The sequence below is a fragment of the Scylla paramamosain genome, chromosome 13 (genome assembly GCF_035594125.1).
Source record: "Scylla paramamosain isolate STU-SP2022 chromosome 13, ASM3559412v1, whole genome shotgun sequence".
Taxonomy (NCBI): Eukaryota; Metazoa; Arthropoda; class Malacostraca; order Decapoda; family Portunidae; genus Scylla; species Scylla paramamosain.
This window is the reverse complement of record NC_087163.1, coordinates 16,017,498-16,089,586: the sequence shown is the minus strand read 5'-3', so window position 1 is coordinate 16,089,586 and position 72,089 is coordinate 16,017,498.

The window sequence follows — 72,089 nt, the reverse complement described above, 5'->3', positions numbered from 1 at the left end:
CTCTGATTGTGGAGGATTTAGTGTCATCGCTTTTTTATGTACTTTGTTTATTGTACTCTCCCTAAGACACTGCTATTCGTTACCGGAAAAAGGGAAATAAAAGAAATTATCATATAAATAAACTTTCACTGTACTCTTATTTCCCAAGATATGTTTACTTTTTATTTGGTAGCTGGCTGATTATAATTTAATTGGAAGTCTTACTTAGGTTTTTATTTCTGACTTATACCGGAAGAGGGTACATCTTTTACTGATTAACTTATATCTGGTATTCATGTTTTAAAAGTATCTAAACACTATAAATCACAAGGTCACGGGCACTGTATATTCTGGTATTACTCTATATATTCTGGTATTACATGGGCCAATAAAAAAAAAAAAAAGATAGTCAAGGAATATGACAGCAACATAATATTCTCTTTGAAAAATATTGTAAGCTACATTTCTAAATTTCATTATGGCATTTTTAATTGGCTTTTTTTTTTTTTTTTACGAAATTCGAATTGATCATTCAGAAATAATACGAAATCTTCCAGGAATCATTTTAATATGAGAAGAATAGCTTTTCCAGACACTTTACTCATCGAAGATAATATATTTATAAATCTATATTTATTTTTATCTTTATTAACAGTTATAAATAATTTTAGCGATTAAGGGTTTGTCCGGAAAACATCCCGGCTGAAAACAGAAATTAATGCTGTGGATAATAGTAGTAGTAGTAGTAGTAGTAGTAGTAGTAGTAGTAGTAGTAGTAGTAGTAGTAGTAGTAGTAGTAGTAGTAGTAGTAGTAGTAGTAGTAGTAGTAGTAGTAGTAGTAGTAGTAGTAGTAGTAGTAGCAGTACAAGTAGTAGTAGTAGTAGTAGTAGTAGTAGTAGTAAGAGCAGCAGCATCCTACGAAGCTTTTCCTTTAGGAAGGGGTCGTAGGATGGACCTGGCGACGCTCCTCTGGTTATTAATTGATGAAAGTCATTGCAACTCGTGAAAACCGAAAGTATAAGAAAAAAAATGTAGGTTTTTTTTCTATATAATTTTAAATGATTCATTTCCTATTTCACTCGCAAAAAAATAAAAGTTACAATGAATGTGTTGTTTTGAAGTTGTTATGTTTTAATTATTATTATCATTCATTTTGTTATTCTTAAATTTTTATTTTTTAACTTAGGTTGTGCTATTACGTTTATATATATATATATATATATATATATATATATATATATATATATATATATATATATATATATATATATATATATATAGGTTGTGCTATTACATTTATATATATATATATATATATATATATATATATATATATATATATATATATATATATATATAGGTTGTGCTATTACGTTTATATATATATATATATATATATATATATATATATATATATATATATATATATATATATATATATATATATATATATATATATATATATATATATATATATATATATATATATATATATATATATATATATATATATATATATATATATATATATATATATATATATATATATATATATATATATATATATATATATATATATATATATATATATATATATATATATATATATATATATATATATATATATATTTTTTTTTTTTTTCTTTTTTTATCATCGATTTTTTTTTTACTTTTCTCTAATTACGTAATTAACTTTTCTCATCTTCCCTTGTCTTTATTTTTTTTTCAATCTTTGCATCATCATGTCTTAGGCAGTCACATAAAAGAAGAGTGTACAAGTGACAATACTGAAAAAAAAAAAAAAATAATAATAATATTAACAAGGTAAACCATTTTTGTTCTGCATGTGAATGCAAGACAGGGTGGTGCAAAATTAACGAAACCAGTATTTATAAGTTTGGAAATATATAAAGGGTTTGTCATGCACTTAACTAGCATATTGTTCTTTACACACCTTTTGTTCTCCGCTTTTTCCTTTTCTTTTCCCTAAAATTTTATGTCACCTTATCTCGTTGCTTTTCACCGTTTATTTCTGACTTCCTTCTACAGTTTTATCTCATCCATCCTCTTCGCTCTTCCCCTGTTGCTTTCACTTTTTGCTTTCCCTTATATTTTTTTTCCTTAATTTCTTATTTTTGCTCTTCCCCCATTACTAGTATTACCCTTGTCATTCCGTGTTATTAATATAATTTTTTCATCTCCTATTCTTTTTATGTTTTCCTGTACCTCTTGTTTTATTCTGCCTCCTCACATTATTGCCACCAGCCTTGCAGTTCCAGTTCATCCACTTTCTCGCCTCTTCAAGACTTGTAGCTGAGCTCCCTTTACCCTATTCTCCCTCTTAGTCTATCTATGTTATCAGTTTCTCCATGTTATCACTTCATCACTTCTCCCACCACATCCCTCCCTCACCTAGTATTTTGCTTCCGTCAGTCAGAGGAGAGAAGTTGATAAGAAGAAAGGCTTTTCATTCCACTTTCTCTAAAAAGAGCGGTATCAGTGAACACCATACATGTGAAGAATACTCCATACATGGTCGGATAAGACTCCTGTACAGAGTTAGTTGTGTGTGTAGGGGGTGGGGGGATGTTCTACTGGCGGAAACTACAAAAAACACCTAATTTCATAGAAGCTGTTTTAACTAGATATCAGTTGTGAAGTTTCAGTTTGAATTATAAGTAAAGGATAGACTGAAGATGTTTTCAGTGTAGAACAGGGGGACAAGGAGGGGCAATTTAGTGTCATTGAAGAGGAGGTTATAGTTGTCTGGAAGGTTGTTTCGAGATGATAGATGAGGAACTGAGATCCTGAAGTACTCCACAATGCTAAGTTTATTCTGTTCCAATAAAAAAAAAAAAAAATCTCAAGTCATGCACTGTGTGTCTTCCCAGCTTGGTTGGAAGGGTTGGACTTTTGCGAAAAGACGTGAAAAAATGCAGGATGGCATCATCACCGTAGGAGTAGATAGGACAGGAATCTAATTTTAAAAGATCATTCATGAATATTAGGAAGAGAATGCTCAAAAGGAAAAGCAGCAATAGAACGGTCAGAAAGGAAACTTGAGAAGTTACAGAAAAAAAAAAAAGACAACCCGTAGGAGGATAGAGTGGAAATCAAAGTTTTGTGCCAGACTCTATCAAAAGCTTTTGATATGTCTAAGGCAACAATGAAAGTTTCACCAAAATCTATAAAAGAGGATGACCAAGACTCAATAAGGAAAACCTGAAGATCACCAGTAGAGCGTCCACATCTGAACCCATACTGGCGATGAGAAATAAGGTTGTGAAGTGATAAATGTTTAAGAATCTTCTTTTTGTCTTTAGAGAGGCAGGAAATTAAGACAATAGGAAGGTAGTTTCAGGGATCAGAGAGATCGACCTTTTTAGGAACAGGTTGAATGTGGGCAAAGTTCCAGGAAGAAGGAAAAGTAGATGTTGACAGACAGAAATGTAAAGCCTTCTCAGAGTTAAGGCCAGCGAGGGCAGGATGTGCTCTACTTTTGAAGTTGAATAGTCAAAGAATTTTTAGTCCGAGGAATTAGATGAGAGGTATACATCACAGATAAATTTAGTCTGAAAGTGACTCTTCAGTCATTTTGCAACCAGATAGTGGAAAATTCGGAAGACACAGGAGCAAGTTAGGTCGTTGGGCACATAGATGCAACATCTAGCCTTGGATTGAAAATGAGAATAGAGAACGTAAGAGGGAACAGAGAAGGGGCTACTGCAACTGTGAGTTGCCTCAAACACCTGTGTTTTGATGAGGTTTATTAAAGGAGAGGTGGTGTTTCACAGATTAAAAATTATATCTAAGGCCGAAAATGTTGCAGAAGTTAATGAAGAAAAAAAGTTGAAGACGGGTGTCAATACACTTAGGGTCGATACCAAAGGAAGAGCAGTCCAACCTGGGAACATTTATTGCACCACTACCACCTCGTATATTTCTAAAGCAGAACTCTTTGCTCAAACATTTGCTAAAACCTCAACTCGAGAAAATTCAGGGCTTGTTCTTCCTTCTCTACCCTCTCACTATATCATGTCTACGATTAAGATTTATACCTCACATACACTTCGAGAATTCATCCATCGGCTGAATTATAAAATTTCTCAAAACTGTTTTATACATTTCTCGTAATGAACACATCTCACTATATATATATATATATATATATATATATATATATATATATATATATATATATATATATATATATATATATATATATATATATTGGCAGCCTGACGGCGCTGCTTGCTGTAATAGTTGTAATGAACCCCAATGCTGCACACGGTACATTTTATTCTGAGCACGGTCAAATTTCCAATCATATGAATTGAATATTTAGCACTACAAACCTAGTGATTGGTCTTGCCGTCACGTTTGTATCATTAGCTACAGCTACGTATTACAAATGTTATTATGGTGTGTCGACAGCGTACTTAAATCTGTTTTACACTTAAGTACTAGTGGCTTTGTGAATGAGGTCTGTGTATGGAGGTGGCGATTTCCCTTCTGCCGTTAGGAATGTCGCGAACACCGACAGCACTCGACCACCACGAGGCCCTATCCTATAGGTTAGCATCTTTTAGTGTAAACTTCGTCATCTCCGCCCTCACGACTCACTCCTCCACCTTCTCCTCTACCGTCTCATCTTCACAACCTACACCGCAAGCGGTAACACTATCCCTTTGTGCAGTCTTGACTAACCTTGTAACCTGTGTTACCGGCTTTTGTGTCAGCCTTCACGTGCCTCCAAGGCGAGGGACAAATGCCTCCAGTCACAGCATATGGGAAACGAGGGGGGAAGGGGGATGAGGGGGGCTGGTGTCCTTTCAGGATCTTCGGAAACCGCGATCGGAGACTCGTGGACTCTCAGTCGTGACCTCGTTTTCAGTGGGACTTCCTTTTCCATCGCACCTGTCATGATCAGGGAAAGCTGGCTGGTGCTTGAAACATGTAATGATCCCTTTCTACAGCTGAAGCCGTTCAAAAGCCTTTCTAAACTCCTTCTCTTAACAGACTAATCTCTTCACCTGATCGGGTAACTGTCGATTCAACGTGACACGTGATCAAATACCTGAACTAGACAAAGGCACGTGGTGTGAGAGTAATTACGCAAATGAGAGGAAAAAAACCGACGTTTACGTTACGTTGCAGGCTGTGAGGAAAAACTCCGTAACGTAGTTACTCTTGCCACTGCCGATGCACCATCATGTGCAGAGTTGACTGGCAATATCTTCCATTACACAGTGATCACCTTTGAATCAAAGTGTGAAAGTCAGCCAGATGTCAGCGGAAATATCACTTCATAATACTACTTTTGTCATTGATAGTAACGTTTTCAGCATCAATTTCTCACCTTACAATAAATATCATCCAACGTGCGTCAATGTAGTTCGCTGATGTGACTCTACAGTTGTACCTAAGAGACCTTTATGATTCCTGAAGTAAGGCCAGGGTATGCTTGCATCATGTATCTCCTGCCTTTGGAGTGAGTACTTTTTCAGTACTCACTCCACTTCTGCTTGATGATGATGCAGTACTTCTGCATCATTAAAGGAGGAGGCAGTAGACACCTGCCGAAACGATAATTACTCCCAGTGAGGTCTAAAGCACTGTTCAGGGGGTGCTGTGAACTTATCATTAAACCCAGCTGTGACCTCACTGAACGTTTCCCTTTGTGTCTCACAACACAAGGGGGTAGTCACAGCCTGCCCTCTAAAGACAACTATCTTCCTCCACACAAAACTACAAGCACCTAATAACACACACACCCTTCACTCAAAAAAAATTTAAAATCATGGCGACTCCTACACCAGCCTCGGAGTCCCCATCTGGGGAGGGGACCATAAATGTCCCCAGGTCGGACTGCCTTTCCGTCGACGACCCTAAGTGTCTTGACACCCCCCTCAACTTTTTCTTCATTAACTTCTGCAACATTCGCGGTCTAAGATCTAATTTTCAATCTGTAGAACACCACCTCTCCTCTTCTAAACCTCATCTTCTTTTCCTCACTGAAACTCAGGTGTCTGAGGCAACTGACAGTAGCCCCTTTTCTGTTCCCTCCTACTTTCTCTATCCTCATTTTCGATCCAAAGCTGGATGCTGCGTTTATGTGCGCAATGACTTAACCTGCTCTCGTGCCCACGCTCTTGAATCTTCCGAGTTTTCCACCATCTGGCTACGACTACAGAGTCATTCTCATACTAAATTTATCTGTGCTGTATACCTCTCTCCTAACTCCTCTGACTATAAGAAATTCTTTGACTACTTAACTTCCAAAGTGGAGCACATTCTGACCCTCTTCCCTTTTGCAGAGATCTCCATTCTTGGAGACTTCAATGTTCACCACCAGCTTTGGCTTTCCTCTCCCTTCACTGACCATCCTGGTGAACTAGCCTACAACTTTGCTATCCTCCATGACCTAGAGCAATTGGTGCAACACCCTACTCGTATTCCTGACCGTCTTGGAGATACGCCCAACATTCTTGACCTTTTCCTGACCTCTAATCCTTCTGCTTATGCTGTCACCCTTTCTTCTCCGTTGGGCTCCTCCGATCACAATCTCATATCTTTATCTTGTCCTATCACTCCAATCCCTCCTCAGGATCCCCCTAAGCGAAGGTGCCTCTGGCGTTTTGCCTCTGCTAGTTGGGGGGACCTGAGGAGGTATTTTGCTGATTTTCCTTGGAATGACTACTGCTTCCGTGTCAGAGACCCGTCTTTGTGTGCTGAGCACATAACAGAGGTGATAGTGTCTGGCATGGAGGCGTACATTCCTCACTCTTTTTCTCGTCCTAAACCTTCTAAACCTTGGTTTAACACAGCTTGTTCTCGTGCTATACATGATAGAGAGGTGGCCCACAAAAGGTACTTAAGCCTTCCTTCACCAGAATCTCATGCACTTTATATTTCTGCCCGGAACCATGCCAAGTCTGTTCTCCAACTAGCCAAAAACTCCTTCATTAACAGAAAATGTCAAAACCTTTCAAGATCTAACTCCCCTCGTGATTTCTGGCATCTAGCCAAAAATATCTCCAATAACTTTGCTTCTTCTTCTTTCCCTCCTCTACTTCAACCAGATGGCACCACTGCTATCACATCTATTTCTAAAGCTGAACTCTTTGCTCAAACCTTTGCTAAAAACTCTACCTTGGACGATTCTGGGCTTGTTCCTCCCTCTCCTCCACCCTCTGACTACTTCATGCCTCGTATTAAAATTCTTCGTAATGATGTTTTCCATGCCCTCGCTGGCCTAAACCCTCAGAAGGCTTATGGACCTGATGGGGTCCCTCCTATTGTTCTCCGAAACTGTGCCTCCGTGCTTGCACCTTGCCTAGTCAAACTCTTTCAGCTCTGTCTGTCAACATCTACCTTTCCTTCTTGCTGGAAGTTTGCCTACATTCAACCTGTTCCTAAAAAGGGTGACCGCTCTAATCCCTCAAACTACCGTCCTATTGCTTTAATTTCCTGCTTATCTAAAGTTTTTGAATCTATCCTCAACAGGAAGATTCTTAAACATCTATCACTTCACAACCTTCTATCTGATCGCCAGTATGGGTTCCGTCAAGGCCGCTCTACTGGTGATCTTCTGGCTTTCCTTACTGAGTCTTGGTCATCCTCTTTTAGAGACTTTGGTGAAACTTTTGCTGTTGCCTTGGACATATCAAAAGCCTTTGATAGAGTCTGGCACAAAGCTTTGATTTCCAAACTACCCTCCTACGGTTTCTATCCTTCTCTCTGTAACTTCATCTCAAGTTTCCTTTCTGACCGTTCTATTGCTGCTGTGGTAGACGGTCACTGTTCTTCTCCTAAATCTATTAACAGTGGTGTTCCTCAGGGTTCTGTCCTGTCACCCACTCTCTTCTTATTATTCATTAATGATCTTCTAAACCAAACTTCTTGTCCTATCCACTCCTATGCTGATGATACCACCCTGCACTTTTCCACGTCTTTTCATAGACGTCCAACCCTTCAGGAGGTAAACATATCACGCAGGGAAGCCACAGAACGCCTGACTTCTGATCTTTCTAAAATTTCTGATTGGGGCAGAGCAAACTTGGTATTGTTCAATGCCTCAAAAACTCAATTCCTCCATCTATCAACTCGACACAATCTTCCAGACAACTACTCCCTCTTCTTCAATGACACTCAACTATCCCCCTCTTCTACACTGAACATCCTTGGTCTGTCCTTTACTTATAATCTGAACTGGAAACTTCACATCTCATCTCTAGCTAAAACAGCTTCTATGAAGTTAGGTGTTCTGAGACGTCTCCGCCAGTTTTTCTCACCCCCCCAGCTGCTAACTCTGTACAAGGGCCTTATCCGTCCATGTATGGAGTATGCTTCACATGTCTGGGGGGGTTCCACTCACACTGCTGTTCTAGACAGGGTGGAATCAAAAGCTTTTCGTCTCATCAACTCCTCTCCTCTAACTGACTGTCTTCAGCCTCTCTCTCACCGCCGCAATGTTGCATCTCTAGCTGTCTTCTACCGCTATTTTCATGCTAACTGCTCTTCTGATCTTGCTAACTGCATGCCTCCCCTCCTTCCGCGGCCTCGCTGCACAAGACTTTCATCTTTCTCTCACTCCTATTCTGTCCACCTCTCTAACGCAAGAGTTAACCAGTATTCTCAATCATTCATCCCTTTCTCTGGTAAACTCTGGAATTCCTTGCCTGCTTCTGTATTTCCACCTTCCTATGACTTGAATTCCTTCAAGAGGGAGGTTTCAAGACACTTATCCACCAATTTTTGACTACTGCTTTGACCCTTTTAGGGACTGGCATTTCAGTGGGCATTTTTTTTTATTAGATTTTTGTTGCCCTTGGCCAGTATCCTTCCTACATAAAAAAAAAAAAAAAAAAAAAAAAAAAAAAGCAGTGGATCTTGTCATAGATTATCTCTAGGCAGAACGCAAGATAAGGAATCCACATCCTCCAAATCTTTAGGGTAATTCCTCAGTCTTCATCCTTTCCATATGTCCACTTCTTTCGACGCCAACATATAAATCTCTTTATCCAGGCTGTTCCTATCAGGACGTGGTACCGTGATGAGTATTGTTTTCAGGATCTCGATGCTGTTTTCCTGACTGCTCTACGAAGTCGACAGTTGACGCAGCACATTCATTACTCACTTCTGCATCACCGTCATTAAGGTTTGGTATTTGCTTCGGTTGCATTGGCCAGCCTCATTCATATCTACAAGAGGGTTTCCGTAGCACTAGCTCTCACAGGTGAGTCCTTTAACTTTCTGAGTGGCATCATCAACAAAGGTCACTTTTGGTATGACATATTGCCACTGATCTGGTCTGGACACGTCATTTATCCTTCCATGTGATTGGCTGTGAGGATACTCTTGATATTCACCATGAAGGATATTAACTTTTTGAACCAAATGATACCAGGCTTCTTACCACCGTGAACGTCTATATATTTTACGAGTTCAGTTTTGTATCTATTCGCCAGGCAATCAGTGAAGCGTCCAGCTGTAAGAAAAGCTACAATGACATTACCAAACATGTTGCAGCCCTATACTGTTTCCATCTCTGTCTTGCAATCCCATATACCGACCAGTAGGGCCTGTAGCGGCTTAATGTGCTCTCCATCCAATTTTGACCTTACCACTCTTTTAGACAGGGTGGAATAAAAAGTTTTTTCGTCTCATCAACTCCTTTCATCTAACTTAGTCTTCAGCCTCTTTCTCATCGCCGCAATGTTGCATCTCTTGCATCTTCTACCGCTATTTTCATGCCAACCGCTCTTCTGATCGTGCTAACTGCATTCCTCACCTTCTCCCGCAGCCACACTGCTCAACCTTCTTTCTCTCATCCCTATTCTGTCCACCTCTCTAATGCAAGAGTTAACCCATATTATAAATCATTCATCCCTTTCTCTGGTAAACTTTGGAACTCCCTGTCTGCTTTTGTATTTCCAACTTCCTATGACTTAAACTCTTTCAAGAGGGAAGTTTCGAGACACTTATCCTGTAATTTTTTACTTCCGTTTTCGACACTGTCCAGGTACCGGTACCTCAGTGCGCCTTTTTTAATTGCAGTTTTTGTTGTCCTACATGAAAAAAAAATAAATAAAATAAATAAATAAATAAATAAAAATGAATAAATAAAAGTTGCGGGTAAAGTCGGTCACACAGGTGTCACTATATCTAGATTTCCTTTATTCTCATAACGTAAACACACACACACACACACACACACACACACACACACACACACACACACACACCATTTTTTTAACCATATGCATATTGTTAAAGTCATCGTGTGTTTAGAAATTATATTCAGAATAACTAAAAACGCTCATAAATATCCGTAAAAATACTTACAATACTTATAACTCCTTATGAATACATTTGAAACTATTCAGGAAAATTTACGATATTTAGAAAGTTTTTTGCAACACGTGGAAATTATTAAGAAATATTGCATGTACACAGAAAACTAATTGCGATTACTATATTTTTTTCTTAAATGTGTACAATATATAGAAATACTGAAAAAAAAAAAATTATGCTTAAACCGAAAATAATCCATAACTTTTACGTTTAGTGATTCAGTATCAACTCCTGTTATCATATCAACTTTTTCTTCATTAACTTCTGCAACATTCGCGGTCTAAGATCTAATTTTCAATCTGTAGAACACCACCTCTCCTCTTCTAAACCTCATCTTCTTTTCCTCACTGAAACTCAGGTGTCTGAGGCAACTGACAGTAGCCCCTTTTCTGTTCCCTCCTACTTTCTCTATCCTCATTTTCGATCCAAAGCTGGATGCTGCGTTTATGTGCGCAATGACTTAACCTGCTCTCGTGCCCACGCTCTTGAATCTTCCGAGTTTTCCACCATCTGGCTACGAGTACAAAGTCATTCTCATACTAAATTTATCTGTGCTGTATACCTCTCTCCTAACTCCTCTGACTATAAGAAATTCTTTGACTACTTAACTTCCAAAGTGGAGCACATTCTGACCCTCTTCCCTTTTGCAGAGATCTCCATTCTTGGAGACTTCAATGTTCACCACCAGCTTTGGCTTTCCTCTCCCTTCACTGACCATCCTGGTGAACTAGCCTACAACTTTGCTATCCTCCATGACCTAGAGCAATTGGTGCAACACCCTTCTCGTATTCCTGACCGTCTTGGAGATACGCCCAACATTCTTGACCTTTTCCTGACCTCAATCTCATATCTTTATCTTGTCCTATCACTCCAATCCCTCCTCAGGATCCCCCTAAGCGAAGGTGCCTCTGGCGTTTTGCCTCTGCTAGTTGGGGGGACCTGAGGAGGTATTTTGTTGATTTTCCTTGGAATGACTACTGCTTCCGTGTCAGAGACCCGTCTTTGTGTGCTAAGCGCATAACAGGTGATAGTGTCTGGCATGGAGGCGTACATTCCTCACTCTTTTTCTCGTCCTAAACCTTCTAAACCTTGGTTTAACACAGCTTGCTCTCGTGCTATACATGATAGAGAGGTGGCCCACAAAAGGTACTTAAGCCTTCCATCACCAGAATCTCATGCACTTTATATTTCTGCCCGGAACCATGCCAAGTCTGTTCTCCAACTAGCCAAAAACTCCATCATTAACAGAAAATGTCAAAACCTTTCAAGATCAAACTCCCCTCGTGATTTCTGGCATCTAGCCAAAAATATCTCCAACAACTTTGCTTCTTCTTCTTTCCCTCCTCTACTTCAACCAGATGGCACCACTGCTATCACATCTATTTCTAAAGCTGAACTCTTTGCTCAAACCTTTGCTAAAAACTCTACCTTGGACGATTCTGGGCTTGTTGCTCCCTCTCCTCCACCCTCTGACTACTTCATGCCACGTATTAAAATTCTTCGTAATGATGTTTTCCATGCCCTCGCTGGCCTAAACCCTCGAAAGGCTTATGGACCTGATGGGGTCCCTCCTATTGTTCCCCGAAACTGTGCCTCCGTGCTTGCACCTTGCCTAGTCAAACTCTTTCAGCTCTGTCTGTCAACATCTACCTCTCCTTCTTGTTGGAAGTTTGCCTACATTCAACCTTTTCCTAAAAAGGGTGACCGCTCTAATTCCTCAAACTACCGTCCTATTGCTTTAATTCCCTGCTTATCTAAAGTTTTTGAATCTATCCTCAACAGGAAGATTCTTAAACATCTGTTACTTCACAACCTTCTATCTGATCGCCAGTATGGGTTCCGTCAAGGCCGCTCTGCTGGTGATCTTCTCCTAATTCTATTAACAGTGGTGTTCCTCAGGGTTCTGTCCTGTCACCCACTCTCTTCTTATTATTCATTAATGATCTTCTAAACCAAACTTCTTGTCCTATCCACTTCTATGCTGATGATACCACCCTGCACTTTTCCACGTCTTTTCATAGACGTCCAACCTTTCAGGAGGTAAACATATCACGCAGGGAAGCCACAGAACGCCTGACTTCTGATCTTTCTAAAATTTCTGATTGGGGCAGAGCAAACTTGGTATTGTTCAATGCCTCAAAAACTCAATTCCTCCATCTATCAACTCGACACAATCTTCCAGACAACTATCCCCTCTTCTTCAATGACACTCAACTGTCCCCCCTCTTCTACACTGAACATCCTCGGTCTCTCCTTTACTTATACACCCCAGCTGCTAACTCTGTACAAGGGCCTTATCCGTCCATGTATGGAGTATGCTTCACATGTCTGGGGGGGTTCCACTCATACTGCTCTTCTAGACAGGGTGGAATCAAAAGCTTTTCGTCTCATCAACTCCTCTCCTCTAACTGACTGTCTTCAGCCTCTCTCTCACCGCCGCAATGTTGCACATCTAGCTGTTTTCTACCGCTATTTTCATGCCAACTGCTCTTCTGATCTTGCTAATTGCATGCCTCCCCTTCTTCCGCGGCCTCGCTGCACAAGACTTTCTTCTTTCTCTCACCCCTATTCTGTCCACCTCTCTAACGCAAGAGTTAACCAGTATTCTCAATGATTCATCCCTTTCTCTGGTAAACTCTGGAACTCCCTGCCTGCTTCTGTATTTCCACCTTCCTATGACTTGAATTCCTTCAAGAGGGAGGTTTTAAGACACTTATCCACCAATTTTTGACCACTGCTTTGACCCTTTTATGGGACTGGCATTTCAGTGGGCTTTTTTTTTTATTAGATTTTTGTTGCCCTTGGCCAGTATCCTTCCTACATAAAAAAAAAAAATAATTAACTCCTTTACTACACAGCATCATATTGATTCTTTCTCTTCGAGTTCCCTGGACACTACATACAACATTGATTATTTGTATTGTAAATGCTATACGTTTTAAGGCTAAGGAGAATTTATCGATACTGACATGAATTTCAAACGTACAAAAAAATGTACATCATCTTCCTGATGCTTCTGCTGCTCCTTCACCTCCTCTTCTACTTTTTTTCCTTAATTTTCTTCTTAATTTTTGTTGTTGTTGTTGTTATTGTTGTTGTTGTTGTTGTTGTTGTTGCCGCTGCTGCTGCTGTTCTTCTTCTCTTTCATGAACATCATCATCATAATCTTTTTCTTTTTCTTCTTCTTCTTCTTCTTCTTCTTCTTCTTCTTCTTCTTCTTCTTCTTCTTCTTCTTCTTCTTCTTCTTCTTCTTTTATTTCTTCTTTTTCTTTTCTTCTTCTTCTTCCTCTTCTTCTTTTTCTTCTTCTTCCTCTTCTTATTATTTTATTATTTCATTCTTATCATTTTATCATCTAATCATTTTTACTTATTTCTTTTCTTGCATGTTCTCTTTTTTTATTCTTTTCCTTTATTTTTTTTTCTTCTCCCATGAACTAGCTGAAAATGCAATGGTATTCCTTCGTCTAGGGATGTGTGGGAGAAGCGGGTAGAGTGTGAGGGGACGGTACCGAGTTTGGCTTAAGACTAGAAGAGCAAAGGATGTGTGGAGTCTTGATTCTGGGAGAGCTTGGGGCAGAAGGAAAGAAGGGGAGGCAGAGTAGAGCAGACGGAAGTGAAGGGAGAGGGAAGAGCAGAAAGGAAACTATCGTACTGAGGCATGAAAGGAGAAAGGAGGGAGGAAGAAGAATGTGAGAGGCGGTTGGGGTGAGAAACTAATGGAGGAAAGAAAGTTATTTCGACGAGTTCTGGTTGATTTTTACCAAGGAAAGATAAAAAATAAAGAACCTGAATATCTTTCACTATATATCTGTAAACCAAATAATTTATCAAAGAAACGCACGCGCTCATAAGGAAAATGTTGAAAGTGTAGCTAAGACGACTAAATGCTGTGTTCGTGTGCGTGCGAGTGCATGTGTGTGTGTGTGTGTGTGTGTGTGTGTGTGTGTGTGTGTGTGTGTGTGTGTGTGTGTGTGTGTGTGTGAGAGAGAGAGAGAGAGAGAGAGAGAGAGAGAGAGAGAGAGAGAGAGAGAGAGAGAGAGAGAGAGAGAGAGAGAGAGAGAGAGAGAGAGAGAGAAAGTGTGTGTGAGTATGTGTGTGGCAATCGGTAAAGAAGAGAAAGAGAAAAGTTAAGTGCAAAGTCAGTAACAACGATCCTCTCCTTGTGCTGACTATTATAAAGAAGGAGGAAAGAGGAAGGGGAAATGAGAGGGAGATGGAAAACTGCATTGCTAAAAATATGCTGCAGAACGTGTCGTGTCTGGAAGGGAAGTGGTAACGAGACGGACGAGAACCAGACCGAAAAGATGTGAATGATCCACATTCATATGCATAAAGGCAAAGAAGCCTTGTGAAAAGGAGCGTGGAAAAGATTCTGAAGACAGAACGGAAAATGATGTGAAGGAAGGGAAGATATACCCGTATTTATATGAAAGGATATGTTGACCTGCAAGTAATTTAAAACGTGTGAAATGAAGTTCTGTTAGTCGATAGGCAAGTCTTTAAAATAACCAAGTCCTCTTCATTTATACTTCTATATTTACTTAATTTCTCATTCCCTCAATCTCTCTCTCATCCCTCTCTTGCGTTTCTCCCCTTACTGTTTAATTTTCATTCCTTCTCCTTACATCACTCTTTACCTCTTTGTTAGCTTTGTTTCACAATCTCGTATCTTTTTTTCCTCTCCCTTTTCCTTATTTGATTTTCATTCCTTCCCTTTACATCAGTCCTTTCCTCTTTCCTAAGCAATTACTTCAAAATGTATATCGTATTTTTTTTCCTTTTACCTTTCCTATTCTTTCTATTCATTATTCTTTATTCTAATTTTTTTGTAACCATTTTTAATTTTCCATTATTTTTTTCTCTTAAATATTTTTTACCGTATTTTCTGTTTTTTTTTTCCATTTTATCTTCCAATATTTTTTTTCCATTCTCTAATTATCACTCCCATCGTCCATCACTTTCCTGTCATCCTTTTTTTTCCCCCGTGGCATTCCTGAATTCCTTATCGCTCTTTCCCAAAACCTAATTCATATTTCACCTTCATTTCTCCCATCCTACTTATTTTATGTATAGAACTCCTTTTTATTTACTATTTTCCTCTTTTCCTTATTGATTGTATTGCCCACTCCCTACTATAGCGCTCTTCCTCCACCATTATTTTAAGTCTCCTTTATGACACATCAATAATCTTGCACAGTTCCTTAAGGCCACCTCACCCTATCATCATGAATGCGCGTAGGCATATTGATCAGGCTCAGGAGAGTGAGGGAATTATAGATTTTGTGTTTTCAAATCTAGTGATCCTCGGAGGGATATTTATGGCCCTCAAAGATCAGCCACCTCTGCGACTTAGTTCATATCGATTCCGTTAGGGAGATGCAGATGCAGAAAGAACTTGCCAGTCTAGTGTGTCGGCTGGTGGTTGGTTAGAATTCAAGGATGCGTTTTTTTTTTTTTTTGCAAATTCAGACATCTTATATGTACATGGTGGAAATCTTGTTTCAATTACTCAGGTCGTGAGGGAAAGGCACAACCCATCGCCCTTCCGCCTTACATCCGTGCTGTGAAGACCTCAAGGTTATTGGTATTCTCTCTCTCTCTCTCTCTCTCTCTCTCTCTCTCTCTCTCTCTCTCTCTCTCTCTCTCTCTCTCTCTCTCTCTCTCACGCCAGGTCACGCCAGGTTTCATGAGGACATAAAGCATCTATGGACTTGACGTCAGTCCATGTTGCCCATCAATCAACTGGTATTCTCTCTCTCTCTCTCTCTCTCTCTCTCTCTCTCTCTCTCTCTCTCTCTCTCTCTCTCTCTCTCTCTCTCTCTCTCTCTCTCTCTCTCTCTCTCTCTCTCTCTCTCACATGTACACACATTAACCGTAAAAAAAAAATAATAAACAATGCAAAACAAAGAGCAATGAGTTGATTAATATTTTCCTTTTCTTATATTTATTAATAACGGCAATGAATGTCAGCACATCTGGATAGACTTCTAAAACTTCTGATCACTTACTCCCCCCCCCACAAAAAAAAAAAAATATATATATATATATATATATATATATATATATATATATATATATATATATATATATATATATATATATATATATATATGTATAATATATATATATATATATATATATATATATATATATATATATATATATATATATATATATATATATATATATATATATATGTATATATATATATATATATATATATATATATATATATATATATATATATATATATATATATATATATATATATATATATATATATATATATATATATATATATATTTTTTTTATTTATTTATTTATTTTTTTATGTAAGAAGGATACTGGCCAAGGGCAACAAAAATCTAATAAAAAAAAAATGCCCACTGAAATGCCAGTCCCTTAAAAGGGTCAAAGCAGTGGTCAAAAATTGGTGGATAAGTGTCTTGAAACCTCCCTCTTGAAGGAATTCAAGTCATAAGAAGGTGGAAATACAGAAGCAGGCAAGGAGTTCCAGAGTTTACCAGAGAAAGGGATGAATGATTGAGAATACTGGTTAACTCTTGCGTTAGAGAGGTGGACAGAATAGGAGTGAGAGAAAGAAGAAAGTCTTGTGCAGCGAGGCCGCGGGAGGAGGGGAGGCATGCAGCTAGCAAGGTCAGAAGACCAGTTAGCATGAAAATAGCGGTAGAAGACAGGTAGATATGTAACATTGCGGCGGTGAGAGAGAGGCTGTGGACAGTCAGTTAGAGGAGAGGAGTTGATGACACTAAAAGCTTTTCATTCCACCCTGTCTAGAAGAGCAGTATGAGTGGAACCCCCCTCCCAGACATGTGAAGCATACTCCATACATGGACGGATAAGGCCCTTGTACAGAGTTAGCAGCTGGGGGAGTGAGAAAAACTGGCGGAGACGTCTCAGAACACCTAACTTCATAGAAGCTATTTTAGCTTCTTGTGAAGTTTCCAGTTCAGATTATAAGTAAGGGACAGACCGAGGAAGAAGGGGACAGTTGAGTGTCATTGAAGAAGAGGGGATAGTTGTCTGGAAGGCTGTGTCGAGTTGATAGATGGAGGAATTGAGTTTTTGAGGCATTGAACAATACCAAGTTTGCTCTGCCCCAATCAGAAATTTTAGAAAGATCAGAAGTCAAGCGTTCTGTGGCTTCCCTGCGTGATATGTTTACCTCCTGAAGGGTTGGACGTCTATGAAAAGACGTGGAAAAATGCAGGGTGGTATCATCATCGTAGGAGTGGATAGGACAAGAAGTCTGGTCTGGTTTAGAAGACCATTAATGAATAATAAGAAGAGAGTGGGTAACAGGACAGAAACCTGAAGAACACTACTGTTAATAGATTTAGGAGAAGAACAGTGACCGTCTACCACAGTAGCAATAGAACGGTCAGAAAAGAAACTTGAGATGAAGTTACAGAGAGAAGGATAAAAACCATAGGAGGGTAGTTTGGAAATCAAAGCTTTGTGCCAGACTCTATCAAAAGCTTTTGATATGTCCAAGGCAACAGCAAAAGTTTCACCAAAATCACTAAAAGAGGATGACTAAAACTCAGTAAGGAAAACAAGAAGACCACCAGTAGAGCGGCCTTGAGGGAACCCATACTGGCGATCAGATAGAAGGTTGTAAAGTGATAGATGTTTAAGAATCTTCCTGTTGAGGATAGATTCAAAAACTTTAGATAGGCAGGAAATTAAAGCAATAGGACGGTAGTTTAAGGGATTAAAACGGTCACCCTTTTTAGGAACAGGTTGAATGTAGGCAAAAAGGAAAGGTAGATGTTGACAGGCAGAGCTGAAAGAGTTTGACTAGACAAAGTGCAAGCATGGAGGCACAGTTTCGGAGAACAATAGGAGGGACCCCATCAGGTCCATAGGCCTTCCGAGTGTTTAGGCCAGCGAGGGCGTGGAAGACATCATGGCGAAGAATTTTAATAGGTTGCATGAAGTAGTCTGAGGGTGGAGGAGAGGGAGGAACAAGCCCAGAATCGTCCAAGGTAGAGTTTTTAGCAAAGGTCTGAGTGAAGAGTTCAGCTTTAGAAAGAGATGTGATAGCAGTGGTGCCATCTGGTTGAAATAGAGGAGGGAAAGAAGAAGAAGCAAAGTTATTGGAGATATTTTTTGGCTAGATGCCAGAAGTCACGAGGGGAGTTAGATCTTGAAAGGTTTTGACATTTTCTGTTAATGAAGGAGTTTTTGGCTAGTTGGAGAACAGACTTGTCATGGTTCCGGGCAAAAAATATAAAGTGCATGAGATTCTGGTGATGGAAGGCTTAAGTACCTTTTGTGGGCCACCTCTCTATCATGTATAGCACGAGAACAAGCTGTGTTAAACCAAGTTTTAGAAAGAAAAGAGTGAGAAAAAGAAAAAGAGTGAGAAATGTACGCCTCCATGCCAGACACTATAACCTCTGTTATGCGCTCAGCACACAAAGACGGGTCTCTGACATGGAAGCAGTAGTCATTCCAAGGAAAATCAGCAAAATACCTACTCAGGTCCCCCCAACTAGCAGAGGCAAAACGCCAGAGGCACCTTCGCTTAGGGAGATCCTGAGGAGGGATTGGAGCGATAGGACAAGATAAAGATATGAGATTGTGATCGGAGGAGCCCAACGGAGAAGAAAAGGTGACAGCATAACCAGAAGGGTTAGAGGTCAGGAAAAGGTCAAGAATGTTGTGCGTATCTACAAGACGGTCAGGAATACGAGTAGGGTGTTGTACCAATTGCTTTAGGTCATGGAGGATAGCAAAGTTGAAGGCTAGTTCACCAGGATGGTCAGTGAAGGGAAAGGAAAGCCAAAGCTGGTGGTGAACATTGAAGTCTCCAAGAATGGAGATCTCTGCAAAAGGGAAGAGAGTCAGAATGTGCTCCACTTTGGAAATCAAGTAGTCAAAGAATTTCTTATAGTCAGAGGAGTTAGGTGAGAGGTATACGGCACAGATAAATTTAGTATGAGAGTGACTCTGTAGTCGTAGCCAGATGGTGGAAAACTCAGAAGATTCAAGAGCGTGGGCACGAGAGCAGGTTAAGTCATTGCGCACATAAACGCAGCATCCAGCTTTGGATCGAAAATGAGGATAGAGAAAGTAGGAGGGAACAGAAAAGGGGCTACCGTCAGTTGCCTCAGACACCTGAGTTTTAGTGAGGAAAAGAAGATGAGGTTTAGAAGAGGAGAGGTGGTGTTCTACAGATTGAAAATTAGATCTTAGACCGCGAATGTTGCAGAAGTTAATGAAGAAAAAGTTGAGGGGGGGTGTCAAGACAGTTACGGTCGTCGACAGAAAGGCAGTCCGACCTGGGGACATTTATGGTCCCCTCCCCAGATGGGGACTCCGAGGCTGGTGTAGGAGTCGCCATGATGATTTTAAATTTTTTGAGTGAAGTGTGTGTGTGTTATTAGGTGCTTGTAGTTTTGTGTTGAGGAAGAGAGTTGTCTTTAGAGGGCAGGCTGTGACTGCCCCCTTGTGTTGTGAGACACATAGGGAAACGTTCAGTGAGGTCACGGCTAGGAGGGTGAAGAATGTTCCGCAATATAGCATGGACGCTTGTATAACAGACGCCTCAACTGGGAAGCTAGACGACGTGTGTCCGCCCACCATGACCCGAAGGCTCCTGTCCTTTAGGTGGCTGGAGAACAGACGCAGTAACTCCACGAAGACTAGAGCGCCCAACTACCGGAGCTTGGGCGGCAGCCCGCAACGCTCCTCTCCCTCTCTCCCCTATCTTCTTGCTTCTGTTTCACCTAGCTCTCCTGCAGAATGTCTTAAAGAAGAAGAAGAAAAAAAAATTATTACTATCTAGAGAAGCCAGATTATTTCACACACTTATCACGTGGACGTTGGATAGACAGCTGTGGAGTGGTAGAGAGATGTGGGAGAAAAACGTGAAAGTAAAAAAAAAAAATGCAGCATACCAAGGGAGAAAAAAAAAGGTGCAGAGGAAAATATAGTCGATAATGAAATGCAGTGAGAGAGAGAGAGAGAGAGAGAGAGAGAGAGAGAGAGAGAGAGAGAGAGAGAGAGAGAGAGAGAGAGAGAGAGAGAGAGAGAGAGAGAGAGAGTTGAGAATTTCAAGGAAAAAGAAGGAAGAGAATTAAGGTATGTAAGATATAGGGGCGAGTTTTAAGAGACAAATCTGGCTCTAAGGACAAAGATAGTGCACTAAAAAGTGAGAGATATAACAGAACGAAAAATAAATAAAATAATGGAAGGGAAGTTTGATATTTAGTTCTTTGAGACAAAGATTTTTTTTTAGTGAGTGGAATCATAAGTTTATGAAATTTCATGCTTCATTTTATATAACCACTGTTTCCAATGTGACGTCTATGTATAAGTAAGACACATTGATTTGGTCATGACAGAAATTAAGATATTATTAGAATCGAAGATGTGTTGTATGATTTGAAATGAAAAAAAAAAAAAAATGGCCAGTGTAGAACAATTTAGTGAAATAGGAAACGTTAAAGTGCAAATGAAACTCAGTGATAGTTATAATGTATTTGAAAACAAAAAAGAAAAACATACCCTAAAAAATATGATTAATTAAATGAAATAAATTATATTTAAAGTAAATATGTGAAAGCCATAATATATATATATATATATATATATATATATATATATATATATATATATATATATATATATATATATATATATATATATATATATATATATATATATATATATATATATATATATATATATATATATATATATATATATATATATATATATATATATATATATATATATATATATATATACATATATAAGAAATAAGGGAAGCTGCAAGAAGCGACCAGGCTTACACGTGGCAGTCTCTGTATGAAATATACCTACCTGTTTCCATCTATTATTCCATCCATAAACCTGTCTAATCTTCTCTTATAACTCTCTAATGTCCTAGCACTAACAACATGATTACTGAGTCCGTTCCACTCATCTACCACTCTAATTGTGAACCAGTTTTTTTCCTATCTCCTTCCTAAACCTAAATTTTTCAAGCTTGAACCCGTTATTTCTTGTTCTACCCTAGTTGCTGATCCTAAGAATTTTGCTTACATCCCCCTTGTTATATCCATTATACTACTTAAAGACTTCTATCAGGTCTCCTCTTAACCTAAGGCTCTCTTAAGAATGTAAATTTAACAAGTTGAATCTCGCCTCGTAAGGAATGTCCTCATCCCCTGTATCCTTTTACTCATTATCTTTTGTACTGATTCTAATAGACCTATATCTTTCCTGTAATGTGGGGACCAGAACTGCACAGCGTACTCTAGATGAGGTCTAACCAGCGCCAAGTATAACTTTAATATTAATTCTGGCCTTTTACTTTTAACACTCCTAAAAATTAATCCTAGTACCCTATTTGTCCTGTTTCTGGCCTCTATGCATTTTTTTCCTAGACAGAGTTCAGAGCTAACTATAACTCCTAAATCTTTCTCGTACCCTGTACCTACCAGAGTTTGGTTGTTTAATGTGTACCTACTGTGTGGGTTTCCTCTACCTACGCTAAGTACTTTTCATTTATTGATATTAAATTGCATTTGCCATCTGTCCGTCCATTCATTCATCCTATCTAAATCTACCTGCAAGGCGATGGCATCCGATTCTGACCTAATTAATCTACCTATCTTTGTGTCATCTGTAAATTTACTAACATTACTACTAATTCCACTATCCAAGTCATTGCTATATATTAGAAATAACAATGTCCCTAATACTGATCCCTGTGACATCCCACTAATTACATAATCCTACTCGGATTTCGAGCCGTTTATTACAACTCTGTCGCCTGTCGCTAAACCATGACCCTATCCAGCCTAACACCTTCCCATCTATCCCGTGTGCCCTAACCTTTCTCAAGAGAAATATATATATATATATATATATATATATATATATATATATATATATATATATATATATATATATATATATATATATATATATATATATATATGAATAAATGAAGTAAGAAAACTCGGTTAATTAACGAAATCAGACATAACATTCCAAAAATGTAAACAATCAAGAAAAACAACAACGGATTTAAAAAAAAAAAAAAATCGAAAGCGGCAGAACAAAAGTATGTAAAGGAAATGCATAAAAAAGAGGTATATAGTATTGAACATAATAAGTTTAATAAGTAGATTACCTTTAGCAGAATAAGTGTAAAGTGTAAAGTGTAAAGTGTAGATTACGTTTAGAGGTGGTAAAAAAAAAAAAAAAAGGAAATGAAAGTAATAAAATACTATGCGGATGAAAAGCTCAAGGTAGAGGAATACACTTCCTTGTTCTTACTATTGCAGCAAGGGGACAAGGAGGAGGAGAAGGTGGTTGTGGTGGTGGTGGTGGTGGTCGTTCTTGGAGATGAAAAGTAGGATACGTAAGAGATTGCCTTAAGAATATATAATAAAGCTGAGATACGAAAAATAAAATAAAATGAAATTAAATTTTCTTTTTCCTTTCTGGGATAATTTCAATTCCAGCAAAAAATCTGAATGCAAAATACTTTTAGAGGTAAGCGAAAAGTCAAATATTCGACAGGACTTAGTTTGCCTCACTGAGAAATGTTTTTTTGAGAAAGCGAAATTCTGCAAAAAAAAATATTTGTAATTGAAGGTCAGGCGTGTGGGAAAATTCTCTTTTAGTTTTTGATATGTGAAAGTTAAAAGAAAAGTAATCACTCTTTTTCTCTTTCTAACGCATATTATGAAATAGATTCCTGTTCAATATTTTCTTAAGTTCTACATTGATTTTAACTGATGTAAGGCTGTTCATTCTCTCTCTCTCTCTCTCTCTCTCTCTCTCTCTCTCTCTCTCTCTCTCTCTCTCTCTCTCTCTCTCTCTCTCTCTCTCTCTCTCTCTCACTTTCTCAAGGTAGCTAAGGTCGCAGCAGATGTGTTTCATAAACCTATCTAAACAATGAAATATGAGATAGATATATAAATACAAAGATAGATAGAGAACAGATAGATAGTATATAAAATGTAATTACTGTATATCATTAAAAACAAATACTAATGATGAAAAAAAAATAATGTTTGGGAAGTACTCAGCATTAGAATTCCTCCTGTACTACGCCTGATAAAGAGGTAAGAGAACTCCCATATATCCGCAGACATCGACGAGATCGTTATTGCTGTGGTGAATAAAACCATCACCAGGCTAGATAGAATGACTACTGCTTTCGTGTCAGAGACCCGTGTCTGTGTGCCGAGCGCATAACAGAGGTGATAGTGTCTGGCATGGAGACGTACATTCCTCACTCTTTTTCTTGACCTAACCTTCCTAACCTTGGTTTATGTTCTTGTGCTATACATTGATTTGATCCGGTATTTGAGCACTGATGTGGTCTAGTATTTTGAAACCAATCCTTTTGTCGGCAGTGACATCAGAATCTTAGAGTTATAAAAGTTACAAAAACATCGTTTCTGCCCGGAACTGGTGACAGAGTACGTTAACACTGTCTATATACTAATTTTCTTTTCTTTCTTTTTCCTTTTTTTTATGTAGGAGGGACACCGGCCAAGGGAAATAAAAATCCATTAAAAAAAACCTTTGCAACTGCTTTTTAGCCATCAGGGTTTTAGGTATTTGCTAGTCTGCATTGATAATTTTGCTTGCTATGTTCTACTAGCGTCCCCGAAGAAAAGACTGCAGCTGCCGTTGCTCATGCTCTTGTTAGCAAGTTATTCATTGTTTACTCAACACCCCGGGTTTTATTAAGTGATAATAGGATGGAATTTCGCAACGCATTATTAGCAATATGAAGTCAGTACGACATAATGCACACGTATATAACAAATCATCATCTTGCGAGTAATGGATTAGTAGAGCGTTCTAATAAAAAAAATCTTTCAAAATACTGCAATTGGTGATAGGAAATTTGTTAGACACCTAGGAAGACTAGGAAGACTGGTTACATGTTGCCTCCTATATAAATGGCAGCGTTTGTGAGTCAACGGGGCATACCCCCCATTATATTGTGTACAGACGAGAGTTGAGGCTCCTGTATGATCTCGACAAATCTCAACTTCCTGTGTATAATGCAGATGACTATGAAAAAGCTCATTTTCAGGTTTTCTCAGATATTCATAAGGAGATGAAAAGACGACTTCAAGAATAAAAAACGAGCCTCGTTTAGTACTTAAACACATTCATGATAATAATTGTGAAGTTATTGATCCATTGTCAAATAAGCTACAAGTGGTGGATAGTGATAAACTTAAACAGACCAACACTAAGGTGATCGTGAGCTTAGCCAAAGCTACTTCACTTGCTCGAGCTGTGTGTCTTAATTCTGCTACACATACTCATAACTATAATCTGCGAAGTCGTACTAATTAAAGATGTTTGCCCTACACCTTCTCTTCGTCTCCCACTCTCTTCTAGCTGGGGTCCCAGACCACCTCGTGCCCGGGGCTCTTACTGTCCCTATTGGCCAAGTGTCCTTGGTGAAAGATTATTTATGGGTCCGATATCCATACATCGACTTCACTGAAATACGAGTACCTAAAAAAATGGTCTCATTTAGTAGATCAGCAGACAGTTGCCCTAAATGAGTTGGGAAATGAGCACTCTAATAGTCTTAAACTGTTATTTAGTGATAGACTAAAGTTTGTAAAGGATACCATTCTTGATGCTTTAAACAATTATGAGACCCTTGGGTCTGCTCAATGTTCCAAAAGAGGGCTGGTGGATGGAATTGGACCATTATCTCGCATGCTTTTCGGAGCTGCCTTAGCGAGGTAAAAGACTTACGGGACCGTTATACCAAGTTGATTGCATCAACTATGTCAACAAATGAGGTGATTCAACTGAATTGTAAAAATAATGAACGCCTGAATTATGACGTACATACCTTGCTTAATTACATTAACCAACTTAGAACTTCCATTAATGAACCTTTTGCTAGGTTGCACGAGTAGTATGCTTCTTCACGAGATTTCCTTATTACTCTCTGCTTTGCAAATCTCTGTTACCTCTATTATACATACTAATATATTGATTCTCAGGAATGTGGTATATGCATCCTGTGGTAAAGTTATTTTTTTCGCTTTTGCCTGTTAAAGAATTGTTACATGTCCTAACTTTGGCACAGAGTAATTTCTCACTTCTACCTATCTTTACCATAGCAAATCTACTTTATTAGTATCCATTCCTTAGTTCCATGCTCGTTTCGAATGCAATTGTGGTCCATATTCCTTTTCGTTTCCACAGGATCTACAATGCTTATCCCATTGAACCTTTCCTTTTCAAGGTCAATACCACGATCCTAAATTTAAATCTTCCACGGTTACTCGTTCTTGAAGACGCTGACGGTGCTTAATACTTTGTGGAGGATCCGCGCTATCTTTTTGGTTGCAAAAAAAAAAAAAAAAAAAAAAAAAAAAGTAGGGTTTTGCTTTTGCCCAGCTTCTCTTTTTGCCTTTGTACCATTTCCAGTAACCGGTGTGTGCGAGCTATCTCTTATACATAAGTTCGCCTCGAGGAGTTTGCCTATGTGCCCCTATTCCCATTTAGTATCAAAACCTTACTTCCATAAGAGCTTCATGGGATATCATTACTTCTTTCCAGAACCCATATCTGTCTTTGTGAAATGTATGAAGGTCACGGCACTTTTCTATTCCAAAAAGAGTGTTCCTTAACTTCTTTCAAAATAACTATATACTACACCACTAAACTAAATACAACACCAGGGTTTTATGCCAAATTTTTAAAACAATCTGTATCTGGAATATGAATATTTCTACTGTAAAATATGTCACCAACTCTATTTTTCAACTCACTTTCGCAAATTTCTCAGAGTTAGAGTCGGCTGTCCATGATTCTGTACCTTCCTACCTACAGCCTCACACTCATTATCCTTCCTTCATCATACTAATTGTCATAACGTTGGTTTTAATGATCTTGTATAAATTCCTAAAAAAAAGGGTCTCTACAGGAAACAGCCCACCACACCAATGTATGACATGGATAGGTATATGTCTTTAGTCTTGTTTCTCGCGAGGACGCTCGAGGCAAGTCAGCGATAGATGTACCCATAGATAGGTAAGGATAGGATAGGTAGGAGGAGGCAGTAGGCACCTTCCGAAAAGATAATTACTCCCAGTGAGGTATATACCACTGGATCGCGATGTGCTGTGCATTTATCATTAAACCCGGCTGTTACCTCATTGACCGTTTCCCTTTGTGTCTCACAACACAAGGGGCAGTCACAGCCTGCCTTCTAAAGACAACTCTCTTCCTTCTCACAAAATTATAAGCACCAAATTACACAAACACAGTTTACACAAAATTCAAAATTATCATGGAGACTCCTACACCAGCCTCGGAGTCCCCATCTGGGGTGGGGACCACAAATGTCCCCAGGTCGGACTGCTCCTATGGTATCGGGGTGTCTTGACACCCCGATCAACTTCTTCATTAAGTTTTGCAGCATTCGCGGTCTTAGATCTAATTTTCAGTCTGTGGAACACCACCTCTCCTCTTCTAAACCTCATATTCTTTTCCTCACAGAAACACGGGTGGCTGAAGCACTGACAGTAGCCCCTTCTCTGTTCCCTCCTACTTTCTCTATCCTCATTTTCAATACAAAGCTGGATGTTGCGTTTATGTGCGCAATGACGTAACCTACTCTCGTGCCCACGCTCTTGAATATTCCGAGTTTTCCAACATCTGGCTACGACAACAGTCACTCTCAAGCTAAATTTATCTGTGTTGTATACCTCTCACCTAGCTCCTCTGATTATAAGAAATTCTTTGACTACTTAACTTACAAAGTGAAGCACATTCTGACTGTCTTCCATTTTGCAGAGATCTCCATTCCTGGACACTTTAATGTTCATCACCAGCTTTCGGTTTCCTCTCTCTTCACTGACCATCCTGGTGAACTAGCATCCAACTTTGCTATCCTCCATGACCTGGAATAATTAGTGCAACACCCTACTCATATTCCTAACCGTCTTGGAGATATACCCAACATTCTTGACCTTTCCCTAACCTCTAATGCTTCTGCTTATGCTGCTATCTTTTTTGCTCTGTTCGGCTCCTCCAAGCACAACCTCATATCTATATCTTGTCCTATCGCTCCAATCCCTCCTAAGCGGAAGCGCCTCTGGCGTTGGGGGGACCCGTCTCTCTGTGCCGAGAGCATAACAGAGGTGATAGTGTCTGGCATGGAGGCGTACATTCCTTAATATTTTTCTCGACCTAAACCTTCAAACCTTGGTTTATTACAGCTTTTTCTCGTGGCCTACAAAAAGTACTTGAGCCTTCCATCACCAGAATCTCACGCACTTTATATTTATGCCCGAAACCATTCTAACTCTGTTCTCCAACTAGCCAAAAACTCCTTCATTAATAGAAAGTGTCAAAATCTTTCAAGATCTAACTCCCCTCGTGACTTCTGGCATCTAGCAAAAAACATCTCCAGTAACCTCTTTGCTCTTTCTTCTTTCCCTCACTTATTTCAACCAGATGGCACAACTGCTATCACATCTATCTCTAAAGATGAACTCTTCGCTCAGACCTTTGCCAAAAGATCAACCTTGGACGATTCAAGGCCTGTTCCTCCCTCTCTTCCCTCTCCCTCTCTGACTACTTCATGCTACCTATTAAAACTCTTCGCAAAGATGTTTTCCATGCCCTTGCTGGCCTAAACCTAACCGGAAGATTCTTAAAGATCTATCACTTCACAACCTTCTAATCTGATCGCCAGTATGGGTTCCGTCAAGGCCGGTCTACTGATCTTTTGGCTTTCCTTACTGAGTCTTGGTCATCCTCTTTTAGAGATTTTGGTGAAACTTTTGCTATTGCCTTAGATATATCAAAGTCTAGCACAAAGCTTTGACTTCCAAACTACCGTCCTATGGCTCCTATCCTTCTCTCTGTAACTTCATCTTAAGTTTGCCTTCTGACCGTTCTGTTGCTGCTGTGGTAGACGGTCAATGTTCTTCTCCTAAATCTATTAACAGTGGAATTCCTCAGGGTTTTGTCCTGTTACCCACTCTTTTCCTATTATTCATCAATGATCTTCTAAACCAAACTTCTTGTCCTATCCACTCCTGCGCTGATGATACCACCCTGCCCTTTTCCACGTCTTTTCGCAGACGTCCAACTCCTCTGGAAGCTAACATTTTACGCAGGGAAGTCACAGAACGTCTGATTTCTGATTTCTCTAAAATTTCTGATTATTGTAGAGTAAACTTGGTATTGTTCAATGCCTTACAAACTCAACTCCTCAATCTATCAACTCGACACAACCTTCCAGACAACTATCCCCTCTTCATCAGTGACATTCATCTGCCCCCCCCTCCAACAATGAACATCCTCAGTCTGTCATTTTCTTATAATCCAAAGTGGAAATTTCACCTCTTATATCTAGCTAAAACAGCTTCTATGAAGTTAGGCGTTCTGAGACGTCTCCGCCAGTATTTCTCACCTTCCCCTGTTGCTAACTCTGTACAAGTGCCTTATCCGTCCATGTATAAAGTATGCTTCACGTGTCTGGGAGGGTTCCACTCATACCTCTCTCCTAGACAGGGTGGAATCAAAAGCCTTTCGTCTCATCAAATCCCCTCCTGTAACTGACTGCCTTCAGTCTCCTTCTCTTCGCTGCAATGATGCATCTCTAGCTATCTTCTACCGCTATTTTCATGCTAACTGCTCTTCTGATCTTGCTAACTGCATGCCTCTCCTCTCATGGCCTCGCTGCACAAGACAGCCTTCTTTCTCTCACCCCTATTCTGTCCACCTCTTTAATGCAAGAGGTAACCAGTATTCTCAATCATTCATCACTTTCTCTGGTATATTCTGGAACTCACTGCCTGCTTCTGTATTTCCACCTTCCTATAACTTGAATTCCTTTAATAGGAAGGTTTCAAGACACTTATTCTTAAATTCTAGACTACAGCTTCGGACTATTCGGGGACCGGCATCTCAGTGGGTTTTTATTTATTTTTTTTATTGGATTTTTGTTGCCCTTGTCCGGTGTCCCTCCTACATAAAAAAAAAAAAGTAGCGATAGGCAGGAACAGGCGCTTTGTTAAGCATCACGGAACCTGTCTTTGTTCATTTAGTCTAGGAAACTTCCTTTGTTTTTCATCTGTTGAAATGTCGCGATCGTGTCATCGAGGTGCTGATTCAAACATGGATGTTGTATCTTTGTTCACTTTGTGTTAAGCGGGACGTGGCTTAAGGCACGAGGGCAGGAGGGTGTGAGTGCAACAAGGAGGAGTGTTACCAAATAGCCCGTTATGACCTGTTGAATTTAGTGGTGTGTTAGTGTATGCACAAAGCTCTAAAACTAATTGATGCGATGTTGCTGTTTAACTAATATAAGACACAGTGACGTATTCCTAACGTCTCTCCAGTAATCCGAGATGTAACACCACTAAACATTCTCCACGTTCTCTCCAGTTCTTTGTGCAAATAAATTGTATATAATGACTTGATTGAAACTTTCTTTCAAGCCTATTAATATCACACTACCTTGAATTAAATGTTCCTGCCGGTGGCGTGACAAACAGCCAAGTAGGGGAACACACACACACACACACACACACACACACACACACACACACACACACACACACATACACATACACACAAACACACAAAGAGGAGGAGGCAGTAAGAGCAGGAGGCAGCAGACACCTGCCGAAACGATAATTACTCCCAGTGAGGACTAAAGCACTGTTCAGGGGGTGCTGTGAACTTATCATTAAACCCAGCTGTGACCTCACTGAACGTTTCCCTTTGTGTCTCACAACACAAGGGGGCAGTCACAGCCTGTCCTCTAAAGACAACTCTCTTCCTCCACACAAAACTACAAACACCTAATAACACACACACACCCTTCACTCAAAAATTTTAAAATCATCATGACGACTCCTACACCAGCCTCGGAGTCACCATCTGGGGAGGGGACCATAAATGTCCCCAGGTCGGACTGCCTTTCTGTCGACGACCCTAAGTGTCTTGACACCCCCCTCAATTTTTTCTTCATTAACTTCTGCAACATTCGCGGTTTAAGATCTAATTTTCAAACTGTAGAACATCACCTCTCCTCTTCTAAACCTCATCTTCTTTTCCTCACTGAAACTCAGGTGTCTGAGGCAACTGACAGTAGCCTCTTTTCTGTTACCTCCTACTTTCTCTATCCTCATTTTCGATCCAAAGCTGGATGCTGCGTTTATGAGTGCAATGACTTAACCTGCTCTCGTGCCCACGCTCTTAAATCTTCCGAGTTTTCCACCATCTGGCTACAACTACAGAGTCACTCTCATACTAAATTTATCTGTGCTGTATACCTCTCACCTAACTCCTCTGACTATAAGAAATTCTTTGACCACTTAACTTCCACAGTGGAGCACATTCTGACACTCTTCCCTTTTGCAGAGATCTCCATTCTTGGAGACTTCAATGTTTACCACCAGCTTTGCCTTTCCTCTCCCTTCACTGACCATCCTGGTGAACTAGCCTACAACTTTGCTATCATCCATGACCTAGAGCAATTGGTGCAACACCCTACTCGTATTCCTGACCGTCTTCGAGATACGACCAACATTCTTGACCTTTTCCTTACCTCTAATCCTGCTTATGCTGTCACCCTTTCTACTCCGTTGGGCTCCTCCGATCACAATCTCATATCTTTATCTTGTCCTATCACTCCAATCCCTCCTCAGGATCCCCCTAAGCGAAGGTGCCTCTGGCGTTTTGCCTCTGCTAGTTAGGGGGACCTGAGGAGGTATTTTGCTGATTTTCCTTGGAATGACTACAGCTTCCGTGTCAGAGACCCGTCTTTGTGTGCTGAGCGCATAACAGAGGTGATAGTGTCTAGAGTGGAGGCTACATTCCTCACTCTTTTTTCTCGTCCTAAACCTTCTAAACCTTGGTTTAACACAGCTTGTTTTCGTGCTATACATGATAGAGAGGTGGCCCACAAAAGGTACTTAAGCCTTCCATCACCAGAATCTCATGCACTTTATATTTCTGCCCGGAACCATGCCAAGTCTGTTCTCCAACTAGCCAAAAACTCCTTCATTAACAGAAAATGTCAAAACCTTTCAAGATCTAACTCCCCTCGTGATTTCTGGCACCTAGCCAAAAATATATCCTATAACTTTGCTCTTCTTCTTTCCCTCCTCTATTTCAACCAGATGGCACCACTGCTATCACATCTATTTCTAAAGCTGAACTCTTTGCTCAAACTTTTGCTAAAAACTCTACCTTGGACGATTCTGGGCTTGTTCCTCCCTCTCCTCCACCCTCTGACTACTTCATGCCACGTATTGAAATTCTTCGCAATGATGTTTTCCCTCGGAAGGCTTATGGACCTGATGGGGTCCCTCCTATTGTTCTCCGAAACTGTGCCTCCGTGCTTGCACCTTTCCTAGTCAAACTCTTTCAGCTCTGTCTGTCAACATCTACCTTTCCTTCTTGCTGGAAATTTGCCTACATTCAACCTGTTCCTTAAAAGGGTGACCGCTCTAATCCCTCAAACTACCGTCCTATTGCTTTAATTTCCTGCTTATCTAAAGTTTTTTAATCTATCCTCAACAGGAAGATTCTTAAACATCTATCACTTCACAACCTTCTATCTGATCGCCAGTATGGGTTCCGTCAAGGCCGCTCTGCTGGTGATCTTCTGGCTTTCCTTACTGAGTCTTGGTCATCTTCTTTTAGAGACTTTGGTGAAACTTTTGCTGTTGCCTTGGACATATCAAAAGTCTTTGATAGAGTCTGGCACAAAGCTTTGATTTCCAAACTACCCTCCTACGGTTTCTATCCTTCTCTCTGTAACTTCATCTCAAGTTTCCTTTCTGACCGTTCTATTGCTGCTGTGGTAGACGGTCACTGTTCTTCTCCTAAATCTATTAACAGTGGTGTTCCTCAGGGTTCTGTCCTGTCACCCACTCTCTTCTTATTATTCATTAATGATCTTCTACACCAAACTTCTTGTCCTATCCACTCCTATGCTGATGATACCACCCTGCACTTTTCCACGTCTTTTCCTAGACGTCCAACCCTTCAGGAGGTAAACATATCACGCAGGGAAGCCACAGAACGCTTGACTTCTGATCTTTCTAAAATTTCTGATTGGGGCGGAGCAAACTTGGTATTGTTCAATGCCTCAAAAACTCAATTCCTCCATCTATCAACTCGACACAACCTTCCAGACAACTATCCCCTCTTCTTCAGTGACACTCAACTGTACCCCTCTTCTACACTGAACATCCTCGGTCTGTCCTTTACTTATAATCTGAACTGGAAACTTCACATCTCGTCTCTAGCTAAAACAGCTTCTATGAAGTTATGCGTTCTGAGACGTCTCTGCCAGTTTTTTCTCACCCTCCCCAGCTGCTAACCCTGTACAAGGGCCTTATCTCTCCATGTATGGAGTATGCTTCACATGTCTGGGGGGTTTCACTCATACTGCTCTTCTAGACAGGGTGGAATCAAAAGCTTTTCGTCTCATTAACTCCTCTCCTCTAACTGACTGTCTTCATCTTCTCTCTCACCGCCGCCATGTTGCATATCTAGCTGTATTCTACCGCTATTTTCATGCTAACTGCTCTTCTGATCTTGCTAACTGCATGCCTCCCCTCCTCCCGCGGCCTCGCTGCACAACACTTTCTTCTTTCTCTCACCCCTATTCTGTCCACCTCTCTAACGCAGGAGTTAACCAGTATTCCCAATCATTCGTCCCTTTCTCTGGTAAACTCTGGAATCCCTGCCTGCTTCTGTATTTCCACCTTCTTATGACTTGAATTCCTTCAAGAGGAAGGTTTCAAGACACTTATTCATCAATTTTTGATTACTGCTTTGACCCTTTCATGGGACTGGCATTTCAGTGGGCATTTCTTTTTTTCATTAGATTTTTGTTGCCCTTGGCCAGTATTCTTCCTACATAAAAAAAAAAAAAAAGGTGGCCATACCCGACCATCAAACACACGCCAAACGCTCCTCAGTCAACCTGATGCCAAAACGGCCAAGCACTAGGTCGCTATTTGCTTCTAGCACCCGTGCCTCCTTAATTGCAGATGGCACATCAAAATGGAGCAACAAACCTCCGTTTTTCTCCTTCCGCTGGCTATTCAAAGTACTTAATAGTTGGGGTTGGATAGTTAAATCCCAACGAGCGAATTTTTTCGACAGTTTTCTAGCTTCGAAATGTTTAGTGACGACAGTATGATAAATGGTTATTGGATATCCAAATATTATATTTGAATGATTTTAAGTTCCGACCCTGCTGCAAACTCTCTTGAGAATACATGGCGACTGCACTACGAACGAATCGCAGCGGTATTTCGCATTCGCTTTTGGATTGGGGCTTTGCTTCGCAAGTGATTTCATAGCATGCCGAAAGCAAATCGTGAGACCGCGACCACGGCCCGCTTACATAATAGTACAAAATTAATGATTGAACACAAGCACCTCCTGGGTGTTTTAGCCTAGATTTTCTTTTTATCTATTTATTACTATTTTTTTTTAATGTCCATAAATCTAATCTCATTTTTTTCTTTTTGTCCTTTTTCTTTATATATATATATATATATATATATATATATATATATATATATATATATATATATATATATATATATATATATATATATATATATATATGTAATGAGTGCAAAACTAGGGCACAGTTAACCTACCTTAATTAGGCTCACCAAGCACTCACCACAAGAACCCACTGATTAATTTAAACCTCCTGCTTAGGTTCACAGAAACCTGGGCCACAATTTAAAAATTTAATGATTGAATACATAATAAAGAAAACACAAATGAGTACATAATAAAGAAAACACAAATAAAATATGAGTGCTTAACACTCTTAGAGGCCACACTGCTGGCACTCCAAAATACCTGATCCCATGAGAAAATGGGTAAATCCACATACAAATAAACAGGAGAAATAAACACTTCACGCACCAACACAAGAAATGTTATATGCCACTGACAGTCCCACCCTAACCAGTACCCCCAGGACCCTCACACCCTATAGGCCCAACCGCACACCGACCCAACGCGCTGAAGGTACGCCACTACCACTACCCTGAAGTACTGCAGCTCTTCCTCCATGCACGGCGGTACTAACACCATAGCAGCCAGGGACAGCAAGTTCCTCACTGCAGCCTCCTAGTTCACAGTATCTGCTACGGTGCCACCTCACTGACGTCCCACAGCACACTGCCAAGACCAAACTCCTGCCAACCAAGCGTACAAATCACCACCCTATCTCCCAATAATGTCCCCCAATGTACACTGTTTCACCATGAAAGAATACAACAAATCCCAATAACATACCTGCAAATCAAATGGCAAATCCACCACTGCTCTGCACCCTGTCTCTCTCTCGCTCGCCTCTCCCGCCAAAATTCCCACAACAACAAACCTCCAGGGCCTTAAGACTCGTTTTGGCGGGACTCGCTGACTAGTCTGTGAGCCTCTCGCAGGCGCGCCCACTTCAACTTCTTACACTCACCCCCCCTGAACTTTGTGCATGCCCTCATGCACAATCCCCACAGCCAACACAAGACGAACCCGTTGCACCCCTTTCAGCAATCCTACTAGACCTCCTGAGTTGAGGGGCCTGAACCCCTTTAACCTGCTCTGAGCCTTCACCACTCTGTTCATCTGGCTCTTCACCAGGCCCTAGGGCATCCTCTCCCTCCTGCTCAACCACTGAGTCCACTTGTTCCTCTGAGTCCGGTTCTGGAAACCCAAAGCGCTTTAACACTTCTGTCATATCTGGCATTTCTACTTCTTCCTCCTCTGTTGGCCCTTCATTACTTGTCCCTGCTGGCACTTCATTACTTGTCCCTGCATGGCCCTCACTGCCATTCCAAGGACGCAAGTTACTGCGATGTAACACCTTACTACAGCCGGACTCACCTTCTGGTCTGACCCTATACACCCCACTCACCCCATCCAACACCTCCTCAACTTCCCACACCTCAGCTGCAAACTTAGGCTGAATCTTCCTCCTACCTAGTACTGCATTGTCCCTCAGCAACACTCTTTGTCCCACCCTCAATGGCTCTGCTTTTCCTTGCTCCTGACGCTTCCACCTATTGGTATTGTGGTAACTCTTGATGTTCAACTTAGCTGCTTTCCAAGCAGCCTCCTGTGTCTCTCTGAGCTTCCTAATCCACATGCTATGGTTAGTAGGCTCACTATCAGTTTCCTCACAGAACCTATCCAAAGGTAAATGGGGCTCCACACCAAACAACAAATAATGGGGTGAAAAACCAGTGACAGCATGGGGTGTGGTATTATAGATGGCAGTGAGGCTTGACAAGTGCCTAGGCCAATGCTCCCGCTGTTCCTGACCAAGGGTAACTAACATCCCATGTAAGGTGCGGTTAAACCTCTCACAGATCCCATTTCCTTGAGGGTGATACGGGGTGGTACGAGACTTGGCTACATGGTAATACTTGCATAGTTCCTGCACTAACTTTCCCTCAAAATTCCTACCCTGGTCACTATGTACCCTTTCTGGGCAACCAAAACGGTGAAAAATCTCCTCCACCAAGATCTTGGCTACTGTGCTTGCCTTTTGGTTTTTAGTAGGAAAGGCCAGGGCAAACTTGCTAAACACATCCGTCACCACCAATACATTTTCCTTGCCATCCCTGGCCGGATCCAGCAAAGTGAAGTCAACAGCCAACACTTCCCAGGGGCGGTTGGCTTCCAACGTACCCAACTTAGTCTTGGCCCGCACACCCTCCTCCTTCCCCATGACACAGACTTTGCACTTTGCCACATACAATTTGATGTCTTCATGTAGTCCTGGCCAAGCAAACCTATCCTTCACTAGTGACGTTGTTCTAGCAACCCCTTGATGACCCCACTGATCATGAGCGGCTTTAAGCACTTCTTGTCTCTGATTCACTGGCAACACCACTTTCCACTTCCTAGAATCTGTCTCCCTTCCACGCCAGTAGATCACCCCATGCCTCATAATGAGGGACCCTCTCACTCTCCACCATTGCCTAAACTCCTCTACTTGTAGCAACTGCCTTAGTTCTGCTGGCCTCACTCTACCAATCATTTGTCTCCACAACTTCCCTACAACTGGACAAGACTGTTGCATATCCCTAAGCTGCTCCTTACTGGCACCACGCCATACCTGCATCACAGCCACCCCTTTCACCGAGGTGTTAGGACTGGTTTCCCATATCTCCTTCTCTTCCTCCCCTCCCTCAATCAATTCCTGGGGCCTCCTCGACAATCCATCCGCGTTACCATTCTCCTTCCCTGGCCGGTATTTCACCTCAAAATCAAACCTTCCCAAGTCACCCAGCCACCTACTCTCCACTGCCCCAAGCTTGGCAGAGTTCAAATGTGCCAGTGGATTATTATCCGTCAGCACTATAAAATGTCCACCCACCAGATAGTGCTTAAACTGCTCTGTCACTGCCCACTTCAGAGCCAACAGCTCCAACTTCCTAGAGCTGTAATTGCTCATGTTCCGCTCTGACTTTCTGAGACCTCTACTTGCAAAAGCCACCGGATGCAACCTCCCATCATGCTCCTGAGATAAAACTGCTCCCAGTCCTTCAAAGCTAGCATCTGTCTCCACCACAAACTGCTTGCTGTAATCTGCACTTTTCAACACTGGAGCCTGACTTAACTTCTCTTTCAACAAGGCAAATGCTCTGGCCTCATCCTTCCCCCAATAATCACTCACTGCTGCCTTAGAATCACCACTCATCAAAGCATGCAACGGAGCAGCCACCTTCGCAAAATTTTTCACAAACCTTCTGTAAAAGGAGCAGAATGCGACAAATGCCCTGACCTCCCTAACAGTGCGCGGAACTGGCCACTCCTGTACAGCCCGTATTTTCTCTGGGTCTGTATTAATTCCCTCCTTAGAAATGATAAATCCAAGGTACCTAACCTGGGGCTTTAGTATGTGGCATTTGGAAGGTTTCAACTTCAGCCCATGTTTCCTCAAAAGCTTCAACATTCCCTCCAGTCTATCCAGATGCTCATCCACACTCCGAGCAAACACCAACAAATCATCCAGATACACCAAAAGAGTCACAAAAACCTGATCGCTAAACACATACTCCATAAACCTTTGGAATGTTGCTGGGCTATTGGATAACCCCATAGGACAGCGCACATATTGATAATGGCCAAATGGTGTTACAAAAGCAGTCTTGGGCCGGTCTTCTGCCCGCACAAGAATCTGATGATAACCTGCAGCTAAATCAAAAGAAGAAAAATACTGCGCCCCGGCTAATGCATCTAGTGTGTCTTGTACCCTTGGTAATGGGAAGGCATCTTTCACTGTCACCTCGTTCAGCCTTCGATAATCAACACAAAGTCGCAGCGAACCATCTTTCTTCCTCACCATCACTATTGGGGCTGCATATGGGCTCACACTCTCCTCTATCACTCCCTGTTCCAACAGTCCCTTTACATGAGCTTTAACCTCAGTGATACATGGGGGAGGAATGTCTGTATGGAAGGCGAATGGGCACTGCACTATTGAGGTGAATTTCATGCTCCACTCCAGTAGCACATCCCAAATCCTGCTCGTTTTCAGCAAACACATCTCCGTACTCATGGATCAATCCATCCAGTCTCTCCAACTGTGCTGAATCAAGCTGACTCTCATCCACCTGCACCCCTAGTCTGTCCTTGAACTCCTTAACCACTGAAGGAGGTGCAGTCTGAGCTACTGTGTGTGTGTGAGCTCTTCCCACAGTAACCTCCCTTCCATGAGAAACTTTGGCTACCTTCCACTGTGGCCTGAATTGCACATCTGCTTGTCCCAGGTTACCCACTGACAGCCATCCTTCACCCTTAACCACTCTGGTATAACTGGGAAATATACACAAACCTTCAGGCACCCAGTAGCCCTCACCAGGCACTAAGGGCTCCAACACCACACTATCTACATCTACTTCCTGTAAACTTTCCACAAACACTCTCATTATTCTTCTGGTACCAGCTGGGATTACTAAATCCTGTTGCTGCTGAATTACAGCAAACCCCAGAGGCTGTTGTGTCACCCTCAATTTTGCCTCAATGGCACGGACACACCTGCCCCACTTCTCAGTTAGCCCCAGGTGCACAGCTCCCTTCAACACATTCATCCCAAACAACACTGGCAATGTAGTGCCCTGCACCACACCACTCTCCCCACCACCACCTTTCACAAAAAGTCCACAGTCTTTAACACTTTTTCCCTCAATTTCCACATTCACCTTCACATAACCCAAACAGGGAATTTCCCTCCCATTTGCATCTGTAATCCGAATGTCCATCCCATAGATCACAGCTTGCTTGGGGAGGAGGTGCTGTTTGTACCATTCCTCTGTCACCAGACTGACCTCAGCACCAGAATCAGCCATAGCACTTACAGGTATACCATTCACCAACGCATCTATCCTCAGAGTCTTTCCAAACAACTTAACTTTCCCTCTTTTTACATCATTCCGTTCCTCGGTCACATTAGTCACACTCCTTATCTGAGCTGTAGTGGGGGCCCTGTCGTCAGGCCTTGAGAGCTGGCCCCTTGTTCTCAAGGACTCCCGTTTCCCGCTGTCTTGGACACCAACTCCTTGAACCGTTCACACTGATATCCCAAGTGTCCATGTTGTCCACACAAGGAGCAAGATGGTGAAGAAAGGGTACTCCTCACAACTCTCTCTGGCTTTTTCCCACTCACTAACTCTGCTTCTTCCTTCACAATCCGCTCAGCCTCACTCACTTGGTCTGCTGCTCGCTGAACCATGTCCTCCCACTTCACAGGCTGGTGCTTTTCCCACCATTTTCCCAACTTCACTCCTACTTTTCTGTCTCTCAGATTCCTACAGAACCATGTAGTTAGCAGCCATTGCCGTTCTTTATCTCCCTTGTCTCTCACTTTGTACATTTTATCCACAATAACACCCAGAGAATCAGCAAATTCCCACACTCCTTCACCTGGCTGTTGAACCCGAGCATGCAGCTGTTTTTCTAAGTCTGTATAATTCAGTTCTGGTCCAAAAGCAGACCTCAAACAATCAAAAAGGTCAGACACAGTCTTCACAGTACTGTTGCGGACCCTTCGACGGGCTGGGCCTTCCAAGAACCCACACAGGTATGACACTCCCTCAGAGCCCTGTAATCCCAGCTGCTTTATTTTCTCTGTGGCATCCTCTACCCAGTCATCCAACTCACTGGCCCTCCGTACCCTTCCAGAGAATTTTCCAATAGTGGGCACAGGACGTGACCACACCATGTTTTGCATGTGCCCCATTTGGTCAAACTTATTACACAGTTGTGCCACTGCTTGGGATAACTGAACATTGCTACTGATTAATTTATCAACTACCTCTGGGGTCACTTCCACCTCCCTGCTCTCCTCCTTGCACTCAACTTTAACCCCAGCTACACCTTGGCCATCAACATCACCCAAACACAACAAATCCTCCATTGTGCAGGAGTAGTGCCACACTAACACTTAAGTGGATTTTGCCAAAAGCACTGGACCCAAGCAGGAGTTTGAAACAATTTCCCCAAAAGGGCATAGAACTACGCTCTGCTACCAATTGTAATGAGTGCAAAACTAGGGCACAGTTAACCTACCTTAATTAGGCTCACCAAGCACTCACCACAAGAACCCACTGATTAATTTAAACCTCCTGCTTAGGTTCACAGAAACCTGGGCCACAATTTAAAAATTTAATGATTGAATACATAATAAAGAAAACACAAATGAGTACATAATAAAGAAAACACAAATAAAATATGAGTGCTTAACACTCTTAGAGGCCACACTGCTGGCACTCCAAAATACCTGATCCCATGAGAAAATGGGTAAATCCACATACAAATAAACAGGAGAAATAAACACTTCACGCACCAACACAAGAAATGTTATATGCCACTGACAGTCCCACCCTAACCAGTACCCCCAGGACCCTCACACCCTATAGGCCCAACCGCACACCGACCCAACGCGCTGAAGGTACGCCACTACCACTACCCTGAAGTACTGCAGCTCTTCCTCCATGCACGGCGGTACTAACACCATAGCAGCCAGGGACAGCAAGTTCCTCACTGCAGCCTCCTAGTTCACAGTATCTGCTACGGTGCCACCTCACTGACGTCCCACAGCACACTGCCAAGACCAAACTCCTGCCAACCAAGCGTACAAATCACCACCCTATCTCCCAATAATGTCCCCCAATGTACACTGTTTCACCATGAAAGAATACAACAAATCCCAATAACATACCTGCAAATCAAATGGCAAATCCACCACTACTCTGCACCCTGTCTCTCTCTCGCTCGCCTCTCCCGCCAAAATTCCCACAACAACAAACCTCCAGGGCCTTAAGACTCGTTTTGGCGGGACTCGCTGACTAGTCTGTGAGCCTCTCGCAGGCGCGCCCACTTCAACTTCTTACATATATATATATATATATATATATATATATATATATATATATATATATATATATATATATATATATATATATATATATATATATATATATATATATATATATATATATATATATATATATATATATATATATATATATATATATATATATATATATATCGTTTGTGATTATTTAACACACACACACACACACACACACACACACACACACACGAACGTTTACGACGAGACGTTTACATAAATTTTACCCGTCCCACACTGCACAGCCTAAGTGCCTCTGCCTGAAGCAGCCGACTTCCCGTCAGTCGCCACCAGCCTGACCTCAATACACGTAATTTTCGTTTGAAAGGCAAGTGTGGTACACGGAGGCTTTTAAGCAGGAATGGCTACAAGAAGAGGAGTTTAGATCATAGTTGCAGATTCATCCTTCCGATAAATTCAGTACTGTATGTTGTGTGTGTGACATAAGAAAATAAAAAAATCCAGTATATCACGCTTACTGAGTCATATTATTTCAGCAAAGAAAAAAAAAAAACTTGTGCTTGATAAGACTGTGCTTGATAAGTTCATTATTAAAAAAAGACAGGACCTGAAATGAGAGACCAAGTACAGCATGCCGAGTTGCTGCTTATGGGTTTTATGGCAGAATATGGGACGCCATTCTCTCAGATTAATCACCTTTTACGTATAATGAATAAGGTGTTATTGGGAGTGCTATGTGAGTGCTATACTGTGTTACCAGCCTAGAGAGGGAGAAGAGGGAAGAAAAACTGGCGGAGACGACTTAGAACGTCCAACTTCATTGAAACTGTTTTAGCTAGAGATGAGATGTGAAATTTCCAGTTTATATTATAAGCAAAGGGCATACCGATGTTCAATGTACATAGAAGACGGGGACAGTTGAGCGTCATTGAAGAAGAGAGGATAGTTACCTGGAAGGTTGTGTAGAGTTGGAAACGGAGGAATTGAGTTTTAGGGGCATTGAATAATACTAAGTTTGACTTGGCCTGATCCGAAATAACAGACGCTAAATCAAATGGTCCGCTGGCCCTTATTTGGATGACACTGCTCTAGACCATGTTTTTCTTTTCTTTTTTTTTTTTTTTTTTACATTCTACATAAATATAACCAGAATTACCATTTTGACTCATTGCACCACAATATACGGTATTTCTATAGTCAGTATCCTACCAACATATTCTTGGCGTATTCGTGAACATAGGTTACTGTTTATAGGAAGCCTAAAATTACATCAGACACTAAAAAAAAAAAAAAAAAACCTAACCTCGCTCGCCATTAACATCATCACCCAGGTGATTTGTCCAATTTTCCCTTATTGGTATTCATTAGCAATAGGAGAAAATAGAACAAATTGCATGGATTACCATGGTAACAAAAGAAAAACAAAGGGAAATATAGCGCACTCAATTAAGAAAAAAGAAAAGTTTTGTCTTAGGAAGCGGCGAATGAAAAACGATTTGGCATTGCTGGCGTGCTTGTCCGCACTCTCAAGCAACGGCGGATAAGTTACTAACGTGTCATTTTGGATGATGTGAGCGTCTTCACATTTCAGTATTACTCTATTATGATATATTATGTAAGTTACATGCACCCCAGATTTCATAATTGATTTATGAAAATTTGTATGTCTTCGCTTTATTTGTTTACCAAAGTAAGTACTTTACATTTCAGTGTCATGGAAATTCTAAATATTGTGTACATGCCATATCTTCGCAGTCTTTTTGTTCATATACATTATGAAATAGCATTTTATCGTAAGAGCTGCTCTGGCCTAGAAAAAAAAAAGTCCACTGAAGGTGCCAGTCCCTAAAGAGTTTAGTCCGCAAACGATTATCCAGATTTGAAGAAGTATTTTGAATCCTCCATCTTGAAAGCCTTGTAGAGCGAGACCATGGGACAGAGGAAAACATGCAGTTAGCATGACTAGAGGAGTAGTTATCATGAAAGAAGTGCGAATGGCCTGAATTGCAACAATACGGCAGAGAGAGATGGATGAAGATAGTCAGAAGATGAGAATGAGACAAAATACTTTTGATTCCACCGTTACAATAAGTCTTGTGCATTCTTCTTAGAATTATGCGTATTTTGTGCCACGCTTTCAGATACGTTTATTTAAGTTTCGGGATTATGCTAGTTGATTTTTATTTTTATTTTCTTTTTTTTCTTTTTTCGATACTTTTGAAGAAAATATTTATTGAAATGTCTTGTGCCTGCACTATTTGTTTAATTTGTTTTAATCCAAGGGAGACCCTTGATATCCTAAACGTATTAAGGTATATACTGCAAAAAAATATATATAACTTTATGTAATCACAATAGTATGCTTAGATGGATTGGCGTGCGAGGCTGTCAGGAGTAAAAAAGGGGTTATGTATAATAGTTTGCGAAGCCCTGTCTTTGAAATATTAGATAACACTATGTAACAAAATTTCACTTTTGTCTTGTCCTTGGCCACCAACCATAATTTTACACTTATTTCCATCTAAACAAAATAGAAAAAAAATTATCCTAAAACTTTGCTTTTGTGGTTAGAACAATGAATTTATATTTTTGTGTTATTTCATTAAAGTATGGGTTAATATTGATGTTCATGTCAGATAAAGAACGTTGCAAAATCTCAATTGCTTATCTAATTACCTTTGAAATAAGTTAAGTTAAAACAATAAAAGAAAGAGTATAAAGTGTTTTAAAGATTTTTTTTTATTTTAATAAGATCATTATTGAACAGACCGGATCTAGGAAGAAAGTTCTAATTTTTTTAGAAGAATTTGCTTGCATTTCAGAAATTTTCTCAAATCTTTACGAATGTTCTACCAGACACTTTTAAAAGTTTCTAGAACATTTTAGAATATTCTATTCAATGTAAACATTTCCAGAATATTCTAGAACTTTCTAGAATAAAGAAGAAATATGTAGAAGTATCAAAAATTTTCTAGAATCTACTATAATTTTCTAGAATGATTCAGGATATTCAAAAGTAGGTTCAAGAATATTCTAAAAAAAAAATTGAGGACACTGTGGAACACATTCTAGAAAGACTAAGTATATTCTAGAGTACAGCTTGGCAATTTAAAAGTAGCGGCTTCCAGACAACCAATCAGCCAGCCCATTTTATATTAACCATTTTCCTCCTTCTCTGCCTCTCAAGGGAATTTCACATCAACTTCCAGTCCTTAGGGAAAACACCTGTGTTGCTCTAAGTCCTTCTCACTGGTCATTGGCTAAAGTTACGAAATTTCTTATGGCATCTTTCTTCTCCCCCAAAACCAAAACGTGATCCACTTATCTCGGATAAATACAGCCCGCATGGTAGCAAGCACTGAATCCCATCCGAGAGTCTGTCACGAGCAGTCAGTCTTGGTCTCACACTCAGTTTCTCTCAGTCACAGTCAGTCTTGAGAGACACTGCTCAGTCATCATTTCATATCACTTCAGAGAGAGAACAATCAATCGTCACGTTACAATCTCGTTTCGTATCAAGGGTGTATATTTTCTGTTATTAAATCAAGAATAACTCTCATCATATGTGTCTTTTACTTGCACACACCAACTATATCAACTTATACCCACGACCTCCAAGCTACCAGAAATACCAAACTACTAAGCTACCAACACACCAAGCTCTTCATCTGATCCAGCAGTGGCAAGCATCATCAACTGGGCAAGTACATCATCTAAATTCAAAACAGTAAAAGAAGAGAAGAGGTAAAAACATAATCTAGAACAAGTGGTGATCGTATCAAACATCAAAACAAGTGGTGGCAGCGGTGGGATTCGCGCCCACGCCTCCGAAGAGACTGGTGTACTGACATATGTTGCAACTCTTCCTTCTACTAGCGATCAGATGTTATCTACACGGGATTCTTATGCTACATCATCTGATTTGCCTGTCTCACAGCCTCATTCTCAATCAACTTCTCAGACAGATCACGGTATAACTCCTTGTAAACACATTTTGCTTGCAGATCCGGTAATGCTATTTGAATGTCCTCTATATGTTGTAAACGCTTAAGTTAATTCTGCTGTATCAGGCACTGATATCCTCTGTTATGCACAACAATTTCCATGCAAGTGTGTCGATGACAATGGATTCTCCAAAATCGGGCTGAAAAAAATATCATATACGCCTCTCAAGCTCAAAGCAGGTGTGCTACTCGGAGAAGCCTTGCCTTACTCTGAGAAAGTTATAGTCTTGGATGATTTACCTTCTTCCTCTATCGATAATGTATCTGCATCTGACAGCCATGACATGTCTTCTCTCCCACCTATCACAGATGATCACATACTTGATTTCCTAGAATCTCAACATGAATTACTCGCTCTCCTAAATTCTTTCAGGTATTTTGTCTCGCTTCCTGGTGAACCTCTGGGCCACACAGACGTCATCACTCACGCTATTCGCCTGACGCCTGGGTTTAGTCCATCTTACACTCCCAGCTACAGGGTGCCACACAGCTGTTGTGTTCTGCTTGATAAAGCTGTGCGAGGTATGTTACTTCAGGATGTTAGGATGTTGTGAGACCTCCCTGTTCACCTCAAAATGCTCACTCGTTCCAAAAAAAAAAAAAAAAAAAAAAAAAACAGGCCACTTGCGTGTCATTGCCAACTTTAGGAAACTAAACGCATCTACCAGTTCTGACCGTTATCCTATGCTATCTTCTTCAGTCTCTCGGTGATTCAAATGCGGTATTTTCCACCCTATATTTGCACTCAGCATTCTTCCAATTTGAATTAGAGGAAACATCACAAGCATATACTGCTTTGTCTACCTCCTCTAGCCAATTCATGTTCAAACGTATGGCTCAAGATTTACGTAACTTGCCTTTAACGTTTCAGAGATTGATTGATTCTTTTCTCTCAGGTCTCATCGGTAAAAGTCTCTCCTGCTTCCTTGATGACGTTATCATTCCATCAAAGTCTTTACATTACCATTTTTACACGTTGTCTCTCGTTCTGTTACGCTTTAAAACTGTTGGTTTAAAGATCAAACTCAGTAAATGCTCGTTTCTCAAACAACAAATCAAATTCCTTGGCCGCAAATTCAACAGAGATAGTATTCACACTTTAAATAACAAGGAAAATGCTGTGAAAAATTCCCTGTTCCTACTGATATCGATCAGATCAGGCAATTCATCGGTCTTGCTGGATTTTATCGCCAGTTCATCAAAAATTTCAGCCTCATCACTCAACCTCTTATTCATTTTCTCAAGAAAAAAATGTTGCATTCATCTGGTCTGAAAAGGAACAAGATGCCTTTGATCTCAAAACTGACTTGTGCCAAATACCATTCTTTGCTTTTCCTAATTTCGAGAAAGATTTCATCTTATACACTGACGTTCCTGGCTTTCGAATCGGTGAATCTCATGCAGAAAGATCTACTTGGTAAACATTGCGTATTAGTGTATGCTAGCAGACTTCTCAACAAGGCAGAAGAAAATTATGACGTCACAAAGCGTGAAAGTCTCGCCGTGATCTGGGCGTTACGTCATTTCCGTGAACTCATCTTAGGCTATAAGATTCATGTACACACTGATTATTATGCTGTCAAAAAGACCTTCAAAAGGAACAACTTCACAAGTCATTTTGCTCGCTGGCATCTCACGATTCAAGAATTTAATCTTACATTTTCATATACTCGTATTCCTGGTAAGACAAACTCAGTGGCAGATGCACTATCACGCAATGTTGCCGCTATCTCCGCCATCACAGACAAACTTACCAAGTCAACCATGATTGAGATAAGGAAACATCAACATTCAGACGCCTTCTGTTCGAGTGTTGCTTATTACCTCGAATCTGGTGATGAGACAAATCTTCCTAAGCTGCAAGCGAGTGCTGATACGTTTTCCATGCAAGACGGTCTCTTGTATAAGTCGAGTGATGTCTCTACTGTCGATTCTAGTGAGCGTTTATCTCAGCTCGTGATACCTCAGTCGCTAGTGAGTACCATACTTCTCCACGTTCACGATTCACTCCACGCAAGACATCCAGGCCGGGACAGATGCCTCGCGCAAGCAAAATGATCATATTTCTGGCCAACTATGAGGAAAGATATCTTTCACCACCGTGCGCTGTGTTCTCAGTGTGCTCCACACCGTCCCTCACTGGCTCACGACAGTCCATCGCTTCCATACCCATCGCTTCCGCTTCTTGAGATTCAGTCTCTGTTGATCTGCTCAAACGTTCCCTTACAGAGAACAGTTATCTTCTAGTTTGTGTGGATAGTTTCACTCGCGTCACCATCCTTGTTGCTCTCAAGGGCAAAACTGCTACTTATGTTGGTCGCGTGATCACTGACAAAATAATTTGTCCTTATAACTCTCCTCATGTCATTTTATGTGACAATGGCGCTGAATTCAATAACTCTGTCTTACAAGAGCTTTGTATAGATTTTCATATCAAGAAATGTAACTTCGTTCCTCAGTCACCAAGTTCAAACGGCAAAATAGAGCGTTGTAATTAACGTATTCTTGACGTTCTGCGTTACATAACAGAAGCAAAGCACTCATGAGACGAATGACTTCCTCAGATAGCCTGCTCTCAGCAATCCACTCCACCATCAACTAGTCTCTTCATTTCGTGCTGTTTGGTACCAACAAGTGTCTTCCATATGAATTGCTCAAGAGCGCGCCGCTTATCTACATTTTCTTCTAGCTGGAAGTTTGAACGCTGCTCTTAAAAAAAATGATGACTGTTCTGATCCCTCAAACTACCTTCCTATTGTGTTAATGTCCTGCCTCTCTAAAGTTTTCGAACCCATACTTAACAGGAAGATTCTTAAACATCTATCACCTCACAACCTATCCGATCGCTAGTATGGGTTCCATCGAGTCTACTCCACTGGTAACCTTCTGGTTTTCCTTACTGAGTGTTCGTTATCCTCTTTTGGTTTTGATTTTGTTGTTGCCTTAGAAATATCAAAAGCTTTTGGTAGAGTGTAGCACAAAGCTTTAATTTCCAAACTACACTCCTACTGCTTCTTTCTTTTCTATAACTTAATTTTAAGTGTCCTTTCTGAGCGTTCTATTGTTGCTGTGGTCGAGGGCCACTGTTCTTCTCCTAAGTCTATTAACAACGGTGTTCTTTTGTGTTCTGTCGTGTCACCCACTCTCTTCCTAAATTACTCATCCATGATCTTCTAAATCAAACTTCTTACCCTATCCACTCCTACGCTAGTGACACCACCCTGCCCATTTCTATGTTTTTTTTTTTTTCGTAGGTGTCTAACCCTTCAGGAAGTAAACAGTTTATGCAGAGAAGCCACATAACGCCTGACGTCTGATCCCTCTAAAAATTCTGATTCCGGCAGAGCAAACTTAGTATTATTCAGTGCTTCAAAAACTCAATTCCTTGATCTGTCAGCTCGACACAACATTCAAAATAATTATCCTCTCTTCTTCAATGACACGCGACTGTCCCCCTCTTTTACACTGAACATCCTCTGTCTGCCCCTTATTTATAATCTAAAAAGGAAACTTCACATCATCTCTAGCCAAAATAGCTTTTATGAAAATAGACGTTCTGAGCTATCCCCGTCAGTTTTCTCATTTGCCCCCCCCCAACACACACACACACACACACACACACACACACACACACACACACAGCTGCAAGCTATCTATAGTCCATATAAGGAGCATACTTCACATGTAAGGGGGAGGGTTCCACTCATAGCACTTTTTTATACAGGATGAAATCAAAAGTCTTATCAATTCCTCTCTTCTAACTGAACATCTTTACCCTCACTCTCATCGCCTTAATGTTGCATCTCTCGCTATCTTCTACTGCTATTTTCATGCTAACTGCTTTTTTGATCTTACGAATTGCATCCCTTCTCAAGCGGCCTTTCTTCTCTCTCTCACCTCTAATCTGTACACTTCTCTAATGCAAGAGTTAACCGGTATTTTCAATCATTCATCCCTTTTTCTGGTAAACTCTGGAACTCCCTGCCTGCTTCTGTATTTCCTACTTCCTATGACTTGAACTTATTGAAAAGGGAGGTTTCAAGACACTCATCCTTTAATTTTAGACAACTGCATTTTGACTCCGTGACTCAGTGGGCTTTCTTTTTTTTGTTCTTACATCTTTTTTGCTCTTGGCCTGTGCCCCTCCTACATGGAAAAAAAAAAAAGGCGGAATGTGCAGTTCATTGGCATGTCGTGGAGGCTTCCTCCCTTGAAAGCCATCGAAAGCGTGATGTCATTTACATACGCCAGGCCGTTGGAGAGAAGTTTCAGCAGATCATTAATGTACACGACCCATAGTACCGGATGCAACACATTCCTTAATGGGATTCCCTTCTCAATTTAGTGCGATGACTTCTGCGCCTTGTGCACTCCTCTGATGTGTTAATATAAGAACATAAGAAATAAGGAAAGCTGCAAGAAACCATTAGGTCTAAACATGGCAGTCCGTGTATGAAATATATCTACCTATTTCCACTTATCATCCCCATCCATAAATCTGTCTAATTTTTTTTAAACTACCTAATGACTCAGCACTAACAATCTGATTCCGCTCCATTCATCTACCACTCTATTTAGGAACCACTTCTTTCCTATCTCTTTTTAAACCTAATTTTTCAAGCCCGTTATTTCTTATTCTATCCTGGTCTCTGATCCTAAGAATTTTTCTTACGTCCCCCTTGTTATAACCTTTATACCACTTAAAGACTTTTATCAGGTCCCCTCTTAACCTACGTCTCTCTAAAGCAGCTTCAGCCTCGCTTCGAAAGGAATATCCCTCATCCCCTTTATCCTTTTGGTTATTCTCTTTTGTACTGATTCTAATAGACCTATATCCTTCCTGCAATATGGGTACCAGAACTGCATACCGTAGTCTAGATGATGTCTGACCAACGCCTAATATAACTTTAATATTACTTTTGGACTTGTACTTTTAACACTCCTAATACCCTATTTACCGTTTCTGGCCTCCATCCATTTCTTTCTTAGACTGAGTTCAGAGATGATTAAAATTCCTAAGTCTTTTTCGTACCCTAAACCTTCCAGAGCTTCATTCTTTATTGGATGCCTACGGTGCGGGTTTCCTCTACCTACGCTAAGTACTTTGTATTTATTGATATTAAAACTGTATTTGCCATCTGTCTCTCCATTCGTTCATCCTATCAAAATCTGCCTGCAATGCGGTGGCATCCGATTCTGACCTAATTAATCTACCTATCTTCGTGTCATCAGCAAATTTACTAACATCATTATTAATTCCATTATCAAAGTCATTGATATATATTAAAAACAACAATGGCCCTAATACTGATCACTGTGGCACCCCACTAATTACTTGACCCCACTAGGACATAGAGCCATTTATTACAACTCACTGTCGTCTGTCGCTTAGCCACGACTGGATACAGTGTAACACCCTCCTATCTATTCCGTGCGCCCTAATCTTTTTCAGGAACCTCTGATGGGGTACCGTGCCAAACGCTTAATAAAGTCCAAAAGTATCACCATTATCTACCGCCTCGTAAACCTTACTGTAAAATCATAACAAGTTCACCAGGCAAGACTTTCCCTTTGTGAAGCCATACTGTGACTAATCTATCAAGTTATGTTATGTTCATGAGACGAAAAGCTTTTGATTCCACCCTATTTAGAAGAGCGTTATGAATGTAACCGCCCCAGACATGTGAAGCATACTCCATACATGGACGGATAAGGCCCCTGTACATAGTTAGCAGCCTGCGTGGGGAGGGGGTGAGAAAAATGGCGGAGACGACTCAGGACACCTAACTTCATAAAAGCTGTTTTAGCTAGAGGTGAGTTGTAAAGTTTCCAGTTCAGATTATAAGTAAAGGACAGACCGAGGGTGTTCAGTGTAGGAGTGGGGGACAGTTGAATGTCACTGAAGAAGAGGGACTAGTTATCTGGAAGGTTGTGTCTAGTTGATAGATGGAGGAATTGAGTTTTTGAGGCAATGAACAATACCAAATTTGCTCTGCCTCAATCAGAAATTTTAGAAAGATGAGAAGTCAGGCGTTCTATGGCTTCCCTGCGTGAAATGTTTACTTCCTGAAGGGTTAGACGTCTATGAAAAGACGTGGAAAAGTGCAGGGTGGTATCATCAGCGTAGTAGTGGATAGAGCAAGAAGTTTAGTTTAAAAGGTCATTGATGAATAATAAGAATAGAGTGGGTGACAGAACGGAACCTTGAGGAACTCCACTGTTAATAGATTTAGGAGAAGAACAGTGACCGTCTATCACAGCAGCAATAGGACGGTCAGAAAGAAAACTTGAGATGAAGTTACAGAGAGAGAAGGATAGAAACCATAGGAGGGTAGTTTGGAAATGAAAGCTTTGTGCCAGACTCTATCAAAAGCTTTTGATACATCCAAGGCAACAGTAAAAGTTTCACCAAAATCTCTAAAAGAGGATGACCAAGAGTCAGTAAGGAAAGCCAGATCACCAGCAGAGCGGCCATGACGGAACCCATACTTGCGATCAGATAGAAGGTTGTGAAGTGATAGATGTTTAAGAATCTCCCTGTTGAGGATAGATTAAAAAACTTTAGATAAGCAGGAAATTAAAGCAATAAGACGGTAGTTTGAGGAATTAGAACGGTCACCCTTTTTAGGAACAGGTTGAATGTAGGCAAACTTCCAGCGAGAAGGAAAGGTAGATATTGACAGACAGAGCTGAAAGAGTTTGACTAGGCAAGGTGCAAGCACGGAGGTGCAATTTCGGAGAACAATAAGAGGGACCCCATCAGGTCCATAAGCCTTCCGAGGGTTTAGGCCAGCGAGGGCATGGAAAACATTTATTTGTTCAGACTTCAGACTGAAGTACGGAGCACAGCTCCTTTATGTATTTTTTACGTATTTTTTTTTTTTTTTACCAGCATCATAATACATATTTTTTTGCTTAATTTAACCAATTACACCTACGTGCCTAAATGTTTCGAATACTTCATCAAAAAGTATACAAATTTGTTTAATGTATGGATATTTTTGCACTGCATCAGAGAACAAAACGTCGTTCTGTTCGACCAATTTCGATAAAACTCTGGTATATTTTGCTGTCCCAGTTGCCTAATTGTCTGCTTGTTACATTATAAGACGATATGATATTCTTCATCACTACTCCAGATTCACATTTATTACACAGTCTTTTTTTGGAGTTATCCACAGACCTCTAAGTCTTTGCTCTATAGCCTTCATTAACCACACTGTGTTGGGCATCTCCTGTTGCAGCCACACACCTGACAAACCACATTTATTAGAAATACACTAACTTCCTTAAACCAAGGCGAGGTATACAAACGAGCAGTGTTCAAGTCAAACAAAGATTGATATAACACATAGGATGTCTTGTCACGTCTTCCGGTGATGAGTCTAATCCAATAACTTAAAAGTTTAATTTTGATGTCAGTATAAAGAGGATAATCTCCAGTTTTACCATAATCAATATAATTACGGGTGTTTTTATGAACAGATAACACACGCTTTAAAATTTTTAAATGCAAAATTTCTACTTACCGTATTATGTAACATCCCTACAATTCACAACCATACAATAATATAGGTATCACTGTTGCTATAAATAACTCACTTTGAAGATCGAGTGGAAGGTAAAATTTTCTGGACTTTCCTATAAGGCAATACATTGCACGCGTACCTGACTGAGTGGTCTCTTGTTCTCTACTAAACTTTCCATTAGTATTGAATAATACAGCGAAATACTTGTATTCCCATATTATTTTTACTCTTTTGTTATTAAATTTGAAATTGTATTCTACTGTATGCCTTCCTCTTCCAAAAAAAACTACAATCTTAGTCTTATTACAGTTAACATCATGTTTCCACTGAATACAATATTTTTCTAATGCCCTTAGAGTGTATTCCCTCCTCACTCTATCCAATAAATAATCAGTGTCATATGCATATATGAGTACAAGCAGTCTCAAGTACAAATCAAGTCTTGGATCACTGAAAACTAAAGGCGAACAATTTTCATTTAACAAGTGTTATTCTAAGCCGTAGACATACATGGCAAATAATGAGGGAGACAGATATCTCCCTGATTTACTGTAGTTAACAAAAATTCAGATACCTCAATATTTACAGTAATACATGTTTTGATATTGTTATACATATTTTTGATCAGTTTCAAAAACTTCCTCTTGAACTCATGTCTGATAAGTTTATACCATTCTCCAAACCATATCAAATGCCTTGCTATAATCCACAAATAAACAAAATAGTTTCTTTCTCTTCCAGATACACAAATCAATATGCATATCAGAACAACTTATATGACCCATAGTAGAATAACCTTTTCTAAATCCTGCTTGAGCATCAGTTGTCAAATTAATTCCATCACAATATTGTGTAAGTCTAGCATTCAAAATAACATCAAACAGTTTCCCCAAACAACTTTTAAAAGAAATTCTCCTGTAACTATTTACATCCATTACATCTCCCTTATCTTCATAAATAGGAACTATACAACCAACTAACCATCCCTCAGGCAGTATACCAGTGTCTGAAATTTTGTTGAAACAAAGTAATATATATTGGACACAATATATCACATGTACTCTAAATACATTCATTGACAGCATTGTCAACTCCTGCTGAATTGTTATTCTTCAAGTTAGCAATACATTTCTTATTTCTATTTCAGTAATTGGTGCATCCAATAAAAATATGTTCTTCTGCCATGTCATCAGTATTAATGGCCGAAATAAGCTGACCGCTCTCTTCATCACCTAAGGATCTAAAATGTTCCAGAAAACTTTCAGCAGATATTTGAATATCATAATCCTTGTGACCTTTCAACACTTGTTAGTAAAACCTAGCGTCACTTTTCCTTGTATCCCTTAATTGTCTTATAAAATACTCTCTTTTCTTAGGTTTTACTCTGCTCAAATTATTCTTATATTTATTACTTTTAGACAACAGGTCACTGTAATTGCAAACAGTTCTATTTGTTCTATATTTATGTTTAGCTATATGATATTGTTGCCTGCTATGACACACTGAGCATCATATCTTGATGGACTGGCTTAGTTTGATTCCTTAGTTTTATGTATTTTCTATACTTTTTTCTTGGAAAAACCGCTAATGCTCGGTCAACAACCATTTGTGTAAAATTACTGTTGGGATCTGACTCTAACATATTACTTGTATCAGTAATCATATTATTAATATAATCCAAGTTGATTTTGTTTACATATTCTTCAGCTTTATTCTTCATCCATTTCCCGGGTATGACAGAATTAAAGTTATTTGTCATCGTTTTTTTTTTTTTCTGCCATGACTATGACACACTTCAGCTGTCTCGAGTGTTAATGCAATGCCTCAATGGACATCTGAAAACAAAGGATTTAAGTCCATAACTTAAATTCTTTTCTTTAGAAAAAAAAAAACAATGGGAAACAATTTTTTTTCTTTTTTTTATATGTAGGAGGGACACCGGCCAAGGGCAACAAAAATCTAAAAAAAAAAAAACACTGAGATAACGGTTTTCGAATATGATTCGAAGCGGTTGTCAAAAATTGAAGGATAAGTGTCTTCAAACCTCCCTCTTGAATGAGTTAAAGTCACAAGAAGGTGGAAATACAAAAGGAGGTAGGGAGTTTTAGTTTACCAGAGAAAGGGGTGAATGACTGAAAATAGTGGTTAACTCTTGCATTAGAGAGGTGGACAAAATAGGGGTGAGAGAAAGAAGAAAGCCTTGTGCAGTGAGGGCGCAGGAGGAGGAGAGGCATGCAGTTAGCAAGATCAGAAGAGCAATTAGCATGAAAATAGCGGTAGAAGATAACTAGAGATGCAACATTGCGGCGATGAAAGAGAGGCTCAAGACAGTCAGCTAGAGGAGAGGAGTTGATGAGACGAAAAGCTTTTAATTCCACCCTGCCTAAAAGAGCCTTATGAGTGGAACCCCCCCCTCCCACAGATATGTGAAGCATACTCCATATATGGTCGGATAAAGCTCTTGTACAGAGTTAGCAGCTTCGGGGGGGGTGGTGAGAATAACTGGCGGAGACGTCTCAGAACACCTAACTTCAAAGAAGCTGTTTTAGCTAGGGATTTTAGTTTCCAGTTTAGATTATAAGAAAAGGACAGACCGAGGATGTTCAGTGTAGAAGAGAGGGGACAGTTGAGTGTCATTGAAGAAGAGGGGATAGTTGTCTGGAAGATTGTGTCAAGCTGATAGATGGAGGATTTGAATTTTTGAGGCATTGAACAATACCAAGTTTACTCTGCCCCCATCAAAAATTTTAGAGATATCAGAAGTCAGGCGTTCTGTGGCTTCCCTGCGTGAACTGTTTACTTCCTGAGGTGTTGGATGTCAATTACATAATCTATTACTGTGTTATGCACAATTGTTGCTTTCCCAGTTATATGGTCCTCATGCAATGAAAATCAGAACCAAATTATTATTACATGATTTCCAACAGCCTTTTTCCTTATGTGCTTCTGTCACATGATGTGTCCTGAGAATTTCTTGTTCGAACAATCGCTTCCATATCTTGATCACTTTCAAAAGGTATCACATAATCAGATGTACCTGTATAGGATTTAAAGTCACCACACAGTAAATGACAACAATCTTCAGAAAAGTCTGGCAGAAAGTTGTCTACATCTTAAAAATTTTCAGAATTACGAAACCTTGAATTGCTTGGCGGAATATAAACTAATGTTAAAACAAAATATTTGAATAAACCAAGTTTTTTTTTTGTCCATCTGAACAGAGATGAATATATCAGAGGTGCAAGACAAAACCTTCCATTAAAAAATACAAGTCTTCTTAATTGGTGTGAGTAATCCACCCGATTTATGTGCACTCACAATGTGTCTGTTCTTATAAATGACGTCAAAACCTTGTGTATCCGTATCACATTTTATCATATTCATGTCTACATCACAACGAGTTTCGTTCATGATTAAAAAGTTATATTTCTTATGCTCATTTCTAAATTCTAATGATAGCAATTTACCCTTCAAACCATATATATTAATCAGAAATATCGATAAAAATTTTCTATCAAATCTTTCAGAAGTATTCTGCTTTGTGTCACAGTGTACCCCATTCCTGACCTATTCTTGAATACACATAAGCTGATCATGTTTCAGTCTTTTCCAGTCAGGGGATGTGACACCAATCTTGTTGTGTCAATATACATAGGTCTATTAGGTCTGTCCTTCATCCGTGCAACTATATTTCCATTTCTAGTCGTCATTTTCCTCACATTTTCCTGTTCTCGACATGGACGATCTGTTCCTCTAAGGTTTTGAGATCTACAGTTTTACTTTGTGGCCATGGAGACAGACATTCGATTACACGGTGTGGCCCAAAGAATAATAAATCTAATTTAGAGTTACCATTGTGAACTGAGGCGAAAACTATATCACCGAATTCAATGGAAGAATCTGTTGCTCTACGATGTTGTTTCTGCATCATGTGAGCTCGTGATGCAGTGAGGCGATCGTGAATGAACTGAAAATCGCGGAGACGACAATTGACGTAGTCATCCATGTTGTAGACAGTACGCGAAACGCTGTTAAGAAATTTATATGAAAGACGCTTGTCAGTACCAAACAGCACGAAATGTGGAGACTCGTTGATAGTGAAGTGGGTTGCTAAATTAAAACAGAAGGCTATCTGAGGGAGCCATTCATTTCAGGAGTGCTATGCTTCTGTTATGTAACACAGAACGTCAAGGATACGTTAATTACCACTATTTACCTTTCCGTTTGAAATAGATGAGTGAGGAACAATGTTACATTTGATATGAAATTCTTTACAAATCTCCTGTAAGACAGAGTTATTGAATTCAGTGCCATTGTCAGATAAGATGATACGAGCAGAGTTAAGAGGACAAATTATGTTGTCGATGATCGCGGGACCAACAGACGTAGCAGTTTTGTCCTTGAGAGCAACAAGAATGGTGAAACGAGTGAAACTATCCACACAAACTAGAAGATACTGATAACCGTTCCCTGTTAGTGAAAGTTTGAACAGATTAACGGAGACTGAATGCCAAGGAGCGGAAGCGATGGAGTGTGGAAGCGATGGACTGTCGTGAACCAGTGAGGTACGATGTGAAGCACACAGAGAACAGAGCGCGCAATGTTGAAAGATATCTTTCCTCATAGTCGGCCAGAAATATCATCGTTTTGCCTGCGGGAAGCATCTGTCCCGACCTGGATGTCCTGCGTGGGATGAGTCTTGAACGTGGTGAAGTATGGTACTCACTAACGACTGAGGTATCATGAGCTGAGATAAACGTTCACTAGTATCGTCAGTAGAGATATCATGCGACTTATATGAGAGATCGTCTTGCATGAAAAACGTATCAGCACTCACTTGCAACTTATGAAGATTTGTCTCATCACCAGATTCGAGGTAATAAGCAACACTAGAACAGAAGGCGTCTGAACGTTGATGTTTCCTTATTTCAACCGTGGTTGGCATGGCAGGATTTTCTGTCATGACGGAGTTAGTAACAACACTGCGTGATACTGCATCCGCCACTGAGTTTACCTTACCAGGAATTTATGAAATTATAGGATGAAATTCTTGAATCGTGAGATGCCAGCGAGCAAAATGACTTGTGAAGTTGTTTCTTTTGAAGGTCTCTGTGATAGCATAATGATCAATGTAAACATGAATATTATTGCCTAAGACAAGTTCACGAAAATGACGTAACACCTAGATCACACTGAGACTTTCACACTTTATGACATCATAATATTGCTCTGCCTTGTTGAGAAGTCTGCTAGCATAAGCTAATACGCGATGTTTATTGAGTGAATCTTTTTGCATGAGAAAAGCACCAATTCAAAAGCCGGAAGAGTCAGTGTATAAGATGAAATCTTTCTTAAAATTAGGAAACGCAAGAACTGATGTTTGACACAAGGCAGTTTTCAGAAGATGAAAGGCATCTTGTTCCTTTTCAGACCAGATGAATGCAACATTTTTTTTTTAGGAAATAAGTTAGATGATGAGTGATAAGGCTGAATTTTTTTTTTTTTTTTTTTTATAAACTGGCGATAAAATCTAGTAAGACCGATGAATTGCCTGATCTGATCGATGTTATAGGAACAGGGAAATTTTTCATAGCATTTATCATGTCATTTAAAGTGTGAATACCATCACTGTCGAATTTGTGACCAAGGAATTTGACTTGATTTTCGAGAAACGAACATTTGCTGAGTTTGATCTTTAAGCCAGCAACGTGGAACCGTGAATGAACGAGAGACAGTGTGTAAAAATGATCCTGTGGAAACTTTGATACAATGAAAACGTCATCAAGGAAGCAGAACACACTTTTAACGATCGTACCTGAGAGAACAGAATTCATTAATCTCTGAAACGTTAGAGGCAAGTTACATAGACCTTGAGCCATGCGTTTGAACATAATGACATAATATCCCGTGTAGATAACATCTGATCGCTAGTAAAAGAAAGAGTTGCAACAGATGTCACTACACCAACAAGAGAGGAAGTATCAGAGGGAAGAACAGTAAAAATATAAGCATCCCCTTGAGCGATTTCATTGATGGCAGGGAAAAGAATGGTATCATATTTTCACATGATGTTGAAGCCTATGAGAAGATGAGCATTGAAAGATACATCAGATACAATGTAAAAATGATCATGTATATCTTGTTCCTGGGGTGATAAATACAGTGATAAGACTACTTTCACGTGAGGTAAGATAATTTTCCCAGATATATCACTGAGATTGACATGAGAAGGTAATATAGTGATGAAATCCTGACAAGAGGAAGAGAGTTTGCGAAATACATCCAATTTGATAAGGTTAATTGCATACCCGTGTTAAAGAAGGCTTTCTGTGATACAGAGTGACATGTAACATCTGTGATAATACCATGGAATAATCCAGCATATCGAATGTTAAATGGAGGAAGTGCTGAGTTAAGAGGATTTGTGAAGCATACCTTGTGTTTTGCCCGTTGCTTAGGTACATAGTAAGAAGAAGACTTAAGGATAGGCGATATTATGGTGGATTGGTGAAAGAAGGGTGATGAGAGTTTTCCGACGATGTTTGTGGAGTAAGAGACTGTGCTTGATAATGCTTGCAGTCCTGTAAGAAGTGACCTACCCTTTCGTGGAAGGAACAGAATGCTTCAGGATTGAAGGAGTGTCTTCCTGAACTATCGAAAACAACTCTACACTGTGCAAGAACATGACCTAGTAGCTTGTAACGATTGCAGGTGACATTTCTTAATCTTGATTTCGATCGAGTGTACTGATAGCGAGATGAAGGGGATGTACGTCTAATGTAACCTCCACGAGAAGGAGAAGAAAAACGGAAAGGTGGATGATGAAGAGAGATGAGTTAGTCAGGTGAGGAAGCAGCGAGAGCCTGAACAGGTTCAGAGGTGGGAAGAGGACGCTTATTAGAAATGATTTTGCAGACATCATGTATGTAATCTGATTTGTGAAATTCGATGTCACTTGCGACCTGGAAACTGGAAGCATCGAGAAAGGCGGTGAACAAGATATAACCTATGATCCTTTTTAAGCCATCTGATGACAATGAATGATTTCTAAACCAATTGGAGTCTTTGATATGAGTGATCAATTCTGAGCTCAGAGAGGAAGGAATGTTTTCTGCCTGGTAATAATTAGTGTGTGAGCAGACGTGCTGCGAGATAGATTTGGAGAGTTTGAGAAAAGAATGGGCTCCTAGCTTTGAATGACTCTGGAAATTATTTCAGAGATGAGAGGTGAAGTCATCATAGGTGGTGAGAGAAGCAATTCTGTCTGACCTCACCATCGGGCCAGCGAGACTCGAAGGCTCGTGATTGATGCGTGAATTTAAAATGGGGATTTTTCCTTATCAGATGTGGCTGCACGTCGAGTGCATTCCTCTTCAATTCTTTGAATAAACTGTTGAAAAGTCTCTGTGCCTGTACCAGGAAAAGAAAAAAATAGGAAGGTGATGAGATTCGTGTATGAAGGTGATATGATGAGTAACTATGGTTTTAGTAGACATTGTGGCAAATAATGAAGGAGAGAGTGCAAACAGTGAGCGTATATATATATATATATATATATATATATATATATATATATATATATATATATATATATATATATATATATATATATATATATATATATATATATATATATATATATATATATATATATATATATATATATATATATATATATATATATATATATATATATATATATATATATATATATATATATATATATATAAAACACCACCTCTCCTCTTCTAAACCTCATCTTCTTTTCCTCACTAAAACTCAGGTATCTGAGGCAACAGACAGTAGCCCCTTTTCTGTTATCTCCTACTTTCTCTATCCTCATTTTCGATCCAAAGCTGGATGTTGCGTTTATGTGCGAAACGACTTGACCTGTTCTCGTGCCCACCATCTGGCTACGACTACAGAGTCACTCTATAAGAAATTCTTTGACTACTTAACCTCCAAAGTGGAGCACATTCTGACTCTCTTCCCTTTTGCAGAAATCTAAATTCTTGGAAACTTAAATGTTCAACAGCTTTGGCTTTCCTTTCCCTTCACTGACCATCCTGGTAGACTAGCATTCAACTTTGCTATCCTCCACGACCTATAGCAATTGATGCAACACCCTACTCGTATTCCTGACCGTCTTGGAGATACGCCCAACATTCTTGACCTTTTCCTGACCTCTAATCCTTCTGCTTATGCGGTCACCCTTTCTTCTCCGTTGGGCTCCTCCGATCACAATCTCATATCTGTATCTTGTCCTATCGCTCTAATGCCTCCTTAGGATCCCCCTAGGCGAAGTTGCCTCTGGCGTTTTGCCTCTGCTAGTTAGTGGGAACTGAGGAGATATTTTGCGGATTTTCCTTGGAATGACTACTGCTTCCGTGTCAGAGACCCGTCTTTGTGTGCTGAGCGCATGACAGAGGTGATAGTGTCTGGCATGGAGGCATACATTCCTCACTCTTTTTCTCAACCTAAACCTTCCAAACCTTGGTTTAACACAACTTGTTCTCGTGCTATATATGATAGAGAGGTGGCCCACAAAAGGTACTTAAGCCTTCCATCACCAGAATCTCATGCACTTTATAGTTTTGCCCGGAACATGCCAAGTCTGTTCTAAAACCAGCCAAAAAGTTTCTCCATTAACAGAAAGTATCAAAATCTTTCAAGATCTAACTCCGCTTGTAGCCAAAAATATCTCCAATAACTTTGCTTCTTCTTCTTTCCCTCCTTTATTTCAACCAAATGGCACCACTGCTATCACATCTATTTCTAAAGCTGAACTCTTCGCTAAAACCTTTACTTAAAACATACTTTGGACGATTCTGGGCGTGTTCCTCCCTCTCCTCCACACTCTGACTATTTTATGCTACCTATTAAAATTCTTTGCAATGCTGTTTTCCATGCTATCACTGGTCTAAACTCTCGGAAGGCTTATTGGACCTGATGGGGTCCCTCCTATTGTTCTCAGAAACTGAGCCTCCGTGCTTGCACCTTGTTTAGTCAAACTCTTTCAGCTCTGTCTACCTATCCTACTACCGTCCTTTTGCTTTAATTTCCTGCCTATCTAAAGTTTTTTAATCTATCCTTAACAGGAAGATTCTTAAACATCTATCACTTCACAAACTTCTATCTGATCGCCAGTAAGATTCCATCAAGGCCGCTCTACTGGTGATCTTCTGGCTTTCGTTACTGAGTCTTGGTCATCTTTTAGAGATTTTGGTGAAACTTTTGCTGTAGTCTTGGAAATATCAAAAGTTTTGATAGAGTGTGGCACAAAGCTTTGATTTCCAAACTACCCTCTTACGGCTTCTATCCTTCTCTCTGTAACTTCCCTTCCTTTTCCTTTCCTTCCCAACCGTTCTTTTGCTGTTGTGGTAGATGGTAACTGTTCTTCTCCTAAATCTATTAACCGTGGAGTTCCTCAGGGTTCTGTCCTGCCACCCACTCTCTTCTTATTATTCATCAATGACATTTTAAACCAAACTTTTAAACCAAACTATCCATTCCTACGCTGATTATACCACCCTGCACATTTCCACGTCTTTTCATAGACGTCCAACCCTTCAGGAAGTAAACATTTCACGCAGGAGACCCACAGAACGCCTGACTTCTGATCTTTCTAAAATTTCTGATTGGGCCAATGCCTTAATGCCTCAAAAAACTCAATTCCTCCATCTATGAACTCGATACAACCTTCCAGACAACTATCCCCTCTTCTTCAGTGACACTCAACTGTCCCCTTCTCCTACACTGAACATCCTCGGTCTGTCCTTTACTTGTAATCTGAATTGGAAACGTCTCATCTCATCTCTAGCTAAAACAGCTTCTATGAAGTTAGGTGTTCTGAGACGTCTCCGCCAGTTTTTCTCAACCCCCACAACTACTAACTCTGTACAAGGACCTTATCCGTCCATGTATGGAGTATGCTTCATATGTCTGGAGGGGTTCCACTCATACTGCTCTTTTAGACAAGGTGGAATCAAAAGCTTTTCGTCTCATCAACTCCTCTCCTCTAACTGACTGTCTTCAGCCTCTCTCTCTCTCATCGCCGCAATGTTGCATCTCTAGCTGTTCTCTACCGCTATTTTCATGCTAGCTGCTCTTCTGACCTTGCTAACTGCATGCCTCACCTCCTCCCGCGTCTTTGCTGCACAAATCTTTCTTCTTTCTCTCACCCCTATTCTGCCCACCTCTCTAATGCAAGAGTTAATCAGTATTCTCAATCATTCATCCCCTTCTCTGGTAAACTCTGGAACTCCCTGGCTGTTTCTGTATTTCCACTTTCTATGACTTGAATTCTTCAATTTTTGACTACCGCTTTGGACCCTATTCTGGGACTGGCATCTCAGTTTTTTTTTTTTTTTACTGGATTTTTTGTTGCCCTTGACCAGTGTCCCTATGTTATATTCAAGCCAATGATTGGAGTCCACTAACAAAGGCATGCACTAAGGGACGTCTGTAATAATATATACAGGGACACTATTCCTTTGCGGGAGTACTTTTTCGTGTGTCCGTTCTTGTGTATGTTTACTTCATTATCCATGGACATTCAACCACAATAAAAAAGAAAAAAAGGAAAAGAAAAAAAAAAAATATATATATATATATATATATATATATATATATATATATATATATATATATATATATATATATATATATATATATATATATATATATATATATATATATATATTGGGTAAACTAGTACAGTCAGAATAGCACCTGTAATAACAGCTGAACATTTGCCATAGGAACTCCAAAAACGACAGCGACAGCAGCATGAATAGCAGCAGCAGCAACAACAACAGCATGAAATCAGCAGCAGCAGCAACTATAAAAGGTAATCAGTGACGGGATGCAGATGTGCAATACCATGAATAACGACAACAAAAGTTCGTGCACGAATATAGCCACCTGGAGTGAGTCACCAATAACGGTAGCAATCAACAACAATGGAAGCAGGAACGCCACGTACTAATACCTTGCAATATTTTTCATCATAAAGAAGCATAAGTATTATTAATGTTTTTCCGTCTTTTATTACTGGTACGCTGCCGCAGTTGCTTTCTTTAATACTACTACTACTACTGCTACTACTACTACTACTACTACTACTACTACTACTACTACTACTACTACTACTACTACTATTGCTGATGCTGCTGCTGCTGTTGCTGTTGCTGCTGCTACTGCTACTGCTACTAGTACCTACTGCTGCTAGTGCTACTAGTACCTACCACTACCACTACTACTGTTACTACTACTACTACTACTACTACTACTACTACTACTACTACTACTACTACTACTACTACTACTACTACTACTGCTGCTGCTGCTGCTGCTACTACTACTACTACTACTACTACTACTACTACTACTACTACTACTACTACTACTACTACTACTACTACTATTACTGTTACTACTATTGCTGCTCCTGCTGCTGCTGCTGCAACTACTACCACTAGCACCTACCACAACTACTACTACTACTACTACTACTACTACTACTACTACTACTACTACTACTACTACTACTACTACTTTCACAGACATTATACATACAAATTCACAAATTAATAAGGATCCGAGAATTCTTACCTTCTTTCAATAACCATCACAAACAACACCATCTGCGACACTAAATGGTAATGCATAGTTAGGCAAAACTTTACACGTCAAGCGTTGTTGTGTGAGTTGATACGTTGCTTTCCAAAACGATTGTACTGAAATGAAGTTCAAATTCGTGTGGATAAACTCTACACAATTTCCCCTGCTACTTCTAGGAACGCTAATTGAGCAGGTGGAGTGGAATGATGTTGACTGATGGGCAGCATGGACTGACGTCAAGTCCATAGAGGCTTTATGTCCTCATGAAACCTGGCGTGACCTGGCGTGAGAGAGAGAGAGAGAGAGAGAGAGAGAGAGAGAGAGAGAGAGAGAGAGAGAGAGAGAGAGAGAGAGAGAGAGAGAGAGAGAGAGAGAGAGAGAGAGAGAGAGAGAGAGAATAAAGAAAAATATTTTTATATTTTGGGTGTTGCTTATAATATATTCTTAAATACGTATGTAATAAAATTAATTACACACAACACACACACACACACACACACACACACACACACTCACACACACACACACATGTTCTGGTTGAGTTTCTGTAACCACTGTTCGTGATTGAAGTCTGCTCACCCTTGTTTGATGAGAGTGAAAGTGAGAGCCTTGGCCACCCGTTACCAAAACTGTTTTAGTTCAGATGAGATACTTGCCGCCTCTGTTGAGATGATGTTTGCCACCGATGGATCAGATGAGGAGCTTGGCGTGTTGTTAGGTCGTGAGTAGAAAGTTGATATTGCTGATGTGTATGAGTAAAAGTCACGATTTAAGAGAATGCTCCTTGATTTAATAATGCAGAGAATGTAAACACGTGATATGAGAGAGTTGATTACAGGCGTGACGACTGATCGTACGCCCTCTCTCTCTGAAATTATATGAGCTGGACTGCTAGTGAACTGGTGATGAACTGAGCAGCTCTCTCAAGACAAGAGTGACTCTTTCGGAAGAATCTCTCGGGCTCTCTGACTGGCTGGGACTGGGACTGAGCGAGACTCTCCCTAGATACACATGCGGTTCATGTCAGAGAAATATACCACGATACAGCTTTTGGGGTGAAGAAATTACCAATGAGATGCCAGAAAATGGGGTGAATTTACCAATGACAGCAGTCGTTATTTTGGCCAATGGCCAGCGAGGAAGACTCAGAAGCGACTGGACTGGAAGTAGGTGTGGATTCCCTCGAGATGTTAGAATTAGAACAGACTGGCTGGCCATGGGCACACGTGGGATGAATGTATGAACACACCGCATGTGGAATGGATATATGAAATGATGAATATATATATATATATATATATATATATATATATATATATATATATATATATATATATATATATATATATATATATATATATATATATATATATATATATATATATATATATTTCGTTGAAAGTCATACTGAGTTCAGCTTTTATGATTTTCTTCATGATGTTTTCTTTCTCTCGAAGGAGTGTCTTATTCTCTTTGGTAAGAATATTGATGATTTTCCCGTAGGATATCATCTTCACCAGATCGCAATTTCGGGTCCTTGACCCTTCTTCAGTGGCAGAGGAGGTTGTTGTCTTCTCGGAGGTTGTGTAGAGAATGACAGGCCAGTGGCGCGGACTCCTTTTATGCAGCTGCCTCGGGTCTGGGCGCGGGCAGCTCGGGTTCTGATTGGCTGGGAGTGGCTGGGTTTAGGCTTCGCTTCATACTCGGGAGTGCTTGTAGGTCTTGGTTCTGTATGTTAAGCTTTGGCTCTAAGTTCTTGATATGTAGGGCTTCTAAGATGGGGTGGCATCTGTTATCCTTGCATGTGCTGATGATCTCCGTTTGTTCTTCAAGGTATTTTCAAGATCATCACCACATGCAAGGATAACAGACGCCTTCCCATCTTAGAAGCCCTACATATCAAGAACTTTAAGCCAAAGCTTAACATACAGAACCAAGACTTACAAGCGCTCCCGAGTATGAAGCGAAGCCTAAACCCAGCCGCTCCCAGCAAATCAGAAGCCGAGCTGCCCGCACCCAGACCCAAGGCAGCTGTATAAAAGGAGTCCGCGCCACTGGCCTGTCGCGGCAACTGGAATAACCGGCACCTTATTTCAGAAGCTATTCGATCTGTCGACCCAGATATCGTTCTCAACCACACAGGTTCACCACCAAAACCAATTAAACTATATGGATATAACACGTTACACTACAAGTACACGTCATGATGGCGTAGCTGTCATGGTCAAATGGACCATCAAACACATACACATAACCGACCGGCCTTCAGCACACTTCTTGGCCACCAAGATCGAAACCCAACACGGACAATTTCTTATTGCCACCACATACAGCAGACCCCCACTCACCAGCCTCAACAATATCTCCAACCACACAAACATACCAGTCTACATACTGGCAGACCTTAATGCCAGTCACAAAGCCTTTCGACACACCAAAAACAACCAACACGGACACGAACTTCTGCAACTTACACAACTGAAACGCTTCCGTTTCCTTTGACCTGACTTTCCTACCTGCTATACCCACAATGGGAATGGCAGGCCGGACCTCATTCTCTCCAATCGGCAATCCCTACCTTTCCACCACTACATCGGACCCTTCTGTGGCTCAGAGCACGTTCCCCTAATCCTAAAAATATCCTCAAACCCCATATCCATCCCATCCCCACCTGTCCCCGACTACCGCTCCACCGATTGGGAGAGATTCAAAGAAACACTCACAGATCTACACCGACCAACACAGCTCGAAGGCCAACCCTATACAGAAATAGACAGTGCCCTAGAGACGCTACACAATGACATTCTGACATCAGCCAACAGACACACACCAAAGAAACAACACAAAATTCACATAGATTTCAGACCCTCCATAAGAACACAACGACTACTAGTGTGCTACAAAACACGCTTTCTACAAAACATACACAACCACATACCCATCTACAGAGAACTCTGCACACTTCGCACACACATACTAAATAGGCTATAGGATGATCACAGCGCTCACTGGAGGAATCTAGTTTCCCGTATGGACGGAGCCCACTGTAGAAATCTTACTCAGTTCTGGCACATGGTGCACAAGCTGAAGGGATGCCAGCGGGAAAGACTCAATTACCTCTTAGTGAACAGTGATCGAGTCAACAACCCAGACCAAGTCACCAACACCTTCCAGACACACTGGCGTAACACCTTCCAACCACACCCTTTCCCTCCTCATGAGCCCAGTATTGCCCACATCACCGATCTTGTGCGCCGAAACCTAGCAAACACGTTACCACAAAACATACACTTAACACGCCTAGAACCCCAACACCCTCTCATCACACCCATTGAGGAGGAGGATGTCGCCAGGTTGCTCAGGCACACTCCGCGGCGAGCCCCCGGCCCCTCAGGAATCACCTGGCCGATGGGGCGGAGCCTTCCCCCAGAAATCATATCCAGCCTGACAAAGATTTTCAACCTTTGTCTTGCCTCTGGATACTTCCTAAAGACATTAAAAACTTCAAACATCACCCTTATTGCCAAGCCCGGTAAAAACTCTCACTTACCAGAAAACTATCGCCCCATAAGCCTCCTTGAAATTCTTGGAAAAACTTTTGAGCGTCTAATCAACTTCAGATTAAGAGCGTTCCTCGAAGGTAACGAACTGCTGGCGCCACAGCCGTTCGGTTTCCGGAGGAACGCCTCAACCGAGGACGCCCTTAACAGCATAGTAGCTTACCTAAATTTCAACAAGCCGTATTACAGGACAGCCCTCGTAACAAAAGATGTCAAAAAAGCATTTGACACCGTTTGGCACACCGATTTTAAATACAAAATTTGTAATAACTTCAACCTCCCTTTTCTAACGCAACGCATCTTGTGTAGTTTTCTGGAAGAGAGACAGGGCAACTTTTCGAATTTTTTTACCCCTCAGGCTGGAGTCCCACAAGGCTCCGTACTCTCCCCCCCCCCACTTTTCAACATGTATACAGCTGACCTGCCCCCCCCAGTCCACAATGACTCACTAACTATTCAATACGCAGACGATGTAACGCAATAGGCCCGTGCCAGGTCGTTAGATCTCCTCACCGACAAAATTCAGCGGGAACTGACGGTGACTAGCCTACGGGAGATGAAATGGCGAATTCTCTCCCATCCCGAAAAATCAAAAAGTCACTTATTTCAATATTAAAAGAAGTCAGCGCTACCAAATTTTACTGAACAGAACTGTTCCAATCCCCATCAGTAACAACAACAAAGTGCTTGGCCTCACCATTGGTAAGCACCTCATTTTCAACATACACATAAATCAAAAAGCAGCCATAGCCGCCAAGGCACTTTGCAACCTGGAAAGATTTCGCGACAGCAGTACAAAAACAAAACTTTACCTCTACAAAGCTTTCATTCTCCCTCTAATAACCTACTGCCCTCTCGCCCTCTCACTTTTTGCTCCATCTAACCTCTCTAAACTTCAGAGGGTTCAAAATTGAGCAATTCGTTTCGCTCTTAGGACGAAATAGCTCGACTTCCGAACCTCTCTCTCCATTCACAAGAAGTCCAACATCCCCCCCTTAACATAACACAACAGAATCGAGAAAGAACTAAGCTCCTTCTCCGACAGACACACGAACACATACAATTTCATAACCAACCTCCCCCCCAGCTTTCTGTCACTTGCCCCACTCCAACCTCCTTCATCCTCCCACTGTGCCTCCTGAACCTGTTTTCAAATAATGGACTCCTCCTTTTTCCCCCTCACTGCCTCTTCTCTCTGTACCACTCATGGTGTCTGAGTGGCATCATCGTCGTTCTCTCGTTCACGTGGGCGGGCCCGTGTGTCAACACCTAGTGTTTTTTTTTTTCATATTTTTTGTCTTATGGATTTGTATTCATATTTTTGTTTTTATGCATTATTTCTCTGTCTCGCAGTCTAGGTTTTAAGGAGGCACCGGACCGCTCCTGGGAAAGAGATGTGACAAAATACACCGCCATTAACATCCCATGCTCCTGACCGAGGGAGTGGGCTCGTGTGTCAACACCTAGTGTTTTATTTATTTATTTTTTTTTTTTTGTCTTATGGCTTTGTATACATATTTTTGTTTTTTTTTATGCATTATTTTTCGCCTTCCAGCCTAGATTTCAAGGGGGCACCGGACACTCCCAGAGAGACGGGGACAGCACGAACCGCACTTCTCCCACTGACGTCACGGCAATAGGGCCCCCAGCCGTCGGCATGATGTTCCGGTAGCGGTACCCCCCGTGGCAGTTATGGAGCGGCCAGTGCTGCTGACGGGGACGGTAACCACACCATTCAGTGGAAGCCACTTCACCCCCCTACAGAGGTAGTTGGGTGCGGCAAGTGCTGGGCAGGAAGGTAGTAAAGAGATTGTGGGGCGGGGCCCTGGAAGCATCCATGCAGGAATCCCCATTCATTTTGTATTTTTCTTTTCCTTAGTAGGTTGGCCTTTTTGCAGGACGAGCAAGAAGGAGAAGAAGAAGAAGACCGAGGTCTCCCTCCACAACCAGAAAGGACCGTCACCGCTTTTCTTTTTTCACCCATCACATCACATCATACATTAAAGATCCCTGCCATCACCAAAACCTCTCTACTACTATCTGCGGTTCGGAACCCACGTAAAACTGTAAGTCCCTCCGCTATACTGATGTACTTCTTCCTCTGTCCTTCTTTGAACCAATAAAAGCACAAAAAAACACTTTCTACTCTGACTGTCCTTCACTCATCTTTCACATCCTGGTGGTGCAGGCTGTGGATAGTCTGGCCCCGAGCCTGTGCAGGGTTCGGCCCCGGGACTTGGGTGCGTGGGCGGGCGTCCGTGGCTGCAGCTGTGTTGGGCTTGGCTTGCTCGGTTGGTGGCGGTCTCTCCTGCTTCCCCTGATGAGGATCTTGTCTCCCTTGCCACTTAACATAAACATATCTCATTTCCATTGGTACGTCCTCCCTAATGACAAAAAAAAAAAAAAAATAAAAAAAAAATATAATAAAATAAAAAAAAATTAATATATATATATATATATATATATATATATATATATATATATATATATATATATATATATATATATATATATATATATATATATATATATATATATATATATATATATATATATATATATATATATATATATATATATATATATTGCGCCTGGGTCAAGCCCCAGTGACTATTTCTCCTACTACAATTCCCTTCTTATCACCCCCCTATTCTTCCCACTATCCCCACTTCCACCTTCCCATCTTTTTCTCTTTATTATTATTATTATTATTATTATTTTGCCTGTCATTCTCTACACAACCTCCAAGAAGACAACAACCTCCTCTGCCAGTGAAGAAGGGTCAAGGACCCGAAGTCGCGATCTGGTGAAGATGATATCCTACGGAAAAATCATCAATATTCTTACCAAAGAGAATAAGACACGCCTTCGAGAAAAAGAAAATATCATGAAGAAAATAATAAACGCTGAACTCAGTATCACTTTCAACGAAATATATATATATATATATATATATATATATATATATATATATATATATATATATATATATATATATATATATATATATATATATATATATATATATATATATATATATATATATATATATATAAAATTGTTAAGACTGATACGCACACACACACACACACACACACACACACACACACACACACACACACACGCGCGCGCGCGCGCGCGCACGCACGCACAGTGCACTCCCACGCACACACGCACGCACAGTGCGCTCCCACGCACACATTACATAATCCATCGAACTTCACAAAGAAAAAAAGATTCATGTTTGTTGATTTGAATGTTGAATGTTGAATGTAACATATTAGAAGCAGTTGCGTCTGACTGATCCTTTGTGTATTTCGCTCTATTAGGTTGACTGTCTGGCTGTGTGTCCGTCTGTCTAGTTGGCTGTCTGATTAGTTTGCATTCCATGTGCTGCATGTCTGTTTTGGCTACATGTTTGTGCTCGTCTGATTGGATGTCTTTTATTCTCTAATTCACTGGCTGGTTCTTTCTCTGTTCTTGAAATTTTTCAGTCTCCTTCATTATACTAAAAGAGGAAGACAGTTTATTGAGCAGGGCTAGATTATCAAAGAAGTTTTGTGTTTTTAAATATTTATATATATATATATATATATATATATATATATATATATATATATATATATATATATATATATATATATATATATATATATATATATATATATATATATATATATATATATATATATATATATATATATATATATATATATATATATATATATATATATATATATATATATATATAATAAATACATAATAAAATTAATATATATATATATATATATATATATATATATATATATATATATATATATATATATATATATATATATATATATATATATATATATATATATATATATATATATATATATATATATATATATATATATATATATATTAATTATATTATGTATTTTTCTTTTTTCTTTTAATGTTGCTGGTCATATAATTCAGCACTGAAATTGCACGTCTGGTAACAGTCTTACCTCATCTCGCTGCAAAGCACTTTTTTTTTTTCAGTATGCAGAGAATTGGCAGTGTTAAATTTCAATTATGTCAACACACACTTTGAAAATCATTCATCTACCCACACACACACACACACACACACACACACACACACACACACACACACACACACACACACACACACACACACACACACACACACACACACACACACACACACACACACACACACACACACACACACACACACACACACACACACACACACACACACACACACACACACACACACACACACACACAACGCTTAAAAAAGAATTAAAGCCTGTAAAACCATTAATATGTTATCATGATTTCACAACATTTTTATTGATACTTAATTACTAATGTATCTTATGGAATTCATTTTATTGTAATGAATTATGTCCTCTCTTGAGAAACACTTCGTCTGGAAACAAATATAGTATTGTGCATTTGTGTCTATTTCCTTGCAGTGGTAACCATTGAAGTGATATTGTCTAATATATTATGCATAAAAATGTGAGTTCATGGAAACGAAACTGTAAAGGTAAATTAACTTATATAATTTGTTCTTTCGTGAAAAGGTGATACCACTCTGTTCTGTGGTGAAATCTAC